The following is a 53,801-nucleotide window of genomic DNA, read 5'->3' as shown; positions in this document are numbered from 1 at the left end:
ACTCCAATCATGATTGCTATTTGTAATGTTTGTATTTCTAGAACAATCGTGTGTGTGTGTGTGTGTGTGTGTGTGTGTGTGTGTGTGTGTATGAGTTTGGAGAAAAGCCAACATTAACCCATAGATGTTTTAGAAGGCATCCACCAATCTTAATTGCTTAGTTCACAAACTGTCTTTTTTGTTTTTTCCTTAGTTTGGCTGGACCAACTTCCCCACATCTCCTCCTTCCCTTTCTGTCCATGTCTTCCTGTCCTGACCTGCTGTCATCTTAGGTCCCCTTTAACTTGCATGCCCCTCCCACTGCCATCATGGCAGCTGTCTGTGCAGACCATTCCCATTGTCCCACCTTACCTTGCCCCTTGTAGGCACTTCGCTCAAATTGTTGTATATATTTCTCCCAATGCTCCTCTCTCCCCACTGAGACACTGGAGGCTTGTGGACATGATAGAAAACGTCCGGTGCCTTTCTATCGTGTTTGGTTTTCGTTATTTCCTCCAGACTGACCTGAATACACTTGTAGATGATGGTGGCCTTATTTGAGATCAGGAGATGGTGGTGTCTTGAGCCTGAGATGTGGATGAATGTATCACTTGGTTAGTAAAGACTGGTAAAATCCATCTCCTGGATGTGTCCCCAGGTAGCTTGGAACAAAAGGGAAGAGTGGGCAAGAGAAGAGACCTCTCTTTAACTTGCTAGCTACAATGAACCAGTAGTGCCTGGACCAGTCAGAGTCCGACAATGCCAGAGTGCTAGGAGCCTGTGGTGATATCCCTGGAAACACTTGGCTCAGTCAATAGAATAACAATATTCTCAAGACAGCAAGAGGTGAGGCAAGGTAGATGAGTTTCCCCTAACTCCCCCAGCATCATGCCTTTGGAAGCTTCCAGATTAAGACTTGTCTTGTCTTGGGAAAGGTAGAGGATGGGCCATGTAGGGGAGTCCTCTAGTTCTTGGGTGTCAGAGGAGCTCAGCTCTACCCTCTGCAAGCTGGGATTGAAAGGACTCCCAGCTGCCCCTCAATTCCAGCCCCACAAGAAATGCCTGATGAGCCCTCCTCAATTTGAAATGTAGGATCCCAGCTCTCCTTGGTTGACTGACCTATATGGGGGTAAAATGGGTTTCTTCAGCAAGAGGAGAAAGGCAACTTGGCTTTGGACCTAGATGAAACCCAGGGATGAGAAAAGTGTCTGCTTTTCCCACAACAATTTGCCCTGGAAACTCCCCCCTCTCTTAATATTTTTCCCATGGGCACCACTGCTCATACTTCTTGCCCAGAGACTTTAACATTTGACCTCTCTACCTAAAAAGTGACAGAAAGTATGCAGGGGTGAGTGGTAGGGAGACACGGGTGAGATTCTGGAGTGACAACTGTAGGCTGGGCTCTGCTGAGACCCCTCAGCCCGGGCCTGTCAGCTTCCATGCCAGCAGAAGGTTGTCCAAGTTCGGCTCCTTTACTATGGCGCTTCTGCCAGAGTTCTGGGCATCTGCTATGACCCACCACAGAGCACCAGCTGGAGGGAAGTCCTTCATGAGTGTGTGCCACCTCTGGTGATTTCTAACACCTAAGAAGAGGCTGCCAGCGTGCTGGGCCACCCAAGGACCACCACTCCTGTTCTTCCACAGGTAAGCTTTCAAAGCTGCAATCAGGAGTTGCCATTTAGACAGTCCTAGGATGATTGATAGTCAATGCTAGGATGGTAGTGCACAGAGTAAGTGAAGTCGTGCCTGTGAAACTCACTTTTTTTTTTTCAATTTCTAGGCATGCCAAGGGTATATGTACTCACACAAGGTGTTTTTTTTTTCAATAATGAAGCTCAATTTTAAAAAATTGGGTGATTCTACCAGAGCATCTAGTAGATCCCAAGTAGTCCTCAAATTATGCTGGGTGAGGTAGGAATAAGGATCCCAAAGAAAAGCTTGAGCCTTTTTGTCTCCATCTCTACTGGATGTAGATGGCCTCCCCAACCTCTTGAATCCTGAGCTTCTTTGACCCAGATTTTGGGTTCCAGAGCTGACCTATCTTTGCAGTAGACCCTATCAAAGGTACCTGAGAAGGCTGCCTTTTGGGCAAGTTATCTATTGAAGTGTGAATAACATGCATAAAACTGCCTTCGCCCCCAAGATCTCTGAGGATTGCTGAGATGTACAGATTGGAAGAAGCCGTGCCTGCTGCAGTCAGGGAGAAGGAAGGTAAATGAGAGCCTGGGCCCTTCATCCCATGCCCACTCTTTGCTTTCCCCATCACCCTCAAACACTCAGGGGAGGGAGATTGTGTTGGGCAGCCCTTGGGCAGGACAGGGTGGAAGTGAGAGTGCACCCAGTATCTCGGATGCCCTTCTTGGCAGGTTGGCCCCTCCTTGGCTAGAAGACTTCATGAAGGGGACACTCCCATGGGGCTGGTGTATTTTTTGAAGGAGTGGAGGCGTCTGCCGGAACAGCAGCTTGAGTCTCATGTGACTTGTGTCCAAGAGTGGCAAGTGTGAAGTAAAAAAGCAAAGATGGAATATAAAAGATGGATATATGTAGGTTTTCAAGGAGACGGGCTTTTCTGGAATCCCAAGAGTCAAACAGCAATTCAGGGGAGACCAGGCAACATGGAGGGTCCTCCTTCCTGGCACTTAAATTCCAGGTGATGTGCCTGGGGTAATGTCCAAAAGTACCTTCATCATCTTTTCAAGGGCAGGGGAAGAGATTTGTTTTGTTTCCTTGCTTTTTTTTTTTTTTTTTTTTTTTTTTTTAATGTGTTCATCCTTGAGTTAGCAGAGGTCTCTCCAGTTCACAGCAAGAAGAACTGATGGGGAGGTATAGGGACAGATCACTCTCCCGCTTGAGAATCTGAGACTGAGGTGTACTTATACCAGACAGACTCCTCTGAAGGAGACATTTATGGTTCCTGTGTCCCAGATCATAGTGGACACCTGAGCTAAGTATTTGGAATAAGTAACCTATGTATAATCTGAGCAAACGGGACCTTTCCCAAACATCTCCCTTTAGAACGGGGAACTAGATGGCTCAAAAGAAAAGAGCTCCAAGTCTATGGCAGTCAGTAGGCTCTAAGGGACACCTGACTTTCCTGGGTCAGAAGGGCTGGGGAGTAGTGCTGTGGCTATGGTTGTGTTTGCTGGGACTCTTGGCTGCTGAAGCCCTCTGGCAGATGTATGTGTGGGAATCTTATAAGACAGTTAAGAGTCAAAGTGCTGGCTGGCAAGGCATGTGAGGATTTGTCTGGGTGAACAGTGAACTCAGGAATCAGGGTCTGGAGAGAAGGCAGTTGCCTCTCAAGCTCCACTGCTTCTCCCAAAGACTGTGATTTGGCGCTGAGGCTCTCTGCTTTTCTGATTTCAGTATTCTCTGTGACTTTTCTCGTGGCCCTTCTTCCTGCTGGCTCTTCAGCTCCTGCCCTGGGCATACCTGCTTCCTGCTGACAGGCACGACCCCTCCTGCCACCTAGCCACACTCTTTCCCTGCAGTCCAGGTGGGGCCAGCACTGTCTGCTCCTAGCTCATTAAGGTAATCTCTGTCCATGCTGGGCTTTCCCTGTATTTCTGCCTCTTGTGGCAACAAATTGTGGCTTAGATTTTATTTTTTTTTCAACATCTGAGGAGGAAATAATGTTTATTTTTCTTTTGCAGGGAACATGAAAAGTAGAGATAATAAACCTATTATTCTATTAAAGGAGAGAGCCAGCCATCCTACACACCTTGATGGCATGTCTGCTCATCTTTTGTTTCGATGTGTGTATCTGTTATATTTGATAGTATATAAAAATTGATACCATACTCTTCATGCATTTTTGTCTCTCATTATCTAATTAAGATTGTAATATCCATGTTTTCCTAGCTGAGGCTCTTCCCAGACCACACCAATGTTCTACTGGATGATGGAGTATCATAATTCAATTATTTATAGCTTCCCAAATGGTTTGCTCTTTTCTATCCCCTCTGGCAGCCTGGGAGCATGGCTGTATCTCACTGTCACAGGAGATGGATGTAGGAGACACACTAGTGAGAGATCCAGATGAAAGAGCAGAGGAAAGGATGGGGCGGGGGCACCCCCCCCCCCCAGCTCTGTGATTCTAAGTGTCAGACACTGTATGGCAAGTCCCCACAGCAACACTTTCATAAGAGGCATTCTTAGTGGAGCAAGAGCGGGTGGTTTAGGACTTGGATGATGCTGAAGTCTGGCTGGAGCTGTCAGACAAACCGGCTTATGTGGGCCAGGTTCTTTAGAAGGAGAACAGAGCCACAAGTTCCTTCTCCTCAGTGGCCATCCCACTTCACCTGGTCAGCAGTGAATATATAATTATTAGCTATAAAGTGTTCTCACTCCCAAAACTCCGAAACTGTTAAAGGGAAAGGCAGAGAAACATTTCAAGATTGTGACGGCCAGAGGAAAACGAACTCATTACTTACTCTAAATTTGAGGGACCCTCTTTGAGGGTCCATCTTGAGCCAGGGTGAAAACCCTCAGCCCACTATCGTGTCTCATTAAGGAGCACAGTGCCCCGCTTCTCTGCCTTAGTCTACTATTTCCAGAACAGCTGTGGAGTCATCAGAAGCTATGGCTGCAAATAGTGACTACTGGCAGCGAGGTCGTAGTCACCACAAAATCGATACAAACACGGCACAGGCTGGGCACCCGGGGGCTCCGTTCACCCAAGCTCCCGATCCTCGTAGGGCTACCCCCATTCCTCCCCCACATCACCTCAACCCCTCCCTCAACCAACCTCCCACCACAAACATCAGCACCAAGCGCCCAATTTTCCTTCCTCCACCCCCCAAGAGATGTTTGCCCCACCCCGCAGTTAGGTTACCCTTGCGGAAATAACTCTTGTAACACGGATCACACAGAGAGTTTGCCCGATCGCGCTTTGCTCTTATTAATAGTGAGGCACGATGAAGCATTTTGGGAAGACATAATTTAAACTTCTCCCATGAAAGATGAGTCCCTGTCGTTCGGGTTACTTAGTGTGAACCAAGGTGGCTCCACCTGGACCTTAGCATTGCCTTATTTAGTACATGTTGCAACTATGATCAACCCACGAGACTTTTCAACTTTTGCAGACAGGACATTAAGAGCAGCTGTTATTCTTGCAGCAGTCCTTGTCCGTGAGCTTACTGAATCACAAATTACAACGCTATCTAGGTTGCATCTTGAGCATGAAAACCTTCCTGGTGACTGAAAAAACAAAACAAAACAAAAAAACCCAACAAAAACAGCTCATCAGGTGTACGTGAGCTTGCATCAGGATTGGGGCGGGGGGGGGGGGGGGATAGGCTTTGAAATGGCACCATGGGAGAAATGGGACCACAGTGCCTAGCTGACCTTCAAAACAACGTTTACCATTTTGAAATCACGTCGTTTCGACAGCTCGCAGGCAGCACAGGCCGCAGTGGTCCATCTAACACAGGTTGTTTCAGTACTCTGAGGAGAAGAGTTAGCTGCTTCAACTGAGGCTTTGAGATCAACTTGACCTTGAAGAGGCCAAGTTTCATCCTAAGTATAATGTTGAAGAGTGTGAGGTTTATTTTATACTTTAATAGAGATAAATACTTAACCCCATGTAAGTCAGGAAAAAAAAAAAAAAAAAGGATGGTGTCGGCTAGCATGGGTTTTCAGTTTGACAGGGTCTAGAATCATCTAGGAGGGATGATTTAGATTAGGTTAGCCTCTGTGAGGGATTGCTTTGATTAACTAATTAGTTAATTAAATAAGTGAGAAAACCCACCCCAAAGGAGGGCGGCGCTGAGCACCAACATCCGCTGCTCTCTGCTTCCTGACGGCGGATGCAATGGGACCAGCTGCCTCATGCTCTAGCCACCACAACTACCTTACTGTGATGGATTGTACCCTCGAACTGTGAGTCAAAACGAACCCTTTGTCCCGTTTCTTTCTTTCCTTCTTTTTTTTTTTTTTTTTTTTTTTTTTAAGGGTATTTTGTCACAGCAACAGAAACAAACAAAAACTAGTGCCTAGTCCCAACTGATCAATTTGCAACACAACTCCTGCACCAAGGGGGCCCCATGGGAGAGGGACAGAAAGACTAAGAGCCAGAAGATCGGGGACTTGGCTGTGAGATTGCGACCCCTAGAAATGTGAGAGAAGCCACACCCATGAAGTCTCATCAACATAGCTGCCTAAACAAGACCCAAACAAGGACAACACCGACAGATGTGATGGCCCCAACCCTACACAAAGAACTACAGGCAACTAAGGAATGATGAGATTGGGAGAAACAGTCTTCCCCAGGGGGGAGGGACCCCAATTGGTATCCAACCAATACCAAGTGGTCAGGCCTGAAATCATACACATACAATAACATTATACAGACTAAGCAGGTTGTAGTTATATACTTAGGAATGCATATATATATATAGAGATAATTGAAATACTGATTTTGATATGCTTATTTTGTATCTGACCGTATTCCTGTTCCTAATTCTCTCTCCCTCTTCTTTCTCTCATCCCACCTCTTTTTTCTTCCTTTATTTTTCCTTCCTGTCTGCCTTCCTTCCTTCCTTTCTTCCTTCCATCCCCTCCCTCCTCTCTCTCTCCCTCCCTCTCTTCCTTCCCTCTCTCCTTCTTCCTTCCGAGACAGAGTCTTTCTCTATAGCCCAGGCTGCCTCCTTCTCTGCTTCTTGCCTCTGCCATCTGAGGCTGTGATTACATGTGTGAGCCTCCACGCTCAGGTTAGAATCCCCTATCAATCCTGCTGCCAGCTGGTTTGTACCATCTCGGTGCATTGCTATGGTTTCCAGATATCAAACTTTTTTCTCTTACAGAATTTCAAAACAAGTTAGCTTGTGGTCCCATTCTCTCAATCCTTTTTGAGTTGTTGGGTTGAACTTGGAAATTCCACACAGCTTTAGAGGATTTCTAAGTCCTTTTTTTTTGTTTGTTTGTTTGCTGTTTCTCAAATTAAGAATGGGTTTGAGAAGTTTGCACACTGCCACTTTGGAGCATCAGATGAATAGGATGACTTGGAGCATTTCCCTACTTTTCTGAGCTCAGTGAGTCCATGGTAGTTGAGTACAGGCATGCTGTAGTACCTTTATTGTAGAGCGCTTGAGCAGGAGGCCAGATTAGAATATCAGGAAGAGCTGGGGGCAGAGAAGAGCATACATAGGCATGTAGGGCCCAGTACTTCTGAAACCTTGATGGGAAATCACTAGGAACAAACCCTTGTGCATCTTTTCAAAGGGATCTCTTCAAACACCTGAGCGTTTAAAAGCAATTACCTTTAAAGCAAAGCATGGGGATCCTGTGCATTGAGTTGGACAGTCCAGGGATGCTCCGAGCATCTTCAGGACCAACCTCTCGGTGGCTCAGTGTCATCTGCCACAGTTCCCACTCATTCTTTTGGCCTTATTTGCTTTTGTTCTATAACAGACTTAGTATCTAAAAATAGGAAGCCAAGGCAGCCCTCAGATTGGAGTCCATGATGCAGGACAGAGGCATAAAAACAGGACTTTTTCAAGTCCTCTTCCTCCCCTTGAAAGCCTCATCTGAAAAATCTGAAGTACTTTTAAGAAATCTAGAGGCCTCTGGGGCCTTGAGAATAGTGTTCAAATTATGAACAAGTATTTCAGCAAAGTCAGGACTAAAAACTTTCTTTGAGCAGTGTGTTTTAAGTAGGATTGTGAAACAATCCTTTATTATCTAGAAACGTGACATAAAATTATGCAAATATGCTCTCTGGGGAGTATAAATGTCTACAGTTAAAGATATACTGTGAAAGCAATCATTTTGGTTGAGACAAGGTCTTGCTGTGTAGCCTCAGCTGGTCTGGAACTTCTCTGAGGACTGACTGGCTGGCTGGCCATGGGCATGCTGTGATATTCCCTTCTGGGCACTACTGCTGTACCTGCTCTGCTGATTGTGAAGCAGGCGTAGTTCAGCTTCAATCAACAATCTGCCTACATCGGAGGGGCACCATGTACCTCATGAGTGCGTATAATCGGTATTTAAAATTTGTTATCAAAACCCTCCAAACCTAGCACAACAGCTGAAAAAAGAAAAAAACAAAAACAAACCCCCAAACTGCTGTGGGATGTTCTGTATGGCAAATGTGTTGCTGATTAGTCAATAAATAAAACACTGATTGGCCATTGGCTAGGCAGGAAGTATAGGCGGGACAAGGAGGAGAATAAAGCTGGGTCTGGCTTGAGCCTCTGAAACCTCAAAGCCCACCCCCTAGTAACACACTTCCTCCAACAAGGCCACACCTACTCCAGCAAGTCCACACCTCCTAATAGTGACACTCCCTGTGAGACAATGGGGGGCATTTTCATTTAAGCAACAACACTCCATCTCATTTTTTTAAGACAGAGTTTTTCAATGAACTCACTAAACCTGGAACTCAACTGATTCAACAAGGCTGTCTGGCCAATGAGCTCCATGGATCTCTCATCTCTCCTGCCCCACCCCCTTACCACTGGGGTGACAGAAGTACATTCTCCCAGATTTCCTGTTGGTACTGGAGGTCTGAACTCAGGTCCTGCTTGATCACCAGGCACTTTACCAACCATGCCATCTCTCCAGCTGCCCCGCACTCCCGTTCCCATCTCATCCCTCTGATACAACAACCCCAGGACTATCAGGACAACCTGCCCTCTAGAACTCAGAGGCAGAAGGAAGTCCTAACCTCAGCCTATCCCTCACATGTTAGGCCAAGATGACAGGGGAGTCGAGGTGAACATTAGAGGCTTTGGGGTACCCATTGAGTGAGGCCCTCTCTCCAACCTTCTGTCCCTTGAAGCCACAGTTATTCTGAGCAGATGTTCCTGTGTACATTATACTGATGTGCTGTGGGATGTATGGCAAATGTGTTGCTGATTAATCAATAAAACACTGATTGGCCATTGGCTAGGCAGGAAGTATAGGCGGGGCAAGGAGGAGAATAAAGCTGGGAAGTGGAAGGCTGAGTCAGAGAGACACTGCCAGCCACCGTGATGAGAAACAGCATGTGAAGATGCCAGTAAGCCACGAGCCACGTGGCAAGGTATAGATTTATAGAAATGGATTAATTTAAGCTGTAAGAACAGTTAGAAAGAAGCCTGCCACGGCCATACAGTTTGTAACCAATATAAGTCTCTGTGTTTACTTGGTCGGGTCTGAGTGGCTGTGGGACTGGCAGGTGAGAGAGATTTGTCCTGACTGTGGGCCAGGCAGGAAAACTCTAGCAACACCAAACCATACTTGCTGACTGTTTTTTCTTCTAGCCTGAATCGTTCTGAAAACAGGCGTAGCCAGACGTTCCCCCAGCCTACATTTCTAAAAAGTTTCCTGGGTCCTTCAAAAAATGCATTATTTTCAAAATGTCACCCCAGTGAATAACCACTGGCATGCTATATGGGTGTAGCAGTCAAGCTACATAACCAACTTTCAAGTGTTTCTAACTTATAACAGTGACATCATGCCACACTTGTTCCCTTTATTTATAATTTTACTTTCCATGTGCTCCAGTTCATTGAGGTCAACTGGCAGTCCTAAAATATTAGATGAGGAACTGAAGAACAAGTTTATGAAGTGCTGTTCTGAGTAGTGTAATGAAGTCTTGAGCTGTTCTCCATGCTGTCCAGAATGTCAGTCACCATTTTGTCCCTCCTACTAGTAGTCACTTAGTACTGTGTCTTGTTCTTCAGATCCACGGTCATTGTAAATAAGCTATTGTGACAGCTTATTACTTGAGTTCAGGTAACTCTCATGTTAAAGACAGCCTGAAGGTGTCAGTGATACTGACACATCACAGGAAACTGCTATAATTGTTTGTTAAACTCACAGTAGGCCTAATTTCAAGCTAGAGTTTATTGTATGTATAAGAAATATACACTCTGCTTAAGGTCTGATACTGATTCCATTTTCAGACATCACTGGGAGTCTTGGAACATGTTCCTGCAGATATGGGGAGCCTACCACACCAACACAGAACAGACTCAATTCTCTGGATACTGGCCTCGTCTGAAAGCATTTGAGTTGCAAGCAGATGTGAATGACTATCAAACTACACTCACATTTACCCACAGTAGGTATTCTTATCTGATAAAAGACAGTGCCTGTGTGCCTTGTTTTGTTAGTAAAGTGGAGATTTCCCACGTGCACTGATGGGGGATTTGAACCAATTGGTTCAGTACATTTTAAAGCATGTCTGAGTATTGACACGTAATATCAGCAACTCAGCCTGATGGTATCCCCAAAAGACTCACCTTGGACCATGATACTAAATCCTGGATTCCAGTGTATGACATCAGCAAAGACAGCTCTGTTTAAATTTAACCAAGAAATGGCATTTATCAAGCCTTTAAAAATCCAGAATTACAAAAGTTTGAAAATAGCTGTTCATGTCAAATGCATACCTATGAAACTATGAAAGCTTCAACTGGCCAGCACCCCATCCTTTCCTCAGGTCTAATGCAATAAACTCTAGTTCCTCAACAAAGACTTGCTTTCATGGCTAAGAGAAACTTATAAATAGTAATCTGATAAGAGGTGGCCTTTAACAGAGATCTTTGTTTTCTTTTGGCTGAAGGCTGGTTCTCAACAGCTCTCCAGAAGTCAGCCATAAGAAGTACGATCAGAAGGACCGACGACGATTTGTTAGACAGACAGAGAAGAAGTCTGGAGATTTTGGTTGAGGATCTGCTATGAAGGACTATCGGCCAGCACAACTTGATCTAGGGTTCTGACCATCTCAATCACATACTGCAAACACGTAAGAAAGTGATGAACGGAGGTGAATTTGAGATGATCTGTATGATCCTGGCCCCAGGGTAGGAATGATGTGTTTTCCAGACTTATGTACATCATATTGAACATTACAACTGCTACTTGTGAGACAGAGCGTCCAAGGGTTGATGGATATTCTGTTAAGATTCTGTTTCTAGAATAGCCGTCCAGGGGAAAGTATTCTTTCATACTCCAAACTTGGAAGGTTTTGTTGCATATAGTAAAATCTCATAGAAGTCTGATTAGATTTGGTCTGATAGCCCCTTAGTAAAATATGCAGGCTTAAAGATCATCATAGGGTGACCATATTCCCCAAGCAGGCTTCGTGGCCCCCAAACACATACAGAAGGAATACATACCATTAGCTTCAATTTTTAAAAACTTCGAGAAGCTAGTAGTCCCCTCCCTTAAACAATTCACTCCTCTTAGTTATGAGGCACCGGAGTGTAAGTACTCATGTAAAATGTGTGGAAAATGTTCCAGAACCTAGTCTGACCTGCCTCAAGGCGTCTGCAAGTCAAACCCATTACATGAATGCTAGGAGTGAGCTTCCTGGCATGGGAGCTGGGGTTTTCTTGGGAAAGAATCCGACTGCTGGCTGCCAGTGATCAACCTTGGCTTTTTTTGGGAACGGGTCAGGGGTGGACCAAATTAAGGCTCAGAACAACACCTGAAGATGTGCTCCGTGAGAGGAGGGAGTGAGCTGGAATGTAAGAATGTGTTAGACTCCTATTTAGGGTGTGGAGGGGGTAAGAAAGCAGCTCCCTGCCCAGCCGCACAGCACACGTGTGTATCTTGGATATGTTCTGTAGCTGCGTGTGGGGGTACCCTCTGGCTTTTGTCCCTCTGGGCCTATCATTTTATGAAAGAAGACAAGCAAGGCGAGCCGGGGCCTGACCAGTGCTCAACAGTGCCACCACGTGGCAGGTCAAGGCCCAACAGCAAGAGGGAGCCTGTCAGCATCCAACTCTCTCCTGGACATTGGAATCTCAGTCTGTCCTCACAAATCAAAGCGAGGCTTGTTTGACTCAAACTCCTGGCAGTCAAACTTTGTGGTCAAATGAGGGACTTCTCAAGGACTGTCCCCGGGGAAGGTGTGTTCAGGACAAAGCCAGAACTGTGCCGAGAGATGAGTGCTTTGTGCATCCTGAGAAGTGAGTGCTTGTTTGCAGGGCTAGATTTGGTTGAGGGTAACCTGGGGCCAAAGCCTATTTAGATCTACCCTGTGTATACTTAACCCTCAATTAAGTTTGGCTGTTTTCAGCTGAAATCACAAGTAAGGGGTAAGGGATCTCCAGGTTGCCAACTGGACACAACATAGGACTTAACTCTTTGGAAGGACTTACCTCTCCCCTTTGGGACCACACCCAGCGAAAAGGGACTCTGGGAAAACTCATGCCAGAAGTAAAAAGTGTGTATAGAGTTTCCGTTTCTGGAAGCTTCTACCCACCCTGGGCCAAGACACATATTCTCGGCTGGTTTTACACAGTTTCCACATTTCCTTTGTCGTTGTTGATTGGTTCAGGGTGATCAGGAGGAAGGGACGGGAGGTTTGTCTGAGCTTTGGATGAGTTGGGTTGAGAGAACAGTTGTCATGGCTTATAAAGGTCACCCAAAGATATGGGTCTTTACGTATCTAGGATGGGAGCTGGATGAGATGAGAAGGGCAAAGAGAAAAGTTTGGGAGACTGACATCTGCCAGGAGACCCTGGGTGAGGGCCAGCACCAACGAATGGACACTCCTGACACTGTCTCTCAGGCCTTCCCCCAGTTTTCAGAGTGTGGAGTGTCTCACTGCTTACACTACCAGGAGAGAGATGCTCAGATGAGGTTGGAGCCAATGTCCAATGTCCATCATAAAACAGCATGTGCTGTTAAGTCCCTGAATGTATTCTCCAATCATTTTGAATCCAAAAAAAAAAAAAAAAAAAAAAAAAACCACCACAGAGGAGTCTATAGAGAACCATTGTAAGCCAGAAGGGTGTGGTGTGTTAGGGTTTGGATCTAAAATGTCCCTCGTAGGCCATGTGTAGGCTTGGTGACCAACTGATGGGCTCTGGAGTCCGAATCAATGGATTACTCCACTGATAGGTTCATAAGTTGACGGGCTGTTGCTAGGTGATGGGAGCTGGGACGGCAGGACTTATGTGAGGGGGAGAGGTCCTCGGGGGCATGCCCTGGGAAAGTGCATGCTGTGGCCCCCGCTCCTCCTCTTTCTCTGCTCCCTGGATGCTGTGAGTTGCGTAGCCTCATTCTACCACACATTGTGTGTGCCATGATGTTCTGCCTCAACACAAGCCCACAGTGACGGGGCCAAGTGACCGCAGACCCAAACCTCGGAAACCCTGAGCCAATGAACCCTCTTTCCCTTGGAGCTCTTTTTCTTGGGCGTTTCATCACAACAAGGCAAAGCTAACATAGGGCGAGTTGGAGTTGAGCCAGGACATTCTTTTCCTCTCCCCACTGACTTTGAGGGTAGGTTCAAGTGCATCAGTTTATGCTGATGAGGGAGAGAGGCATAGACCTGGACCTGGTTCCAACCCATGAGGGAACGCCACATACTCCAGGCTGTTGCTTCTGTGTCTACCTCTTCAACTGCACCGTGTCTGGCAGTGGAACCTGCAATTTGTTCATTTTGTCAGAACCATATCCCCATTAGGCACACCAAGCCAATGCATAGGAGACAGAAAGGACTCTAAGTGTGTGCCCTCGCTGCCGTTCAGGTGGTTGGAGCCGGCCTGCACTGTACCTTGACATTTAAGACGCGGGACAAATGGTGCAAGAAGAAAAAGCAGACGGGGCTTCAGTGATGGCTCACCAGAGCTGGAGAGTCATCTGCAGCCCACCCTGTCCAAAGATCACAGTTTTCCAGCAACTGAGGCCTGCAGGGGTATACGCGTTCTGACCCCTGTGCTTCTGGCTCTCTGAGGTCAGGTCCAGGGAACATCTATGCCCGGTGTTGATCTTGGCATCCAGTTTGTCTTAGTCTACAATGCCTTCCAGCCCCTTAGTGGAGCCGAAGTGAATTATTTCAACAGAGAAGTCCCGGGCAGAAAGGACTTGAGTCAGAGTATCACCAGCAGGGAAGAGAATCTCTACAGCTTGAGGATGGCCAGCAAGACCAAACAAAAGCCAAGACAGAGATGGGCTCGCTTCAGGCTGCTTTGCCTCCCACTCTGCTATCCTGGCTGGTGGGGAGCCCCAGAGGTTAAGCTTGACTTTTCCATGGTTGACTTCTGGAGCTCTTCCATGTGCCCTCGCAAATGCCAGGGGCCCCAGAGCCTATTCCCCCACAGAGGTGGCACCAGGAACAGGGATCCTCACTGCTTAGCTTGGGTGCCACTCCAGAAGTGGGGGTCCCTGAGATGCTCTGGCAGTGTCAAGGAGGAGAGGCAGGAAAGAACCTCTCTTTGGGAACAAAAATCGAACCTCAGGGGCAAATGGCTGGGCTTAGGTACTAAGAAAACCATCCAGATCTCTAGAAAAGGCAGACTGGCTTGGAAGGAGTAGATGAATGACTAGGCCGTAGGCAACTGTGGCCAATCTTGTTCCTGGACACACAACGTTTTTGTAGCCATCCCCTGTTGATATCCCCAGAGTGCTGACCAGAAAGGGGTTCAAGCTAAACCCAGAGAAGTAAAGCCAGTAGATTTCCTGCCTCTCATGAGAGGGAGGAAAGGAGGAAGGGAGGGAGAGGGAGAGGGAGAGGGAGGGAGAGAGAGAGAGAGAGAGGTTCTCCAAAGACAAAGTCAATTCACGGCCCAGCCCCGTTGCCCTCTGCCAGGCTATGGTGTGGACCCCACTTCTACTTAGGTGGCCTGGGACAAATAAACCATCAGGAAATGGAAAAAGAGTGATGCTCAGGGCCAGGAAGCAGGTTCTCTGATGCCTTAAAGAGAAGGGAAGGGGAGTGGAGTGTGGGTGGTGGGTAGATGGTAGCATAAGCTGATCCATCCTTGGCTGGGACATCAGCTATATGATACGGTGAAGAGTCATACAAAGAACCTCCTTGGGTTGTACTTTCAAACACTGGCCCCTCCCTCGTTGTAATGCGGTATTCCGTTCTCCCAACCTGGGAAACCTGGATATTGCCTTTGTAACACCACCGCTGCTCAGCACAGCATAGCAGGTCCCTCTCTTCAGCCCTGTGCTTGCACAGTCCACGTCTGACTCACCTCAGCCTCCAGGCTCAACCCTTCCAGTCCTTTCCACGGACCTGACAACCCATTCTTCTCTGGTATAGCTTAGTACCTATTAGTTCCCTGCTTATAAAGTCTCTCAATTGCTTCCCATTGCCCACAGACTAAAGTCCAAACTCCCTAACTTGGTGTGAAGGGCTCTCCCTCTTTCCTCATGCTCTGGGGCTGCCAACCTCTTCCCCAGCCACCTTCCTGTCTGGAAGTGTCTGCAGTTGGTTCTGAGCCCTTCCTATGCATTCTCACCCCTATTATCTCCTTTGGAGTGTTGTCTCCATTGCCAGAATTGAATTTTGCTCAGATTCCGGCTTGAACCCTCCCAGAGGCCAGGGACCTCCCCTCCTCAGCTCACAAACCCTAGTCTGTTTCCTCCCTTGCAGTCTTAACCCTGCCTCTGTCCACCCTGCTCTCCAAAGACACTGTAAATTCCTTGTGGGCACAGCTTGTGTTTCATGGTCCTTTGAAGCTTTCGCTTTGAACCAAGTGTCTGGAGCCTGTGCCTGCCACTAGTTTACAGGTTTTTAGAGTCTCCCGTGACCTTCAGCCACAGACCTAGGGAAATTCTAACAACACAGGCACATTCCACACACAGGTCACCTCCGCACTGGAGAAACACCCAGCTGAGGGGATGTGGGCAGAGAGATGCAGAGAGAGGGGAGAAGAGAGTAGATGGATGGACCCCTTTGTTCTGGGGGGAGCATGGGAACTTCTGTCCCCAAAGATCAAGGAATACCAGGCTAAGTACGCCAGCCCCAGAGTGGCCCGAGTCAACTCCAGTTTTAAGGATATCATGAGTGGCCAGAGCTCCCAGTTGCAGGTCAGCAGGCAAGGTGACAGGTATACACATGACATTTAAGTGGAGTGACTGCCACAAACTAATACAGAAACTTCCATTCTCCAGGGCAGGACAGAGGAAGAAGGTGTGTGTGTACTTGGGCACGGGGACAGCTTTGGGAAAGTGGCGGCAGAGGCCCTCTCCTCTCCTGCTCACCCAGATGGCAGCAGGGGTGCCAGGCCGACCAGAACACGTACAGATTTCCCTGCATAAGTGGTTCGCAGGGGCTGTCATTAACTTCAGTCATTTGGGGTGCAGGTGGCAGGCCACCTCTCACTGGATTCTCAGGGCCAAGAGTGGTCCCTCTTGTGGACAAGAGTTTTCTGGGTGGGAAAAAGTGGGATGTTATTTGAAAGATGGGTCCTTTGCGTGACAGTGGGAAGATGAGCAAAGGCGATGCCCACATGTGCCCAGGCTGTGGTGCCAGTCGGCCCTCGTCCTGAAGGTGGAGAAAAGTACTAGCTCCAGACGGGAGCAGAGAATGACTTTCCTTCCTTCTCCACGCATTGGCCTTTTCCTGCCTACCTACTCTCTTCCCAGCAGAATTGCTGTGGGTACCCTGTCAGGCCCAGTCACCTTACAATTTCCACCAATGGGAGGAGTTGGGTGGGGAGGAGGAGACAGGACTCAAGCCTGTGCCCTCTGTGAGAGTTTGTTGGGCACAAGAATCCCCTGCAGGACAGAGCACCCCTACTCCTGAAGGTCCCGAAGTGGAGAGAGGGACTCTCGGATCATTTCAGGTTTGGAACCCTCCTCCATTTCCCTTGGAGAATAAAAAGGCTGCCCGGAGGGCAGGGCCCAGTAAAGCGTATCACCTGTCTCATACAGCAGTGTTGTTTATACTGTAAGGCACGAACCATTAGTGGGTTGTGAAATCAATTTAGTGGTTTACAGCCAGCATAGGAAACAAAGATAAAGACTTTGGTATTTCAAAGAGTATTAGAATGCCCCTCCCGCCCCAAGGCCAACTGCCTATATCTGTGTGCACACTTACACACACACCTGTGTTGTATCCAAGCACCTGCATGGGTGGCAATGTTATGTTTATATGTTTTTGTTTAAAAAAATTAAAAAGAACTTGAGGTGACTTCTCTTTCAGAAGCCCACACCCGTGCTCTGGGCGTGACTTTCTTCTTGAGCATCCCTCTTTCTTTTGTGCTTAGAATCTATATTAATATTTCTTTTCATAAACTCTTGACTTGGCTTTTAAAAAAATAAAAATCCGGACGGAATAAGATGCCGTCCTCTGAGCTCAGCTGGCTTAGAGAGGAGTGAGCAGGAGCCAGCCCCGAGGGTGAAGTCAGAAGTGAGTTCCATGGTCTGTTTTAGTCTCACCAAATAGATCCTTCCTGGAATCAGGTGATCACCTTCAATGGGTCTTTGGACAAGACTCATTCAGGATGCCACCTCAGAGAACTCTGTCTACATCTGTGGCTCTTCTTTGTTTCTCTCTCTCTCTCTCTCTCTCTCTCTCTCTCTCTCTCTCTCTCTCTCTCTCTCTCTCTCTCTCTCTGTAGCTCTGGAGACATACAGACTGGAAAAAGGGAGCCCAGGGGAACCAGAGAATGCTGAAGCAGAATGGGAAAACAGAAAAATTTTAGCAGATACCTGTGGCCTTCCGGGACATACTAATGTTGATCTTGGGACTGGGCCAGAGGACTGGGGAGGTAACAGCCCCTTTGAAAGCAAGGAATCCAGGAGCACCTGGAGGAGTGAGAAGTGCCAAGGTTTGGGATCCTCCCAGCAAAATAAAGCCAAAGTGTCCAAGAAAAAGGCCACTATAACCAACCCAAGGGTCTGGGAAAGGGGGTGGACCCCCCAGGGTTCTGTGATAAAGGCAGTTGCTTCTGCTAGCTATGAGCTGCGTCTGAGAAAGAAAACAGGACAAGAACATGTCATTTAGTGCAGGGATGTGCTGCAAATCCAAGGTTAGTGTGAAGCAGCTGAGTGAGAAGGAAGACACTTGTGGTGCGTATACATGTGAAGCTGTGTGGTGATAGCACTTGCCTGGGATGGCTCACTTGGGTATTTCTGAGTCAAGTAGGTAGAGAGGTAACAAGGAGAGGTGACATGCTTTACTAAAGTTACCGAGTATCTTAAACACTGTTTTGAATATTGCCACATGCTTACTTGAGCAAAGATACAGGATTATGTCTATGGTGGACACAGAGGGCCATTCAAAGATGCCTCTGGGTTTAGGCAACAGTTGATTAAAACTGAATTTGGGACTCCTAAGTAGGAGCTACAACTATTGCAATGCACACCGGAGTGCTTCTTTCAAAACTCCCTTTCTCCAATCCCCCTTCCTCTTGTCCTTGCAAGACCATCCACTCCCTGCTCCATGACTACAGTCTCCCTGGCATTCAATACACAAAGAGGGCAGAAAAATGAACCAGACAAAGAGAGGGCATGTATCTTCGATTTTGTCCCTACAGCTAAGTTGGAGGTCTTGGCTACTTCCTAGCTTTGACCTTTAGTTTACTCCTATTTGAGAAATAAGAAGCGATTCCAAGCAAGGGATTCGTTACTGAACACATGCAGTACCATATCTGGAACTGTCTGTTTCCCATGTCTCTTTTCACAAGTATCTGTGGAGCACCTGTCTCTACCGGTCAGCGTTGTACTCAAGTTGGGGACTATAAGATGGATGGGGACTTGAGCTTCTGGCCTCCAGCAAGCATGTTCTGTGTTGTCAGGAAAAGACACCACAGAATGGAATAGAAAATTATAATTCCCAGGACGAGAAGCCACAGAACACAGGATGCTGCTTCTGTCATTACTTTAAAATGGGGGTGAACTTTGCAGCTTCAACTTCTGGGTGCATGGGGAGAGATTCAGAGGCCTTTGGAGGAAGTGTACCTCTAGACGCTTCTGTGTTCACTGTGGCCTTTAGTTGACTATGCTACTCCACATGAATTTTTTTTTTTTTTTTTTTTTGAGAGGGCAGGAATTACTGAGCTGGAGAAATAAAGCAACTGACTCAGAATCCATGTCATCAACACAGTTGCTTTTTATAAAAACATCTTACTTTACGAAGGTATGAGACCTCCTATCTGTTGTCACTCTGGTCCTGAAAGACAACCTGTCCCCCACTGAATCCCAGTCAATGGTCTGACATCCTTAAAATCTGGGTTGAGGTGCCTCAAGCTCACAGGAGGGCCACAGAAGAAGAAGAAAATTTTCAAATGGACCTCAGTGACATCTGTTAGAGCCTGTGTTCTCCAGTCATGTGGACCTATTGAGGGAACTGACAGCTGTTTTCATTAGCCTGGGGGCATTGCCAGCCTCCAGGGACACTGTAGCTTGAATTAAGACTGTCCCACAAACTCTTGCATCTAGTATACCATCAGCATGTACACAGTGGGATGGACATATGGCCATGTATGTCCAGTCCCATTCAGTCTTGTTTTTGCCCAGCTTCTTTGAATCCACCATTATTAATGTTTCTCGTATTAAAGCTCACGAAGGCTCGGTATGAACTTCATCTTGATTTACAGTATTTACTTATAATTCAGCTTCAGAGATAGCAATTATCCCTGTCTGTTGGGTTATAAAAAAGCTGGTTTGTACAATGGATGACAAACCAGATTTGCCTCTGAGTCCATGAGAGAACAATGGACTCTCCTCTTCCTGATTTTTGACCTTTTCTTCCTTGCAGGCCCCCTGGGGCCAGGTGAATGCCCGCCTATCTCTTCCCTCCAGCATTTCGGCTCTAATGTACACCTGAACCTTGCCTAGACTGCGGTTTCTGTTCTCTTGGAGCTGTGCTGTGTGACAGTTTGTTTTCAACTGCCATTGGAACGTTCTCAAAATTCTCAGCAGTTGGCATCCTGGTTCTATAGCCAGGTAGAATCTCAGATCCCAAGGGTTGTGGTCCAGATGATTTAGTGGGGCCCCCAGCAGTTGGGTCATGGGAGATGCTCAATCCGCTTAATGCTAATTCCCATTACAGGCTTCAGAGTAGTTAGTCTCAGCTCCGTGTGAGGCCCTGTGGTCACCGCCTTATCAAAAGTCTAGCTGAAGAAAAAGTTGATATGGGAACCCTCATGTGCCAGGCAGTGGAGGTCTGTGGCTTCGGGACTCTGGCCTTGACATAGATAGCCCTTTCCCAGCCCCATCTCTTGCTCACTCTTTGCCATGGCTCATGTACTTCCAAGCAGACAGCTGAATGTCTGCTGCCTGCAGAGAAGGGGCAGGACTCTCTGGGGAGCTCAGTGCTGGATTTAATAAATGTGTTCCCCTTTGCCCAGCCACAAGGTAAAGAGACTAATGTTCCAGAGGCTGAGGTGCCCCCATCCCCCACCTCTGGGGAGCTGGCCACTGGCAGATCTTGGCTATGCCTTGCAGGGCTGCTGGCTTTTTCTGTCTTAGTGCTTTACTCCTGTGTGCTGGGGTGGGGTGGGGTGGGGGAGCGTCGTCGTCATAGGGAGGGCTGGAGAAGAGGCTGCCATGACCTTTGACACCACTGGGAGCCTCTGCAAGGCCACCTACCCTATATCAAGACCTGCAGAGGGCATCTTAGAGACAGTGGCCCTTCTTTTTTTAAAAGCACACATAAAAATACAGTGGCTTCGTAAGGCCTCAATTGGAGATTGAATTTTTGAAACAGCCTTTGGCTCAAGGCACTCTAGGAATGAGATTCAGGACACAGGGCTCACCAATGCTAGTCACTACGCTCACACGTCAGGTCTGGGCAAGTTTGGAGGGGGTCTCCTGCCAGAGTCTCCCCTCTCTCCTGGTAGATCAAGGCCTTACAGACTATTTTGTGACTTTGGGGACTAGGTCTCTTTGCTGGCTTGGGCTGACCTGCAGGCAAAGGGACACACAGGAGCAGCTGCCTCCTAAGGGAGGGACTGTCATCTTCTGCTCAGTTATAATCCGAGCTGAGAGACTTCTACAGAAGCTTTCCACTCAGGCCTGCGACGAATATTCAGACCTAAAGAAGAACTCTCCACCGGCAGAGCGAGCTTTGTGAAGGCTTCCTATTCTGGTGACTATGGCTACAGGTTCATGGCCCAAAATACCTGCACAGGCCAAGCCTCATTCTAAGAGTGCAGGCTACCATGGCTGCTCAGAACGGCTGTCTTCCCAACCCCAGCCAGCGAGTTGATTTGGAAGAAAAGCCCAGGTGCAGTTTGTTCCTTGAATATAACGGAACGACCACCCTACCCTGACGGCGACAGAATGACAGAAGGTCATCAATGCAGGATCTGTGTTCATCCCAAGCTGGATCCTAAAGAAGAAAGGACACAGCCAGACCAGGGCTGTCGGGAGAGGACTCAGCAGCTAGGGTGGGGACCTGGCTTGGGCTTAGGCACAGAGATGTGAGTTAGCAGAGGTGGCAGATCTAGGAAACAGGGGAGGGGATATTTGCAGAGGAAACTAGGCGGGGAGGGAATGAGGTTAGGTCACCCTGGATTTTATCCCGTAGACTCTGGTGAGCAGCAGGGCAAATGGAAGGGTTAGGTGGGCATGCGGGATGCCATTCATTGGCCCTGGTCTTCAGGGGATAGATCTAAGTGAGGTCAGGATTGGGGGACAAAGGAGAAGGAAGGTTTTGACAGTGGAGTAAGCAAGAAGAGAAGTCTCAAGGAGAGACTGTGTGATGTGGAGGGAGGGGAGGGCAAGGTGCCAGCATTTGGAACTGAGTCGGCAGGTGGGGACCAGAATTGACACATCTCTCTTGTGACCTCAAGAGAGATGGACATGGTGGCTTTGTTCTCCTTAGGCCAGGCTGGGTTTTGGTGGACTTCTATATCCAGAGGCTTTCCCTAACAAGAGGGCAAGGGCGAGGACAGATTCCTGGGGACACACATATGGGGTGGGGGCAGCTGAGGTGCAAAACCAGAAGCAGAGGGAAGGGGGAGGTAGGTAGGTAGCTTGGTGGGGAGCCCAGGGGAGCATGAGTCCTGCATAAGAGAACTGACCTCCATATGCCTCAGAAGGGCCAGTACCCACTCTTTCCTGCCAATGTGTGAACAAGCTCCTTGTCTCCCAAGATGCCTAACAGCATGTCTCTCTCACACAGTGGTTGCTAAATTAATGTCTGAACACAGATGTAGCAGAGTGGGAGGTTAGAGGAGACCTGAGAACCATGGTGGATTTGGCCATGGTGGGATGGGATGCTGGGCCACCGGTTGGGTCAGACTGGTTTTGGGAAAAGAATGGGAAAAGAATGGGAGGAGGCAGGATTTGGGGCAGAGCTGAGTGTGGTGAGGATAGAGGAAGTCTGAGACGGCCTTACCTGCTTCTTGTGGAAGTTTGCCCACGACAGGAAGGGAAAGCATACAGAAAGCTAAAGCCTTGAGGTTGGAGCACATTTAAAGAATGAAAATGGATGTTTATTGACTGCCCCATCTCCCGGTAGCATTGCGTGTTCCTTATAGAAAAGGTAGAGAAGTGTCTATAACTAAGAGATTGCCGGCAATCCCAGCCATAGTGTTGGGCCTCATTCATATCCTGGGACACATGTGGCCCTGGCATGGTGGACACACCTGATACTGTTAAGCCTTGATTAATTTCTTTCCAGGCTTCTTTTTCCTTTCCTCAAATTTTTGTGGGTAGAAACGGCATCACTGAGTATCTTGTTTCACAACGTTATGTTTCTCACTTGATAATTTTTTGCAAATGTTTCTAGATTTTTTTTTTTAAAACATCCCTTCAGTTTTACCCATCTCCTTCGTACCTGAGATCCAGGTGGTTCCGAATACAATAGCTTCCAAAGAACATTCTGGGAAAGGCTCCCCCATGGCTCCTGCTTCTGAGTCACTAGGCTTCCTTTCCAGGCTGTAACTTTATAAAAGAGAAAGTCTTGGTATGGAAGCAATCCAGAAATGACTAAAAAATGACCAGCCACGTTGCATATTTAAATACTAGGCCTTATTTTACTATTGAATATGAGACTATCACAATTACCCTTCTGGTCAAATCCTTGGTAAAGGAAATTTCTAGGAGCAGCATTTCTGGTGTAGAAGGACGAAACACATTCCTAGAGCAGCATTTCTGTCATTGAAAGCCTCCCAAGGTGCCCAACTCAGTGTGGCGGAAGAAGACAGCCGGCCGGCACCTCTCACCTCATGGTGAGCTGTCTTTAGATGATGAAAGTGGCATCTTGGCCGGGGTGGGGGGTGGGGTGGCATGGGGGGTGGATAGGAGATTGTAAGTGTTGACTCAAGGGAGCACCGCTCCCCTGGGAAAGTATAGATGAGGAGACAGCCCTGTGCTTAGAGGTGGCTGTACCACCAGGAAGCGCACAACCAGAGGACAAGGAAGGTTGTTTTAATTTTCAGAAGCCCCTGCCTGGGGTGCAGGTGGAAGGGCCTGCCACTGGCTTGAAGACCGGGTTATTGTTTGGTGGCTTTTTCATCTTGAAGAGACAATGTGAGAGTTCTTTTTTTCTGGCACCATGCAGGGGGATGGTGGGATTGCTCTTTAGGTAGGTGACTCCAACTGTCATGGACTTTGTCCCCCTACTCAGTCTCTGGAGGAGGGAGGGAGGAAGGGAGGGAGGAAGGGAGGGAGCTTGCACCCTGGTGCACTCTGATGTAGGACTGCTTGAGTCCTAATGGCAGAAGAGAAGCAGAGGGCTGCTTCCTTGTGCCCCTCTGAGAAGGGCATGTGGGAGGGAGCCTCAGGAAGACGCCACGGTCTTATTTCCAGGTGAACCTTAGCGCTGACAAGTGTAGGTTATTTTTTTTTTTTTTCATCTGCACTCACCTTCCTTTGGGTTACTCTTAAAAATAACTGCTTGGAGCTGACTGGCTGGTGGGGAAGTTTCCTTTTGGCTTTTCTGCTCTATGGTAGACTCAGGGCTAGTCTGTGAGGGAGTCTCTTTCCATAAAGAATGCGTGGCGGTAAAAGAGAAACAGTCACAAGGCCTTGGCTTGTCGCATAAACTTTCTTGTTTGGGTTAACATTGTCAGGGATCTCGGTGATGCTTGCCAACCCAAGTCTGGGAGGCCAAGCTCCTCCTTGCCCTACGAGCAGCCTCAAGCACCCGTGTGTCCTTGAAGCTCACTGCTTAGCTGGATTCTGAGTACAATGGGGGATTTGTAAGTTGTAGCTGAATTTGTGAGTTGTAGTTTGCTGCCACAGCTGGCTTGATCTCCAGCTATTCCCAGTTTTCAAATATTGCTCTTTCTGGGACTTAAAATATAGATTTGTCTCAGGTATCATTTCCAGGTCCGGAACTTGGGCTTGGGTCTTCATTTGTCTCTGTATTAGTATCCTAGGTTTGCTGCCAACAGGTCTCTACAAAATAAACAGCTCCAGACAGTTCCTGGTTCTGGAGACCAGAAGTCCAAAATCAAGGTACGGGAAGGGCCGGTGCCTTCTAGGATCTTTGAAGGAGAGTCCATGTCAGCTCTCCTTCCTAGCTTCTGGTGGCTGCCAACAGTTCCTTGGGTCCCTTTGTACATGCATCGCTTCAATATACCCCCCACTGCACACAGTTCTCTCCTCTCTCTGTATTTGTCTTTGTGCGCCTCTCTCATGGACACGTGCGAATGGATCTAGAGTCCAACTTGATCCAGATGTCTTCTCTATCTAGCTAGTTATAACTGTAATGACCCAGTTTCCAAATAAAACCCTGGGGAACATGACTCTTTTGAGGGTTTGCCATTGAGACCTTTGTAGCCTTTCTACCTTCAGACCTTCCCATCTAGCCACTTACCCCACAGATTCAGCTGTTTTTCCCAGATCTTACTTAGCAGGTACACTTGGCTCTTGCTCCCAAAGCCTTCCATGGCTCCCACTGCTGACAGAACAAAGTCCTGTCTCTTTAGCTCAGTTTTAGGAGACCCACTGTAGTCGGGTCCCAATGATGTTTTTGACCGTGTGTGTTTATATGCTTCTACACATACCCTCCAGGTATTGTGCAATTTGTGGACTGGATCATGGACTACCACACTCTGTCTGCTGCTTAGGTGCTTTGCTTGAATGCCTGTGTGCTGTCTTTCTCAGGAGAACATTTGTAAACTGCTCTGAATGTAGACTGACTATTGACGTAACCTGCCCCATCCCTCATTTGGCGTGATGCTCCAAACAGGGTCTACATTTTACCCGAAGCCTCTTTATTATACTTTCTTAGGTCCTTGGATTTGGCCACAGCGTCTTGAATCATATGGGACTGGAAGCCAAGAGATACTGGGTGTAGAAGGAAAAGTGTCTGTGTGGGGGAACCACTGCCCATCCCCATATGATCCTTAGCAACACTGGTAGGCAGAGTTAGGACCAAGGAGGTAAAAGAAGAGATGCAATAAACTGAAGGACATCAACACCTTTCAACATCAGCTCTGATAGATGCTCTGAAAACTTGAAAGTAACAGAGGTTTTTGATAGGAACTCCAACCACACGCCATGGTCGCACATGCTCAGCGGGACACTTAGATGACTCCGCCTAGTGACCCAGGCCCCGCAGTTACTCGGTCACGTAGTAGCACGTGATCTCTGCGCCTGGGCCTGTATGCGCAGATGGCCTTTATAAGGCGGCGCCATGTGTGTCGTCCCCTCCCCCTTTTCTCTTTCTCGCACGTGTCTTTCCACAGGCCTGATCGCATCTATCCCTTTCTCTTTGTCTTGATAAATCTCTTGTTAGTGGATTCTGTTGTGTGTGTCGTGACTTTTCCTTTAGGGCAAGAGTGCGGCTAAAAAAAAACCAACCGTTTTTCCTTGCAGTGTTGGGATCAAGTCCAGGGCCCTGGCACATGCTGATCGAGTGCCGCACTGCTAAGCTGCAACCCCTGCCCAACAAGATGTTTCTACTCTTAGGACTGCTCTTAGTGTCTTTTGCTAGCTCTCAGTAAATGCAAGGGTTTTGAAATCTTTGGCGCTACTGGAGCCCTTCCTTGCCAGGTCTTAGCAATGATATTATGAATTGGATGTAGAAACCCGGGCTAAGGCAAACACCCAGGTAAAACTGCTTGCCTCCCCAAATAGTTCATGAATAGCTTACATGATGGTTTTGTCTCATCAACTTGAAAGAACTTTGCATGCCTGTCTGCTTTCACCTTGCTAGGTTATGGCAGAAACAGGCGACCCTGAACTCCATTATTGTTTTGGACATTGTATCTAAAACTGGCAACAGTTGCCTGCTGATCTCTTGCCCTTTGGACATTTCAACAGTCAGTGCTCTACATAAGAAGAGATATGTTAGGTGAATTTTCCTTTCAGTAAGTCTTCTGTGCTATATATTTGTCTCCAGGTCCTGTGGCAATCTCGTTCAGCTTAAACAATAAAAACAAAGGGAGCAGCTTGAGTCCAAGTTTGTCGTAGCCATCTGCATAAAGAATATACAAGCCCTTGAAATGTTTTGAGACTCCAGAAGGAGAGGAAGGCACACACACTCGTGGTGATTCCGCCCGTAAGCACTGCTCCCCGCTCCCCCAGCTTCCTATTACCAGGACCTTCCTTCTTTAACAAAAGTACGAAGAACACACAACACAAAGTCAAAGATGTAAAAAGTAGAAGTAAAGTCTTTTGATGACTCCATGTTCTTGCTGTGACTCAGAATTGCTCATTAGGGCAAAACCCCTCACACCACGAGAGTTAACAGCCAGTCTGTGGTAGCCCTGTTGTCATTGCTCTGAAGGTCCAAGGTTGAAGTGGGTGTCACTAACACATACAGGCTGGATCACCCCAGTTCTAGCCCCGCTTCTGAAACAAGGACTCTGGTATTTCTGTGTTTCCTTTTCTAACTAGACAGTGAATCCCTGATGGAAAGGATGAGGATAGCCGCTCAGTAATGGCAGGACTTTCCAAACAGCTAGCTCCCTGAAACAGGACACTAGGTGTTGCTGACTCTGCAGCTGGGGGTGGAATGGGGGGAGGGCAGAGGGTGGGCAGACACAGAATCAACGGCACAGATTCTGGGAGGTATGTAAGCAATCTTCTCATTTATTAAACGAAGGGCTCAGGTATTTATGTGTGTGCTGTGTGGCAGGCTTTGCTTCCAGCTGCCCTGGCATTGCTTGGTTTGGCCCTGGGTCTTACATCGGCAGTTGTCATCTTGGGGGTCCGGTTTTAGGATCCTCTGGGTCAGGATGCTACTGTGCATGTCAGAGCTCTTTGTTTGCTTAAGGCGTGGCCCAGTGCTTTCGGCCTTACCCACCTCAACCAGGCACCCGTTTTTCTTGAGCACATACAAATATTTGGTACCAGGATTCTGACTCCACAGTGGGGTCGGTAGCAAGGGCTCCGTGTCTCAGAGTCAGAGGAGATGGAACGATGGGTGAGAAGCATTAATGCTGATGGGAGCTTGTAGAATGGATGGAGGGATGGTATGTGATTTTCCCTAGGGATATGTGAGTACATATCTACTCACTACTGATAAAGCAACAAAACTAAAACTAAACCCAGGTCTAGCTTGGTGAACCAGTAAGTTTATTGGGGTGACTTAGAGAAGTTACTCAAAGGCAGCTGCCTCACCAGAAAGCTCACCCCAGCGTGGATACCAAGCTATGAAAGCTACCTGCTTGACTTGCAGGTACCTCTGATGGAGGAAAGTCTTCATTCCATAGGACCCATACTGCTCTTAAAATCTTGGGGGAGGGCCCTGAGGACTTTATAATTTGTGAGCTTCCCAAGTCTTACACATTTCATGCATTTCCTGAGCCATGTGACTGTCATTCTCTTCCTCTCCTTCTAGGAGGGGATTCTTTGAAGGAGGTGAAACAGTTCCTCAAGGAAGATGGTGAACTTGTTTCTCATGTCCTCCAGAACAAATGACCAGAAAGTAAATGAACTGAGACGGTAGGAATTTACTATCATCCAGTTCTGGAGGTCAGGGGCATGGGATGCATCTTCCTGGGATGACATCCAGATGTGAGCCGTGCTGTGTTCCTTCAGGGGGCTCCGAAGGAGAATGTAGATGTAATTCAGTGTAGATGTAGCCAACGGTTTTATCAGACAAAAAACACAGAGCCGATTCAGAGAAGAAAGCCAAGAGGTCAGAGCCAAGAGCCTCACCCTTCCTGATTCAGGGATCCTCCTCAGCCAAGAGAGCTCTCCGAAAGAGAGGAGCCCTCCTTCCTGTGTGTCTGTCTCTATAGTCTCTCTGTTCTGGCTTCTGATTGGTTGTAAACACAATCATGTGACTGCCTCGTCACTGCCTGTATGTACCGCCCTCCAGGTCCTTAAAGGCGTACACCACCACTGCCACGCACTTGCTATGGCTCTAATAGCTCTGACCCCAGGCAACTTTATTTATTAACATAAAATACCACCACAGGAGAAGCTCGCTTGCTGTCTTGTTTTTTAGAGGCCACCTTCATCCTTCGGCTCCTAGCCCTCTTATTTCCTCTTCAAAGCCAGCACTTCAGATTTATCTTTGATTTCTGACATAGCCCTGGTAGTCTCTTCTCCCTTCTGAGGGTTCTGATAATGACGACGATGGGCTGAACCTGGTCCATCCAAATAACCTCCTCTTCTCAAAGTTAACAGAAAGGCAGCCGGAATTCTACCCACAACTTTAGTTCTCCCTTGATGCATAACATACTCACAGGCTCTGAGAGAAGGGACATGTGTACTTTTTGGTGGGAAGCATTCTTTTACTACGAGGGAGGCTCCCAATGGTCATTGTAGTGTCGGCACCCTTGTTCGAGATCAATACTTGAGGAAACTTGACCTCAGACAGTTTATGTGAATTCCAACTGTTGGCTCCACGGGAGAAAAAATTCCCCTGAGCCCTGGGCCATTGGTCACTGGAGCAGCAAGCAAAATTCTGTTGGAGGCTTGGGGCCTTTCCCTCCAGTTCCCTTTGCTGTGCCTGGCCTCTTTTTTTTTTTCTTTCTTGAGGGATGATGCCCCTCCATGGACTCAGAATGGACTTGATCCCGTCACGAGAGGCTCATTGCTTGAACAAGAGCATGAACTTTTAGAATTGCACCTTCTAAGTGCCCACTTGGGGACGTTGAACTTTAGTGATCAAGGACTCCAAAAGTCTGAAATCCTGGAAGTTCCCCTTAGGAACTCTACGAAGAAGGCCTAAAGAGTGAGCACCCACAACAACCTTTTCTGCCTTAGTGGCTGCTGTAGATTTCACTCTATGGTTATCCCGTCGGATGAGGCTGGCACCTAGAATTAAAGAGGACTTTAGCCACTGGGTAGTCACAGTGATGGGGCCGGTGACTCCGACATACAGTTCCACTCTGAAGGCAGAAGGTGGGCAATAAAAGACGTTTTCAGTCAAGGTCAATGCTGGAGGGGAAGACACAAGACTTGGTGCATGATGTTTTCTCTTGGAAAGAGCAAACCATGATCTGGGGGAGCACATTCCTAGAGGTGATGTCTGGATCTCACTTACAAAGTTATCACCCCCCCCCCAGTTGGCCGATTCTGTCAGCTGCCTAGCAGTTCACCCTACCCTCTGCACCTAAAGATAGAAGCTGGCCAAGGACAGGATCTAAGGCCTTTTTACTAGAGAAGTAAATTCTTAGAACTCCAAGATGAATCCAGTCTGTGAAGAAAGACAGGGCCCTGAGGAGAGACCTTGGGGGCCACTGAGAAAGGCGGCCCTGATTCCTGGAGGAGCACCAGGAAGAGACCTCGGTACATTGTTGAGTTATGGAAAAGTCACTTTGGCGTAGTACCACAGTTTCCTTTCATCCCTAGCAACCAACAGGTGAAAAACCCTGTCCTCAAAGACGAACAAAAGTGGAGCAAGACTCCTGTATCCAGGTGAGAACCAAGATCCCGCCGGCTGAGGTCTGGGAAACTGGGGGTCACCAGGCCTGAGCTCTTTTTGTATTAAATAGGGCAAGTCCTTCATACCGTGTTCTCTGAAATAGATGGAGCTTAAGACTGGGATGGGTGGGGGAGGGGCTCTGTAGCAGGGTGTGCATGGGTAGACTTTGACAGAAGATGCTGAAGCCATAGGAATTTACTGAGAGCTCCAGTGCATGTCGGGGTGGGAGTGGAGAGGATGATGGTGGTGGTGAGCAGAGAGGTGTCATTGGAAAGAGACAGAAAATGTGGCCACCAAGTTCCTGAGGAGACCCACGATCCATTGATGAAGAATAAGATTTAGGTTATTCTTCCAATTAGGCTGGCTACCAGTCTAAGGGGCATTGCTTTTGGAAATGACTCCTAGGTGGGTAGTGATGACTGATAGTGGACCTACCCCTAGAAGGGGAGCCAAACCCCTGCTGGCCCTGTGTAGGAGAGAGACCTCATGTGTCTTTTTTTTTTCTTTCTGAACCCACAGTTGTAGCTAGAAGGCAGGTCCTGTGAGGAAGCATCAGTTCCAAGGCACACCAGTATCTTCCCGGGTTCCTGCTTCTCCATAGCCATTTCCAAGGAGGCTTCCCCAGGTGAGTGCCTCACATATCCTGCAAAGTGAAGTCAGGAAGTGAGGGGAGACTGCCAGCTGCTAAGCACTATGACAGGAAGTGACCCTGCAAGCCACCTGGGTTCCAGTGTCCTCTGCATCATTCTCAGCCACTGGACGTAACTGTCAGATACATTCCTGGGGGCTGGGTTCTCCTGCCAGGAGGTCCTGGGCGGAGAAGGCTGAATGTGACTTTCTTTTAGGAATCTGACTAAGCTAGAGAGGGCGAAATGACCTATGAAGGCTCTTTCTTCTCCCCTTGTGGCCTCAGACAGCTTCTAAGATGTGCAGACTGGATGATTAAGAAAACTTGGCAATGATGGAGACAGAGCAAGAGGTAAGCGGTAAGGTGGTTTTTTTTTTTTTTTTTTTTTTTTTTTTTTTTTTTTTTTTTTTTTTTTTTGCGGGGGGAGTGGGGTAGGGTGGGGGCAGTGGTCAGCCTCTAAACTCCTTGTCATGGTGGATAAGAATGGAAGTGTCCTGGGAAACCCATCAGAGAAGCTGTGATGTCAGAGGAACAGGATGGAGAACTTCCCTCAGGCCTGAGATGCCCATTCCCACTGGACCCAGTCTATGTGTCTGAGAGAGACCTTGGTGACAACGTGTGTGATTGCCCAAGAATGAAGACTGGGTCTTTAAGGCTCAGGCCATCTCGGTTGCTCTCCACCTTATTTGAGACAGGGTCTCTCCTTGAACGTAGAGACTTTCTGGCCAGTGACCCTCTGGGATCTTCCTCCTGCCACCTCCCAGGGCTGGCATTATAGGCACATGCCACTACCTCTGGCTTTTTTTTTTTAAACCTGGGTGCCACAGATCTGAACTAAGGTTCTCAGGCTTGGATAGCAAACACTTTACCTCCTGAACAGCCTCCCTAGTCCAAAGATTTGAAAGACCTGTAGACTTTAGCAGGGAGAATCTAGAAAATAAGTGGTTAGAGCCAGGCATTTCTGCAGGTGGGAGAGTCTTAGCTGAAAAACACCAGTGCGCAGCACTGCCCATTATCAGGTTACTATGAGTTACTGGAGACCAAGGACGTAGGAAAAATTAAATCCATCTTTCTTAGTCAGCTCAAGCTGATGTTATGGATACTGTAGACTGAGCCACTTGTAATGAGATATTTATTATAGTTCTGGAGGGCGAGTCTGAGATCACGTACCAGCATGATCTTTTATAGGGACACCAATCCCATGCACACGAACCCCATCCACATGGCCTAATTACCTCTCAAAGGCCCTGTCTCTGAAAGCCATTACATTGGGGATAAAGTTGGAACACATGGATTTTGGGGCAACATAGTAAGTCCATATCACCATTTCTAGAATTACTTGTTTGACACCACTAATTAGGTTTCTGGTTTTTTAAAAAGTTTTATTTTTATGTGTATAAGTGTTTTGCTTTCATGAATGTGTGCCTCGTGTGTGCCTGGTGTCATCAGAGTTCAGAAGAGAGGATTGGATCCCCTGAAATTGGAGTTACAGATGGCTATGAGCCACTATGTGGACACTGGGAATTGAACCTGGGTCCTCTGCAAACACAGCAAGTGCTCTTAGCTGTGGAGCCACCTCTCCAGCCCACATTTCTGTTTCTTGTTAGTTTGTTTGTTTGTTTTTTTTTTTTTTTTCCGAGACAGGGTTTCTCTGTGTAGCCCTGCCTGTCCTGGAACTTCCTCTGTAGACCAGGTTGTCCTGGAACTCAAGAGATCTGTGCCTCTGCCTCCCAAGTGCTGCGATTAAAGGTGTGGGCACCACCACCACCCAGCTGTTGTTTTGTGTTCCCGTGTATGAACATATGCCTTTCTGAGTGTGTGGCACACATGTGCTGGTACCTGTGGACGCCAGAAGAGAGAGGTGGACTGATTCCTTGAAGGTGGCTTTACAGGCGGTTGTGAGCCGCCTGATGTGGGTACTGGGAACTGAACTAGGGTCCTCTCGAAGCAGGAAGTCCTCTTAACTAACTGCTGAGCTGTCTCTGGAGCCCCATGTTTCTGTGGTTTTTGTTTTTTTGTTTGTTTGTTTTTTCTTTGTTTTTCTTTTTTGTTCATTTTTTTATTTTAAAAAAGTTTAAGATTATAATTACATTTCTTTCTTCCCTTTACTCCCTCTAAACTCTTCCACACTCTCCTCTCCACCCTTCTTCCACGGCCTCCCCCTTCATCGTTATTGCACGTGTGTGTGTGTGTGTGTGTGTGTGTGTGTGTGTGCGCGCACGCATACATCTATATTCCTAAATACCACCTGCTCAGTCCATAGAATATCATTTGCATGTGTGTTTTTAGTTTTTATTTTATTTATTTATTTATTTATTTTGGTTTTTCGAGACAAGGTTTCTCTGTGTAGCTTTGCGCCTATCTTGGATCTCACTTTGTAGACCAGGCTGGCCTCGAACTCGCAGAGATCTGCCTGCCTCTGCCTCCCGAGTGCTGGGATTAAAGGCACCTGGCTAGTTTTTATTTTTAAACAATGAAGTTTTTTTTTTTTTTAAATTTATTCATTATGTATACAGTGTTCTGCCTGCATGTTTGCCTGCACGACAGAAGAGGGAGCCAGATCCCATTACAGATGGTTGTGAGCCACCATGTGGGTGCTGGGACTTGAACTCAGGACCTCTGGAAGAGCAGCCCGTGCTCTTAACCTCTGAGCCATCTCTCAGTCCCCTAGTGTAGAAGTTTAATGACAGTCAAGTGATTATTTGAAAATGTGATATAAGAGGATTTAAAAATGACCTAATGTGTCTATTTGACTATTCACCTAGATGAGTGGTTCTCAATATGTGGGTCACCATCCCTTTGGGGTAGAATGACCAGGGGTCACCTAAGATCATCAGAAAATACATATTTCTGATGGTCTTAGGAACTGAGACATTGCTCCTCTATCCATTTCCAGGAGGATCCACCCATATGCAGTTAGTCTTATATATGAGGACTCAGTGTGATCACACACACACACACACACACACACACACACACACACACACATATATCATCGTGGCAACCCCATCATATATACCCAGGACAAATACAGGTGTATATGAAAGGGGTTGGTGCCATAACATTCTTATGCGAATCAGTCACACATGTGTAGAGAGCAGCTACTGTGTTGAAAGTAGTAGTAATGGAGGTAAAAATGATACTTCAAGAATTATAATTACTGGGTAAATGTAAAATGATGTACTGTAAAATCATCAGTGACTGCAAAAAATTATCTGCACCATAGGAACTTAATCTAGATGATGATCGGTCTTTTTATAGTCAACTGTGTTGATGTGAATACTTGAGATAGTAACAAGTATGTAAAAAAAACCCCACAAAACAGAATGGTAAATCATAGGAAACTTCAATGAACTGGATTGACTGAACTATGAACATATATATGAACACACGCACATATATATAAGCTATGTATCATCTTTTGTATTATTAAAGCTACTGTTATATATTTTCATCAAAGAAACCATCACATGACAATGGATAGTGTAGAGAAGAATATTAAAAAAGGAAAACATAGTGAGGAGTTTTGTTACAGTATGGTTTTACTTCAATAAGTATGGCAGAGATTGAGAAAGCACAATGTGTTAATTGTTGTGAAGTTCCATCAGCCAAATCCATGAAGCCAAACAGTACCCAGATAGCAAGCACCCGAGCTTTGCCAGCAAGGATGCCAGCAAGGATACCAGCTACGTTAGAAGCAAAGCGGATAGACTGAAAAGAGAGCCAGCCTTGTCGCTGGTGGCAACTCCCACAAACAAGATGCAGCAGCCATTGAAGCTTCGCATTTGATGGCACTCAGAATCACCAGAGCTATGAAACCTCACACCATTGCTGAGGATTTACTGTTGCCAGCAACCAAAGACAGTGTTTGAGTCAGGATCAGAGACTAATCTGTTATGCAGCTGAGTGCAATTTTCCTTACCTAACGACACTGTCTGCTGAAGAACAGAAGGCTCGCCTGCTGATATTCTTGATCAGGTAATTCAGGGAATTAAATCTGCTCCACTTCCAATATTTAGTATCCAGCTTGATGAATCTACAGACATGGCAACCTGTTGAGTTACTGGTTCCTTGAGGTGTATTAATGATGGCAACTTTAAAGATGAGTTTCTTTTTTGGAAACCTGTGGAAACAACTACCACAAGGGATGTATTTGGCACAGTTGGTTCATTTCTGAAAGAGCAGAAGATCTCTTGGTTTGTGGTGTTTGCACAGATGGTGCTCCAGCTCTGCTAGGATGTCAGTCAGGATTTCAACGCTTGTGACTGAATCACCAAAGTCATTGGAGCTCACTGAATGATTCACCGGTTAAATGAAGATGCTGTCTCAAGAGTTACAAGAAGAAACGAAGAGTATAAGTTCTGTGGAGTTTGTAAGGGCGGCGAGCACTTTAAACAGTTGACTGTTTCTGCGGCTATGCCACGAGTCCAGACGGGCTCTGCTACTTCACACTGAAGTGAGATGGCTGTCCAGAGGAAAAGCTTTAACATGTGTTTTTGGGCTTCGTGATGAATTCAAAACATTTTAAATCAGAAAGTGTGGTGGTTTGAAGAAAATGGCTCCCAAAGGGAGTGGCACTATTTATTAGGAGGTGTGGCCTTGTAGGAGGAAGTGTGTCACTGTGGGGGTGGGCTTTGAGGTTTTTTTTTTTCCTCAAGCTTCACTCAGTGTAAAACAGTCGACTTCCGGGAGCCTGAAAGATGTAGGACTCTCATTGCCAGCGTCACATCTGCCTGCATGCCACCAAGCTCCCCATCGTCATGATAATGGACTGAATCTCTGAAACCGTGAGCCACCCCAAGTAAATATTTTCTTTATAAGAGTTTCTGTGCTTGTGGTGTCTCTTCACAGCAGTAGAAACCCAAACTAAGAAAGTAAGACTGCAGTTCAGAGCACTTTTCAGTGATAAAAGTGAATTACAGAAAATAGCTTACTTGGTGGCCGTCTTGAATGAGTTAAACTTAACACTTCAAAGACCAAATACAAAAGCCTCAATTTATCTGAAAAGATCTGATCATTCCAAATGAAACTTCAGCTTTGGTGTGGGTGTGGGGAAGGATGAAAATAAAATTTACATGTTGCCTACCTTATCTGCTTTCTTTGAGGAGCATGGCATTGAACCTGACAAAAGCATTATAATGATAGTTTCTGGGAAGGAACACTTGCTCAGGCTTGCAAAGGAAATTTCATCTTATTTTTCAAATCTACCTGACACCCCATTTGGACTTGCCATTCACAGTCAAAGCTGGAGATGTTCCTGAGACAGCCCACGAGGAGGTCGTTGGAACTGTTAACAGAGATGCACTGGGAACTGATATCTCTACAAGGCCAGTTACATGCTGGATCAAGTGTTTGCAGTCACATCCTGTTCTGTCTGAGACTGTTGAGTTATCACCTTCATTACCAGCAACAAGTCTTTGGGAAATGGATTTCCAGCTCGTTAGTTATCAAGTCTAAATACAGATGTAGACTTGTTGTGGAAGACAATCTTTGTTACGCTCTTGCAAAGGCTGCCCCAAGAATTTCTGATCTGGTGAGAAAGCAATCTCAACTTTCCAACTGACATTGCGTTTTTACTCACACTGTCACAAAAGATAGCAATGTAGTTTATTGTTAAGACTGTTACCAAGCTGGGCGGTGGTGGTGCCCGCCTTTAATCCCAGCACTCGGGAGGCAGAGGCAGGTGGATCTTTGTGAGTTCGAGGCCAGCCTGGTCTACAGAGAGAGATCCAGGAAAGGCGCAAAGCTACACAGAGAAACCCTGTTTCGAAAAACCAAGAAAAAAAAAAAAGACTGTTACCCATGTTGCACCATGCTTCAAGACAAAATTTCATTTACTTGTGATTAGAAATAAATATTTCACCATATATAATTATATATTGTTTTGTGATTAATCATTATGTTTTGGCTGTGTTCAGTTTGTAACAATGAAAATACATCCTACATATTAGGTATTTACATTATGGTTCATAACAGTAGCAAAATTACAGTTTTGAAGTAGCAATGAAAATGATTTTATGGTTGGGGGCAGTTCACCACAACATGAGGAACTGTACTAAAGGCTCGCAGCGTTAGGAAGGTTGAGTACCACTGTCCTAGATGAATTTCAGGATGACTTGTGAAGGTCAGTCATGTGATCATCAGTATTAACTAGTACTGCATTAAACGTATGAATTTGCTTTTAAAAGTGAGTTTGGAGCCTAGTTTTTTGAGTGATGTGTCCGAAGGGTGGTGCTCTACACAGAGTATGGGGGCCCACTGCTGGGGTTGAGAATTTTGTTTAAGTGTGAACTCAGGTAGGTCCTTTGGCCTCAGTTTCCTCATTTGTAAACAATTTTTATTTGTAAACAAAGGAATTACAAACAACATCTTAATGTATTGTGATGAAGATTGAGTTAATAGATAAAGTATGTAGAACAGTGCCTGGCATGCACTGAGTACTCATTTGTGTGGCATGATTCTGTCTTATTTCTGTTCTTTAAAGTATGGCATCTTCAGCAGAGGGTCTTACCATCAGGTTCTGGGGGGGTCACCAAGAGCAATGGAAGTTGTCTGTAATATTTTTTAGAGGGAAATTCTATGGGACTCCACTGACCAACACTTGGAAAAGAGGTACTACATATCTGGTACTGGACTTTTTATTGGCTAGCCTATGGTGTTTGGGAGAGGTATTGACCCCCCACCACACTTATAGTATAACCTCATGTCATACATACATATATATATTATATATATATAATATATGTATTTTTAAAGGAATCTTCTACAGTAGTATGATTTCATATGGCGTTTTCAAAGGTCTTTAGTGTTAATTATCCTTCCCTATGCTCCGCCCTCTACTTTTCCATCCTTCACCCTCAACTTAACCCTTCCTGCTCCATTCCCCCTTGATACCTGCCTTCTGTCCCCTTCTCCCTGGAAGCCCCCCTTTCCCATGGCTCCTACTTTTTTTCAAAATGTACTTTATTGAATACAGACTTTAATTCTATTTGTTTCTGTCATTACAGCACAGCCAGGAACAGGATGGTACATGTTGAGGATGGATGATTATGGAAAGATGTTAGAAGACAGCACAAAGGGATGGGACCTTCCGGAGTCATTGACCTGTACCTTGTGCTCATCCCTGGCCTCCCCCCTTTCCAATGGGATAGGCTCAGCAAATGCCTGGTTTGTCAGTATATTTGTCAAATTATTTGTGGTTATTTCTAAGTCCACAGCCTGTGAAACATGATTGGAAAGGACCCACAGTAGGGAGTTCACAGTGTCTTTCCCACTGGTACTCTGTTTTTTTCTCGAGCTGGGAAAGTGACATTAAAAGAATAATAAGACATAATAAGACATGAGAACAAAGTGTCCTGAGGCATATGTATGAAAATGCCACAATGAAACCTGCTACTTTGTGTTTTAACCCCCAAATGAAGAAAAATGTAGTAATGAAATAAATCAAGCTGAAATGAATTCTTCTCTACTTTCAAAGTCCTCTTTGCATCCTCTACTTTCCTGTCACCCCTGCAGAGTGCCGGCAGAGGAGTAAAGGCAGGCATCCATTTCAGCCTGTGGGCTTGGCCCTTCCTAGCCAGCCGTGGGGTTAGTTTCAGCCCAAACACCTTAATGCGTGCTCAAGTGGAAACAAGAAAGGTTGAAGCTATCTCAGTGGTTATTTTCGCCAATCAGGGAGATAACATTTGTAAAAATGTTTTGAAAGGAAAGTGTGAAAAGTTGCAATTGACCTCCATGATAAATAGAACTATAAATGCCAAAGATTCTAAATGGTGCAATCTCCACAGATAAGATATTGCTTAGAACAAAGCTTGGTTGCATTTACACATCTGTAAGGTTTTACTGGGCCAATACTGCCCTTCTTCAGGGGCTGCTATAACAAAAGGGTTTAATTTGTTTAAAGAATTTTTTTTTTCCTGAGACAAGGGCATGATTCAAGCTGGCCTTGAACCTACTACATAGCCCAAGATGGCATCAAACTCTTGACCCACTTGCTTTGGCTTCCCAAGTGGCAGGATTACAGAGCTGCCCTACCACTCCCAGCTGGTGCTCTCAATGTTGCTATAGGTAGCAATGCACTGTAACTCATTCTGTGATAGAGAAATATAGGGAAGCGAGTGATCCTCCAGTCCCACCCCATAACAGGTCTTGGCCTGTTATAAACTCCATTCTTTGCTCCCAAAACTCTAGGCTGATCCTCTGGTTACAAAGAAGGTTCAGCTCTGGAGCCTTTGATGACTAAAGGGCAGGATGACCCTAGAGCCCTAGTCAGACCTTCTCTAAGAGTCCAGTCTGTCACAGTGTCTCTTCCCAATGCCACAGCATTGGAAGAAGGGCTGGCAGTGTCCCAGATGGAGATGGGCTGACAACTGGGATGGCAGAGTTTCCAGCAGCTGCTGGTCCCAGACACTGGGTTGCTATGGACACAGGCCAAAGGAGGAAGAGGGAAGTATACAGGGGCTGTGTTTTGCACACCTTGTGCTCCCTTGAGCAAGGGGCCGATGATGATAGAGAGGATGTAGAAAAGGAAAGCCTGGTTTATTCTAGAGAAGACTGAGGGGACTAAATGAAAAGTAGTCGACAAGGCACTAGGACCTGGGGGATAACAATGGCTATTTGGTCCTGAGTGCTTACCTGTGTGAGGCTGGTTAGGTCCTCCAGTTGGGCATGGATTTCTCAAGTCTTCTGGTGTAATTTTTATTAGGAAAGGGTGCTGGCATTATGGTTATTTTTTCTTTATCAATTGATAGGATTCACATATTAGTGTATACAAGATGCTTTATAAAGCTCAGTTTCAACAATGGACATAATAAATTCAAGACATTTCAGGTCAATCCAGGTTCTGTCTGCATGCTTGGAATGTGACACTTTTTTCACTGGTGTCATGTCTCTGTTTTCCAGGGATTTGCATGTAAGATCTAGGGGTCTTAACAGACATCAAGATGTATAGATCATACACATCTTAAGGGAAGTTATGCCACTTGGGCTATCAATGCTCCCCATAAGAACCACAGACTAACAGAAACCCCAGTACCAGGCATGGGAAACCTTATAATTGTTCAGGGGGTCCAAGTGATGCCCAAAACAATACAGACCATTGATGTAGCTCTTGGTTGCCTCTCAGAGGTTGAAGGTAGGCCTCTATTGCTGAAAATAACATCACACACTTAGAACACAGGATTCGGATGATTTGAACTGGATCTAACCTTGGAGCCTCCTTCTAGCTTCCATGGCACAAGAAAATACTGCATAAGCTGTCAAAGGAGAGAAACAATTGATAGACCACTATGGTAGTTTGATTGTAATTGGTCCCCATAATCCCATAATTCTATAATCTCATAGGAAGTGGCACTATTAGGAGGTGTGGCTTTGTTGGAGCGGGTGTGGTCTTGTTAGAGGAAGTATGTCACTGTGGAGGAGGGCTTTGAGGTTTCCTATGCTTGGAATACTGTCCAGTGAGTCAGTTGACATCCTGTTGCCTGCATGACATACCTGCACATCGCCATGCTCCCCATCATGATGATAATGGACTGAACCTCTGAAACTGTAAGCAAGCCACTCAAGTCAAATGTTTTACTTTTTAAGAGTTGCCATGGTCGTGGTGTCTTCTCACAGCAATAGTAACCCTAATTAAGACAACCATCCAGCTGTGACACCTATGAACCACATAATGACCATTATGGCAAGATATCCATAAAGGTGCAAAAAGTGGCACTTACATGTTGGTGGTCACCAACAGCTAATTGGACTTAAGGCCCACTCAACAAGAGGGAAATCATGCCAGAGCTAGTGAGTCATGAACATTAGAATCAACTATCTATTATCACCACTTTGCTAGGCCAGCATAATTCCTTACTACCTCCTAAATCTTATCCTCATACTCACAGATGAAGTAGCAACCACTCTGCCCCCCATCAAAGAAGCCTCTATTTACAGCGAATGGAAACCATCACAGAAAGCCACAACTGGACACAATGCAGAGATCAACACATTGTGGGGAGCTCAGCCCTAGTGGATACATGTACATTACAGCTCTGCATCTATGGCTCAGGGAATAAATGGGAAGAGGGATAGGAAGCTTGTAAAAGGCAGAATACCAGGAATTCTGCTATAAAACTGTTCTAGAAACCGCTACACAAACAAGACCAGAACAATGGCAGTACCAAGAGACATGCTATTGTGGAAGAGAGAAAATTTCATAGGATCCCATTCCTAGACTAAGAACTACAGGCAATTAATGACTGTCAAGAGAGGGAAAATTAGCCTCTCCCAGGGATGAGTTTCCTTATTGTTTGTCCAAAAGAAAGCATCTTCAACAAACGGTGCTGGCATAACTGGATGTCAGCATGTAGATCCATATCTATCACTCTGCACAAAACTCAAGTCCAAGTGGATCAAAGACCTCAACATAAATCCAGTTACACTGAATCTGATAGAAGAGAAAGTAGGAAATAGCCTTGAATGCATTGGCACTGGAGACAATTTCCTGAATAGAACACCAGTAGCACAGACACTGAGATCAATAATTAATAAATGGAACCTCCTGAGACTGAAAAGCTTCTGTAAGGCAAAAGACACTATCAATAGGACAAAACAGCAGCCTACAAAATGGGAAAAGACCTTCACCAACCCTACAATCAACATGGAGGGTTGATTTCCAAAACATATAAAGAACTCAAGAAACTAGACATCAAAAAACCAAATAACCCAATTTCAAAATGGGGTTAAGATCTAAACAGAATTCTCAATGGAAGAATCTCAAATGGCTGAAATACACTTAAAGAAATGTTCAACATCCTTAGCCATCAGGGAAATGCAAATCAAATGACTCTGAGATACAATCTTATGCCTGTCAGAATGGCTAAGATCAAAAAACACTGATGGCAGCTTATGTTGGAGAGGATGTGGAGCAAGGGGAACACTCCTCCACTGTTGGTGGGAGTGCAAACTTGTACAGCCATTTTGGAAATCAGTATGGTGTTTCTAGGAAAAATGGGAATCAATCTACCTCAAGACCCAGCTATAACACTTTGAGCATATACCCCAAGGATGCTCAATCATACCACAAGGACACTTGCTCAACAATGTTCATAGCAGTGTTATTCATAATAGCCAGAACCTGGAAACAACCTAAATGCCCCTCAATTAAAGAATGGGTAAGGAAAATGTAGTACATTTACACAATGGAGTATTACTCATCTGTGAAAAACAATGACCTCATGAAATTTGCAGGCAAATGGATGGAACTAGAAAAATAATTCTGAGTGAGGTAACCCAGACCTAGAAAGACAAACATGGTATGTACTCACTCATAAGTGGATATTAGGAGTAAAGTACAGGATAAACAACCTATAATTTACAGCCCCAGAGAGGCTAGAGAACAAAGAGGGCCCAAAGAAGGATGCAAGGATTTCCCTGGGAAGGGGAAATAGAAGAGATCTCCTGGGTAAACTGAGGGCAGCGGTGGGGTAAAAGGGTGATGGGAACTTGAGGGAACAGGTTGAGTGGACTGGGTGTAGGAGATGGTTTGGGAGTGGATGGAGGGCTAGGAAGAAACTTAGTGCCAGAGAAACTCCCAGGAATCCACAAGGAATCCAGCTAAGACCCCTTAGCAATGGAGAGGGTGTCAGAACTGGCCATCTACTGTAATCAGTTTGGTGACTACCCTAATTGTCATCACAGAGACTTTATCTAGTAACTGATTGAAGCAGATGCAGAGATCCACAGCCAGGCACTGGGCTGAGCTCTGGGAGTCCTGCTGAGGAAAGGGAGATGGGATTGTATGAGCCAGGGGGGTTACCACATGGAGCCCACAGAAACAGCTGACCTGAGCCCATGGGAGCACATGGACTCTGGACCAACAGTTAGGAAGCCTGCATGGGACCAATCTAGGCCCTCTGCATGTGTGTGACAGTTGTGTAGGTTGGTCTGTTTGTAAGGTTCCTAGCAGTGAGATCAGGACCTGTCCCTGGTGCATAACTAGCTTTTGGGAACTTGTTCCTCATGCTGGATTGCCTTGATACAGGGGGAGGAGCTCAGTCCTACCTCAACTTGGTGTGCCTTGCTATGTTCAAGCCCATGGGAGGCCTGCCCCTTTCTGAATGGAGACAGAGGAGGAGTGGATGGATGGGGAGGGGAGGGAACAGGAGGAGAGGAGGTGGGGAGAACTGTGGTCAGTATGTAAAATAAAGAAAAAAATGTTAATAAAAAATAAATAAAACAGTTTAAAAAAAAGAAGGAAGGATTTATTTCAGCTCACAGTCTGGGCTTGTAGTTTATCATGGCAAGAGCATGAAGCAGCTGCTCACATTTTGTTCACTGTCAGGAAGCAGAGAGATGAATGGTCAATGTGTCAGTTACTCCTGTTGCTATGATACAAAATGGAAAAAAGCAGCTTAAAGGAGAAAGGGGTCAGGTCCACTTGAATTTCAAGGATACAGATAATCATGACAGGCAGGTCCTGGGGGTGGAAACTTGAGACAGTTGACGACATTGCATCTGCTCATGCTCAGCTAGCTTCCTCTTCTTGATGAACCCCAGGACCCAAGTTCATGGAACAGCACCACCCTCCTTTAGATTCGAGTTAGTCTTCTCACCTAACTAAACCTACTAAGATAATCTCTCATAGCATGCCCAGAGCTTGGTCTCCAAGCGTTTCCAAATCCTGCCCAGTTTACAATCAACATTAACCATTACATTCAGCTCAACTTCTCCCTGTCACACAGTCCTGAACCCTCAGAAATGGTGTCACCCACTTTTAGGGTATGTCATTTCCCTTCAATTATCTTTATTTAAATACTCCCTCACCGACAGAGTGAGGGAGACTCATCTCTTCAGTGATTTTAGATCCCGCTAAGTTGATAATATTAACCACCATAGGAAGTAGTCCTGACTCTTTTTTTAAAATATATTTTTTAATGATTTGTTTTTATTTTATGTGCATTGGTGTTTTGCCTGCATGTGTATCTGTGTTGGATGCCTTGGAACTGGAGTTACAGACAGTTGTGAGCTTCCATGTGGAGGCTGGGAATTGAACTCAGGTCCTCTGGAAGAGCAGTCAGTGCTCTTAACCACTGAGCCATCTCTTCAGCACCTTGTTTTGTTAGATTATAATATAATCACTCCATCTCTCGCTTCCTTTTCTTCCCTCCAAACTTTCCCACATACCCCTTCCTTCTCTCTTTCAAATTCATGGCCTCTTTATTTCATTGATTGTTGTTACATGCATATATGTATATGTATATACATATATATTTTTAAATATAACCTTGCTTAGTCTTATACTTGTTCTAACTGGGCTGTTCTCACCGAAGAGAAGAAGATCAGGGTGAGCTCTTTATAGATTTTACATTTTATTGAGCCATACAGACCTGGCCAGGGGCACATACTCCTGTGACTGTAAGTCCAAAGAAATGACCCCATATTGGTAAAGCAGAGGGTTTATAAAGGCAAAACTCACAAGTTGGGCACTTTCTGTTGACTCGGGTGAGGGGGCTCTTGGTAAGCAAGACAGGATATGGGCTTTTTACAAAAATGGGGCCTAGCTGTGTTGCCATGGTATCACTGTTTGATCAGGGAGGAGAGCAGAAAGCCTCGTGGTTATAGAAGCAGAACAATGGCAGATGAGTTCATGTAAGTACTGTGCATGCCTGAGAGTCAGGCAGACTTCAAGTTCAGCTCGAGGTCGGGTCAGGAATTAGCAAACATGTTTTTCTCACTACATTCTAAACCATTATTATAGCAGCCTTCCCAGCAGTTCGTGGAACCTTCTCTAAAACAGACTGTCTTATAAGCCACAAATCAAGATGTACCGAATATAAAAGAATTGAATGTCTTGTATCTTTTCAGTTCATAGTGCAACAAAACTAGGAATCAATGTCAAGAACAGCTACAGAAATTACACTGTATGTGAAGACTGCAAAACACATTTTAAATGACCATTCACTGAGAAAATCAGGGAGACAATTAAAAATTCCTAGAATCAAAATGAAAATGAGCACAACTTTCCAGAGCCCTTGGGATACAGCGAAGGCAGTTCTAGAAGGAGAGTCTGCAGCTGTGAGTGCTTACATAGAAAGAATGATTTTCAATAAACAACCTACAGATGTGCACTAAGGTCTTAGTAAAACAAGAGCAACCAAACCCCCAAAGCAGCAGGTGACAAGAGATAACAACCAGGGGAGAAATGAATGAAACAGAGACTAAAAGAACAACACATATTGTTGATCAAACAAAAATTGGGTTTAAAAAAAAATATAATTGACAAACTTAAAAGTAACCAAAAGAAACAAGAACAGAGTTAATGAAAAGAGAAATGAAAAGGGGGGAGTTACTACAGAGTCTAATAAAGAACAGAGAATCATGAGAGGATACTTTGAAAATCTATCTTCCCCCAAACCTGGAAAATCTAGACATTTTCAGGAATACAGATGCAATTGGAAATCACCGTGTTAAGCAAAACAAGCTGGAGTTGGGGTGATGGACACCACATTTTTTTTTGTTTTGTTTGTTTGCTTTTTACTCAGAAACTGAATTTAAAATTACAATGTGTATTTGTGGTTCACAAGACTAGAAAGTGTTCATGAGAGGGAAAAGAGACACTTTAAGTGTAGGGAAAAGGAAGGGTAACAGAATACATGTAGTACAAATGCAGAAGTTGGGACCACCTAGGGGAAGAAAGGGAACCAGCTGGAGATGGGGAGGGCCACCGAGGGGGTAATAACAAAAGGGAGTGAAAGAGAACAAAGTATAACAAAATGTACCTGTAGTGACGCTATAATGAAACCCAATACTTTTTTATTTTATTTTTTTTACATTAATTTTTTAAATTCATTTTACATACCAACCACAGATCCCCCTCTCATCCCTCCTCCCGCTCCCCCCACCCCCGCCTTCCCCTCACCCCAGACCCACCCTCCATCCCCTCCTCCAACATTGTAAGTTCTCTCATGGGGAGACAGCCAAGCCTAGTACATTCAATTGAGGCAGGACCAAGCCCTTCCCCAATGCATCAAGGGTGAACAAGGTGTCCCACCATAGTAATGGGATCCAGAAAGCCAGCTCATGCACCAGGGAAAGATCCTGATCATACTGCCAGGGGCCCCTCAAAACAGACCAAGTTATACAACTGTGTCCCGTATGCAGAGGGTCTAGACCGGTCCCATGGAGGTTCCACAGCTGTTGGTCTGAAGTTCAAAGCTCTCACAAGCTTGGTTCAGTTATTTCTGTAGATTTCCCATCATGATCTTGACCCCCACTCTTGCTCATAGAATCCCTCTTCCCTCTCTTCAACTGGACTCCTGGAGCTCAGCCTGGTGCTTGGCTGTGGATCTCTGCATCTGCTTCCATCAGTTACTGGATGAAGGCTCTATGATGACAGTTAGGAAACCCAATACTTTGTACCTAACCTTATCAAAAAAGAAAAGGAGCAAAAAAATATACATAGGTTTAAATGTTAAAAAAAAAAAAAAGAAAGAAAGAAAAATTCGAAAACCCTGCCGGCTCTCACAGAAATACTAGAGATACTATCTGACTAACACACAGGCACAGTCAGGGTTTAAAGGATAATGCCCCATAGGCTTAGATGTTTGCATCCTGGGTCCTCAGTTCAGGAGGTGTGGCCTTGCTGGGGGGAGGAGTCACTGGGGGTGGACTTCGAGGTCTCAAAGCTTAGCACTATTCCCAGTGGACTCTCTTGCTTCTTGCTTGTGGTTTGAGACGTGGGCCCTCAGCTGTTCCTGCTGCCTCACCTGCCTATTGCCACACTTTCCTGCCATGATGGTGACAGTGTGATAGTCTCTTATCCCTCTGGACCCATAAGCCCCAATAAACCGTTCAATAAGTTGCCTTGGTCAAGGTGTTATCACAGCTACAGAAAAGTAACAAATGCAGGCACCATGGCCAGTTGTCCTGTGAAATGAATCAAATTCACTCCCTGTCAAGTTGGAACCCCTGTGCCTCTCATTAGGTCCTGTCTCCAAATAAACACAGTTCTGCCTCACTGTCCTGATCACTGTCCAGAAAAGAATGCAGAGTCCTTTGCAGGTGTTTCCTCTTTGATGGTCTATAACTTAACTATTATGGTATAAAGTCACAGATTTTCTGATGCATGGCAAGGGGCTGGGTGAAGATAACAAATGTTTTATACACTATACCTGCAAACATATCAGTAACGTTAGAAAATACTCATGACAATTACGGTCTTTATTCTTCAGTGAAGCATATGATATTTGTGTTAGTTTTCTTTATATACTCCACATTCCCTTTGCCCTCAGTGAGCATATCAGCTGATTTGCTGTTAGTACTGTGGAGTGACCAAACCTTCATTTGGGGGAAACTAGGGCATTAACAGTTATCTGTAGGCTGGGTTATTGTAGTTTTCCATTGATATGTCAGAAGGCATGATAATAATAAAGCCATTACAGACATACTCAGTCTCACCTCTGTATGGAACAGAAATCAAACTTTTCCTTAATAGTCAGGACTAGTCACCAACAAAAAATAGTTGTTCTCTTCCTTGTATGTTGATTCAATGGCATGAGGATCCCCAAAGTGGTTAGCTAGAATCGTAAATTTTTAGTTCAATAGAATAACTATTTCCTGGAGGAATCATTTCTCATTTGGAACCTAGACCTGTAGGCCAGGAGAGCATAAGGTAGGGAAGATAACATTCCTTCTAGTATATCCAAGGAGTAAGGGTGAATTCCCGTCCTCTCATCAGCCTCTTGACTTCTGGACCTTGACTTCTGAGCTATGGGAGGAACAGCACCGTACATTGGCTGATTCACAGCATATGCAGCCTCCTGGAGAAACCACAGTGAATCAAAATAACCATAAAGAGTATCATCAACTTATCTTCAAGGTAATTGTGGTGAGGAAGGAATTACTTCCCCATGCCTAAAGAATCAGGATGCCTGGATGTCACACAGCTGCCTAGGGAAGGTTCCCTCACCCCAGGTTTATCCTTTCAGGCACTATGAGGCCATTTCAGGTCCACGGGAGCCTGGCTACTGCGTTAGCTGGTGGCAGACCTTGGCATCTTTTACATGATGCTAACTTTATAGGCATGCACAAGCAAGAGTTATGTTGTCCACTCAGACTTCAAAGGCAGTCCTGGGAGGCCGGGCAGTTCCAGCCAGGATCAGAATTCCCATGAGCAGTTCCAGAGATGGTGGCTCAGGAACTTCGAGAGTGAAGCCATGTATAAAAGAAAGTCTCCCTACCACACACCCACCTCCTGCCTGAAGCTCAGATGCCTAGAATGTGGAACACATGCTGAGGAACATTTCTGGCAGCGATCAGAGAGAGCCTGAGAGGAAGTTCACCTGGCCTGCAAGGCCACAGGGTTTCTGCTGCCCAAGTGTACGGATGCTAACAGCCCAGCATTACATCCCCAGCCACTGAAGTATTTAGTATTGCTGGGATGTGTTTTATACCATCCTATTTCTCCCTTTTAGAATAGAAATATCTATTCAATTCCATCACTGTGTATGAAAGCATATTGTTTTCTTTTTGATTTTCACCCTTGCCTCGAATCTTAGAGGTGACTTTGAACTTGGACTTCTGAGAAAGGTTGGAACAGTTAAGACTCTGAGGACTCTCGGGGATGGACTGAATGCATTTTGCATTATGAAATGGACACAAGCCTTCTGGGGGATGGGGCAGAATATGAAGTATGCCCTTACAAGGCTCATGTTGCCGCTTGGCTCCAAGCTGGGAACCAAGGTGATTCGTTCACAAGGGTGCTAAACTTCATTAAAGGATTCATCTAGTGATGAGTTTATGTGAAATGAGATATTATCAGGTGGGGCCTGGCGGAAAAAACAGGTCTCCAGGGGCATGCTGTTAAGGAGTCTGTCTTGTCTCGGACTCCTTTCTGATCCTCTCTGCTTCCTGACAGCCATCACATAAGCAGCTTCCCTCTGCCAGGCCCATCGGCCTCACCCATGGAACATGGCTGATGCCTCTACAGCCACGGACCAAAATAATACTGTAATAATGTTTTTCTCGTGTTTGTTGAATGACAAACGGGACAAACATGAGAGTTATAATGAACATATCGTATTTTCAACCAACTAGTTGCGTTGACACCCATATGCCTTTTGTGTGCCCATTTACAAGTACACAGGACTTGGCTCCCGTACTCCTCCCCTCATCACTGATGTTATTATCATCGCACAATTCATCTTTCAAAAAAAGATTTACTTATTTTATGTGTATGTGTGTTTAGCCTGCATTTATATATGAACACCAGATACATGTCTGTGGAGGGTCAGATGAGGGCTTCTGATCCTCTGGAACTAGAGTAAAGGATGATTATGAACCATGTGGGTGCTGGGAACTGAACTTTGGCCCTCTGTAAGAGCAAGTGCTCTTAACTGCTGAGCCATCTCTCCAGCCCCCGCAGTTCATCTTTTTATATTGTATACTATATATAAACATCTGTTACTATTTTCACATTTGCCTTTGAAGTGATTTTTTTTTAAAAAGAGGACTTTCATATTTATCTGTGTAGAAATAGTTATCTTTCTTGATGTTTATGTCTTTGGCTTTGAGCAACTGTCTAGTGTTCTTTCATTTTAGCCTGAGGACTCCCTAGTAATGGCGAAAGCCTTCAGATTCTGGTTATCTGTAAATATTTAATTCTGGCTTTATAATTGTTATGCTTTGGAAGTAAATGTCTCCCCACAGACTCATGTGTTTGAATGCTTGTTTCCTAGCTGGTAGCTCTGTTTCTGGAGATCGTGGGAACTTCAGGAGGTGAAGTCTCACCAAAGGAAATGGGTTGCTGGAGGCAACCACTGGCTCCACTCCACTCCACTCACTCCCTGAGTACTCTCCCCGCTCTCTGGTCCACCCAGCTACGAGGCATCTCAGTCCCAGGCTCTGACTGCCGTGAGATTTACCACACCTTTCCTGCACAGTAGACTGTATCCTCGCAAAGCCTGAGCCCAAATAAATCTTTATTCCTAGAAGTCACTTCTGTTAGGTTCTTTGTCAGAAGAGTGAGAAAAATAGCTAACATAGTTATCCAAGCTAATTTTTCTGGATATGGAGTTCTCCTATGACAGTATGTCTGCCTTCTTTCAGCAATTTGAATATGGATCCCTACTACTTTCTAATAAGTGACAGGCTCCATTATCATCTTTTATTCCTTTCTTCCTTCTCCTTCCGCATCTCTTCCTCGGTTCTCATAGTCCCCTTTCTGTTTTCCTGTCACACGCACGTGCACACACACACACACACACACACACATGCATGCACGCACGCGCGCGCGCACACACACACACACACACGCACGCGCGCGCACACACACACACACTCTTCAGGTAAGATGTTTGTCTGAGCCTGGCTTATTTCATGTCACACAGTGATCTCGAGCTCCATCCCCTTTCTGGCAAATGTCATGCTTTCATTCTTTATGGTTGATTTGCATTTCCCTGGTGGCTAAAAGTGCTGAACATTTTTTTTCCACATTATCTATTGGATACACATACACTGTTTTCTGAGAAGTATTTGTTCATTTCATTCACCCAATTCATTTAATTGGGTTACCTGCTTTTGGGAAATGTTCAATTCTTGAGTTATTTCTATATATGACCCAACACAGAGCCAGAAAAGGCAGTCTTTCATCCCATTTTAGGCATTGCCAGTATCTGTGGGCTCCAGTGAGGAGCTGCCACTTTATAAGAGGTTTTGTTGAATAGCCTACACCTTCAAATTTTTGCAAAGTAACCCAGGCAACCATTGTCATAACCCACACATCTCAGGTTCTACCTCCAAAAAACTTGTAGGAAGGTAATAACTTATCGTTCAATCATATGAATGATTTTTGGGTCAAATGAGAGCAAACGCTATGCTTTTCTCAGGAAGATTATCTAACATTTGAGTCGACTCTGGGAGTTTATGAAGAATTTGATGGATGCAGCTTTTCCTCATTAACAATCCCAATTGTCTTTGTATGATTCATCATTCTCTAGACCATGTAGAACACCACCCTTCTCCTTGGTCCTTCTCAAACTCTGTAGACGACTGTTCCTCTCTGTTCTTCTGTGATGTTGACATTTTGGCTTCTATAAATGAGTAAGAACAAGTGATATTTGTCCACGTGTCTTACTTCACTTAAAGTAGTGACTTCCAGTTCCACTCACATTGATTCTAATGAGAGGATTTCATTTTTTTCCCCCTGGCTGAGTAGTATTTCATTGTTTGTATGTACCACATTTTCATTATCTGCACATCCATTCTCTGGTTTGGATCAGGAATGTTTCCTAAAGCCTCATCTATTGAACACAGTGGTCTTCAGTGCACTATCATTCTGAGGTAGGGCTCTGGAGAAGTAATTCTGTCATGAGATCTTTGATGCATAAGTGTGATAATTCACTGAAGGGTTCATGATTTGACAGGCTATTGGGAGCTGACGGATATTTAAGAGGTGAGACTTCACTGGAGAGAATGAGTCCTTGGGGATATGACTTTGGGGACTGTATCTTATTCCTGTTCCTTTCTCTTCCTTTGCTTCCTGGCCCTATGCTGTGCCCTTCCTGGCACATCTGTGCTGTCACATCTGCCTTCATGTCAGCCCTGACACTGGGTCCCAGGCACTCTGGACTGGAATTTCTGAAATCCTGAACCACACACAGTCAATTTTTCTTCTTTCCAAGCTGTTCATTTCAGGTGTGTTGTTACAGTGGTGGGAAGCTAACACACACCATGCAAGCTTTGGTTGGCTCCACGGCTTGGCTGCTGTGAACAGTGCTAGAGTGCTCATTTTCTGTGGATATATACTAGGGATTGTCAGACAATCTGGTAGGTCTATTTCTAGTTCCTTGCAAGAAATCTCCATATTTCAAACAGGATGATTGGGCTGAACCAATTTACATTTCCACCACAATGTGTTAGAATCCCTCTTTCTTCATAGTCTGTCCAGTGTTTTTTCTCTTTGAGATAGAGTCTCACTATGTAGTCCAGGCTGGCCTCAAATCTCCCACTTCAGCTTTCCAAGTGCTGATCTTAGGCATCCGCTGCTATGTTGAGCCTCTTAATTTTTTTGGTACATGATTTCCTCAAGCTTTTTTTCTTTTTCTTTTTCTTTTCTTTTTTTTTTTTTTCAAGACAGGGTTTCTCTGTGTAGCCCTGGCCACCCTGAAACTCACTCTGTTGACCAGGCTGCCCTTGAACTCACAGAGATCCACCTGCCTCTGCCTCCTAAGTGCTGGGATTAAAGGCGTGGGCCACCACTGCCCGGCTAGCTTTTTAAAAATCATATTAGATATTAATGTCTTTGTCTAGCAAATCCAATGTTTGGCCTTCCTTTGGGATAGTTTCCCTATTTTTTCTTTTGTGTTTGTATAGTCAAAATTTGCTCTTAACTGTTTGCCCACTGGTTTTTGTTTAGTTACTAAAAAAACTGTGTCATAAATATTTTAATGTAGTAAATATGGAAATAAGCTTCAATAACGTCTCCAGGATTTGGTTTTGTAACTTACTGATGGATATGGTTGCTTGTTGAGTGATTTTTCTACATTATAAGTGTGATTTTGTTTGTATGTACAATCACTTACTTCTCTTCTGTGCGTATGTCTGTGTCTAAATCCTCTTCTCACAGAAGCATCATTTATACAGACTAGGACACAACCTCAAGCCTTCATTTCACCGTTTCCTCATTGGGCATTCTCTCTTCAAATAAAATCGCATTCTGAGGGACAAAGTGTTGGGACTTCAGCATATGAACATTTTGGGAACACCATTTATTTCATAACTACCAGCAGGGAAGAGGACATCCAGGTCACCCTGTCCTCCCTCAACACTGCTGGGAGGCCAAAGGCTTTGCAATACTTTTGGAGCAGGTGAAACTCCTGGCTCCTGTCCAGCCATGTCTAACAACAACTTAGTATCAGATGGTGGTTGGCATGGCGCAGTACAGGCTTCCGAGAGTGGGTGTTATTAGCCTCTCAGGTGCCCTCTGCTGGCATGAACGGGTAGGACCACAGTTTTTTCCCCTATGGTAGTGGTTCTCAACCTTCCTAATGATGGACCCTTTAATACAGTTCCTCATGTTGTGGTGACCCCCAACCACGAAATTATTTTCATTGCTACTTCATAACTGTAATTTTGCTACTGTTATGAATCATAATTTAAATATCTGATATGCAAGGTATCTGATATGCAACCCCTGTGAAAGGGTCTTTTGACCCCCCCAAAGAGGTCGCAACCCACAGGTTGAAAACCACTGCTCAGTGGTGTTTGGCTAGAGCAGATGAGTTCCTGCACAGTGTTTTCTGTCTTGCTTCCCTTTTCCTGGTCTTTTGGTGAGAGGGGTAGGCTGTACTTAGTATGTCAGAGGCAGAAGAGGAGCCTTAGGATGTTGTCTTAGTTAGGGTGTCTATTGCTGTGAAGAGACACCATGACCACAGCAACTATTACACAGGAAACCATTTAAGTGGGGCTGGCTTACAGTTTCAGAGGTTTAGTTCATTATCAACATGAAGCATGGCACTGCACAGGCAGACATGGTGCTGGAGAAGGAGCTGAGAGTTCTACATCTTGATCCATAGGCAACAGGAAGTAAACTGTCTCCCACAGTGGTGTAGCTTGAGCATAGGAGACCTCATAGCCCACTCCCACAGACACACACTTCCTCCAACAAGGCCAAACCTCCTAATAGTGCCACTCCCTATGGGCCAAGCATTCAAACACATGAGTCAATGGGGGCCATTCCTATTCAAACCACCACAGAGTCTTTTATCTGCCAAGTGCTGCTGCTTAGCTGGGGCAGCTCCCTCCTTCAGTCCAAGCTATAGTTCTTTTTAGGCCTTGGTAATCATCCCATCCATGCTTGTCATACCTGTGGTTGTAACCGTTCCTCACTCTCACAAACTCTGCGGTGTGTCACCAGCCTTTCATCTCCCCAAATGACATTGATCTGCTGGGGAATATTATTTTAAGGTGTGTTACTTTTGTTTATGCTGCATTCACTTAACTCTGTGAAGCTGTGTTACTGTCTAAAACACCTGATGGTCTAATGAAGATCTGAACAGCCAATAGCAAGGCAAGAGAAAGAATAGGCAGGGCTGGCAGGCAGAGAGAATACATAGGAGGAGAAATCTGGGAGGAGAGGAGAAAAGATAGAGGAGATCTAGGAGCCGGAGAAGGAGGAGGGCTCCAGGGGCCAGCCACCCAGCTACACAGCAAGCCACAGAGTAAGATGTAGAGAAGTAAGAGAACGAGAAAAGCCCAGAGGTGAAAGATAGATGGGATAATTTCAGTTAAGAAAAGCTGGCAAGAAACTAAGCCAAGCTAAGGTCAGGCATTCATAAATAATAAGAAGCCTCCATGTGTGGTTTATTTGGAACCTGGGTGGCGGGCCCCCTAAAAAGAGCAAGAACCTCTAACAACACTGATACTGTGAGTGTGACCCCTTCACTATACTTTCTTCAGTCTCTATTGCTCACTCTCTTGCAAGTGAATTCCTTGCCCAGTTTCATGTCTGTTCCCATGAGGAAATATTCTGACCAAAAGCTGCTTCGAGGAGGAAGGGGCTTTTCTGGCTTACAGTTCCAAGTTCTGGGCCATCATTTTGGGGAAGTCAAGGCAGTAACTCAAGTAGCCAGTCACATCACACTCACAGTTGAGACTAGAGAGAGAATATAAATGTTGACTGGACAGACTTCTAGTTACTCACTTTTGGTACTGTCCAGGGCAGAGCCCTTGAAATGGTGCCACCTACACTCAATT

General features: G+C 45.6%; 1 long non-coding RNA gene across 2 annotated transcripts; it reads left to right on the top strand.

Annotated features, from left to right (window-relative positions):
• The first annotated feature begins 27,388 nt into the window (after window positions 1–27,388).
• LOC131918743 (uncharacterized) lies at window positions 27,389–37,523 on the top strand. Of its 2 annotated transcripts, none has more exons than XR_009381079.1 (4): window positions 27,389–29,430; window positions 29,957–30,062; window positions 30,351–30,416; window positions 37,073–37,523. It is a non-coding gene; the product is annotated as an uncharacterized LOC131918743 (long non-coding RNA). The 2 variants fall into 2 exon arrangements; XR_009381077.1 differs by having other exon boundaries at window positions 30,283–30,416.
• Window positions 37,524–53,801: the final 16,278 nt, after the last annotated feature.

Source organism: Peromyscus eremicus, chromosome 1, assembly GCF_949786415.1.
Source record: "Peromyscus eremicus chromosome 1, PerEre_H2_v1, whole genome shotgun sequence".
NCBI lineage: Eukaryota > Metazoa > Chordata > Mammalia > Rodentia > Cricetidae > Peromyscus > Peromyscus eremicus.
Note: the sequence above shows the minus strand (reverse complement) of the source record. Positions and strands in the feature narration are given on the sequence as shown.